Source organism: Somniosus microcephalus, chromosome 16 (genome assembly GCF_052327205.1).
Source record: "Somniosus microcephalus isolate GS21.2 chromosome 16, FLI_Smic_1.0, whole genome shotgun sequence".
Lineage (NCBI taxonomy): Eukaryota > Metazoa > Chordata > Chondrichthyes > Squaliformes > Somniosidae > Somniosus > Somniosus microcephalus.
This window is the reverse complement of record NC_141002.1, coordinates 32,008,466-32,080,554: the sequence shown is the minus strand read 5'-3', so window position 1 is coordinate 32,080,554 and position 72,089 is coordinate 32,008,466. Positions and strand designations below refer to the sequence as shown.

The 72,089-nt window shown below is 44.6% G+C and overlaps 1 protein-coding gene across 1 annotated transcript; it reads left to right on the top strand.

Moving 5' to 3' along the window:
* The first annotated feature begins 12,390 nt into the window (after positions 1-12,390).
* Positions 12,391-62,762, top strand: hyal6 (hyaluronoglucosaminidase 6). Its single transcript, XM_086008760.1, has 4 exons — positions 12,391-12,551; positions 42,964-43,940; positions 58,062-58,151; positions 61,183-62,762. The coding sequence occupies exons 2-4, from the start codon at positions 43,002-43,004 to the stop codon at positions 61,630-61,632; spliced, it is 1,479 nt and encodes a 492-aa protein (XP_085864886.1). The 5' UTR covers positions 12,391-12,551; positions 42,964-43,001; the 3' UTR covers positions 61,633-62,762.
* Positions 62,763-72,089: the final 9,327 nt, after the last annotated feature.

Here is a 72,089-nt window from a genome sequence, read left to right as displayed (position 1 = left end):
GAAGACCAGGACATCAAACCCAGCACCAAGCTCATGGTCAACAAAGCAGTAGTGATACCCACCCTCCTGTATGCTTCAGAGACACAGACCATGTACAGCAGGCACCTCAAAGCACTGGAGAGGTACCACCAACGCTGCCTCTGCAAGATCCTGCAAATCCATTGACAGGATAGGCACACCAACGTCAGTGTTCTTGCTCAGGTCAACATCCCCAGTATCACGCCTTGAAGATGTACAGATCATTTTTCTGCCTTACGTTCTTCCTTCAAACAAACAAAAACAGATTAACTGGTTGTTAATCTAATTGCTGAGATAGAATGTCTGTCACATGTGCCTTTCTAACAATAGTCACTGTACTCCAAATATTTATTTTATACAATAGCCAGTTGAGGCAGCAGACTGTCGGACCACCTGTCTGGATTAGGTATAATTCCAACTGCCCACACCAGACAGTATCCCACTCCACATACATATTCAAATTTTTAAATACTTAACTGAGTTTGTACCACAAATGTTATAGCATTTTTTAAATACTTAGTCATTGTTGAAAACTTTAACATAGAAAAAATCTATAGAGCTTAATTGTAGTGTAACCTAATCCTGTCCATATCAAATGTCCACTCACAGATTATAGTAATCTGGGATGTTATGATTAAGGTTATCCACCAGGTGGTGCTGTAACCAATGCTGCTACTAAGGTCAGAGGTTTGCTTCCTGTATAGGTCAGCACAAGGTGGAATGCCAGGATGCTGATGCAGGCTGTCTGTAAACGTGTTTCCCAGTTGTTAATAAAGTGCACGTGTTAATTCTACGATATTGCCTCTTTGAGTCCTTGTTCCACTTAATGGATTTATCACATTTGGCAATGAGGCAACTTAAGGACCCTGCATAAAGAAGAAAAGTCTGCCAGGATGTTTAAACAACAAAATTACGAGCTAAAGTTAGCTACAAGCTGGAAGAGAGCATGGCTGCCACGGTAGGAACGGTTTCTGCTTTTGATATTCAAGCACAAACCTGGGAAGAATACTGTGAAGTGTTGGGTTATTTTTTCGAAGCAAATGAAATAAATGATGCCGGAAAAAGGAAAGCCATTCTGCTTAGTTCAGTGGGAAGCCAAACCTACAGTTTGATGAAAAATCTGCTCAGTCCTGAAAAGCCTGGAGACAAATCATTTGTTGAATTAGTGGCTTTGCTAAAAGAACATTTCAACCCTAAACCTAGTGAGATTGTACAGCAGTTCAAGTTTAATTCAAGGAACAGGAAAGAGGAAGAGAGCGTAATGGACCATGTAGCGGTGTTGCGTAAATTAGCACAAGATTGCAATTATGGGAACAACCTGAAGGAAATGCTGCGAGATAGGCTAGTTTGCGGAATTATGGACAACTGAATGCAGCGTAGATTATTATCCGAGACTGGGCTTACTTATGAAAAAGCATTGGAACTTGCTCAAGCCATAGAGACAGCGAACCGAGATGTAAAAGAAATACAGGGTTCAGACAGGGCTAATGCTACGCAAGTTGCAGGTCAGGTTGTTGTGCACAAGTTGAACATGCGTCAGAAACCACAACGTGAGCATGTGAAGGCATGTTATAGATGCAAGGGCGATCACCTGGCGAGTGAATGCCGGTTCCTGGAGGAAAAGTGCTACAAGTGTGGGAAACAAGGACACATAAAACGAGCTTGCAGGGCGAAATCACCTGTGAAGGAATCCAAACCAAAAGGGGGAGGACAGCAAAACCAAGGGAGAGAAGTGAAAAAACATGGAGCACACCACATCAGCGGGGAAGCTGAGGAAGAAGAGGACATGTTCATAATGTATAGCATGTTAGAGAATATTCCAAAAGTGGCTCCTATCACATTGCAACTGACAGTAAATGACTCTAAGGTGAACTTTGAAGTGGATACAGGGTGCGGCGTGACCATAATGCACAAGGCAGAGTACTCAAAATTGTGGAACAGTGCAAAAGTTTCAGAGTTAAAGCCTTGCTCCCTGCATCTTAAAACATATACAGGTGAACGAGTAGCGACATTAGGTACAGCTAAGGTAACTGTGCAACACAGGGACACAGTGGAACAGCTACCTGTAGTTATAGTATCGGGTACCAGACCAAACCTGTTAGGTCGGGGCTGGATAAAAGAACTTAAATTAGACTGGGGAGCAGTACATCAAATAGATGCGGGCAAACAGTTGACTTTGCAAGGAGTGTTGAGTGAACATGAGAGTGTGTTCAAGGAGGAACTTGGCACATTTAATGGCCCCCCAGCTAAGATTTATGTAGACAAGGAGGCACCGCCAAGGTTTTTTAAACAACGACCTGTGCCTTATGCCATGAAACCAAAGGTAGAGGCTGAGCTTGACCATCTATTGAGAGAGAACATACTGGAGCCGGTAAAATGTTCGGAATGGGCAGCTCCCATAGTACCTGTGTTAAAACCGGACAATTCGGTAAGACTCTGTGGAGACTATAAATTAACTGTCAATCGGGTGTCCAAACTAGAGCAGTATCCTATTCCCAAAACAAAGGATCTCTTTGCAAACCTGGCTGGAGGAAAGAAATTCACAAAGTTGGATATGAGTCATGCCTACTTGCAGATTACACTGGATGACGAATCAAAGAAGTATGTCACCATAAATACACACAAGGGCTTGTTTACATATAACCGCTTACCGTTTGGTGTCTCATCTAGTCCAGCTATCTTCCAGAGGACAATCGAAGGTGTACTGCAAGGGATTCCACATGTTTCCATCTATCTGGATGACAATCTGGTGACAGGAAGAACCGACCAGGAGCATCTGAGCACTCTGAGAGGTACTACAGAGATTGGAGAGGGCAGGGTTCCGGCTCAAGAGGAGTAAGTGCACTTTCCTGGGGAATGAGGCAGTGTTCCTGGGACACAGAGTGGACGCCACCAGGCTCCATCCACTCAAGGAGAAGGTACAAGCACTGCAGGACGCCCCTGCTCCTACAAATGTGGCTGAGTTAAAAGCTTACCTGGGACTGCTGAACTATTATAACAGGTTTTTACCAAACTTGTCAACTGTGTTAGCACCTCTTCACAAACTACAGCGCAAGGAGACACAGTGGCAGTGGGGAGAGGAGCAGGAGGTTTCATTTGAACAGTCCAAGAAACTGATGCTGTCGTCAGATGTGCTGGTTCACTACAATGCAAAGAAAGACATCATTCTCTCTTGTGACGCTTCACCTTACGGGGTGGGGGCAGTTCTTTCACACTGCATGGAAGATGGAACCGAAAGACCAATAGGGTTTATGTACTGAACTCTAACACCAGCAGAAAAAAACAATTCCCAGTTAGACAAAGAGGGGTTAGCAGTAATGTTTGGGTTACAGAGGTTCCACAAGTACATATATGGCAGGAAGTCCACCATATGCACCGATCATAAACCTCTTCTCTCTCTTTTCAACGAAATGAAAGCAGTTCCACAGATGGTGTCACCCCGGATCCAGAGGTGGGCAGGGACTTTACTGTTAGACGTTCACAAAGGACTCGCAAGCCACCAGAGAGATTGATACTGAACTGTTAGATTCGTCAAGTATGGAACATGATGAATGGAGACTCCTTATGTGACCCTCAGGAATGGTTGTTTGTTAAGAAATTCATACTGAAATCTTATGGGCGGAGGGATATAGTAATCTGGGATGTTATGATTAAGGTTATCCACCAGGTGGTGCTGTAGCCAATGCTGCAACTAAGCTCAGAGGTTTGCTTACTGTATAGGTCAGCACAAGATGGAATGCCAGGATGCTGATGAAGCTGTCTGTAAACGTGTTTCCCAGTTGTTAATAAAGTACTTGTGTTAATTCTACGATATCGCCTCATTGAGTCCTTGTTTCACTTAATGGATTTATCACACAGATACTTTTCAGAAGGAGGCAATGGATAATGATAATTGCAAACATACAAAAATGACCGACAGAAACAGACCTACGGGTCTATGCAGCCTTACCCACTTTGCTCTGATCTTCTCTTCTTCTTAGGCAGTCCCTTGGAACCGAGAATGACTTGCTTCCACATTAAAAATGAGTTTGCAGGTGACTGATGAGTCCAGTGCGGGACCTACAGTCTCTGTCAGAGCTGGGGCAGATGGTGGTTGAAGGGGCGGGTGGGTGGGGTGCTTGGGTTGACATGCGTTCCTTGCGCTGTCTGCGCTTGGCTTCTGCTTGCTCCCGATGAAGAGACTCGAGGGGCTGGATTTTAATTCAGGGGCGGGTTGGGGTCGTGTAATCTGCATTTCGCGTTATCCACACAAGTCAAAATCGATGTAGGAGATTGATGCAAATTTAACTTATTTGCCCAATTGAGTTCCAGCGTGTGGGAACCCATGGGAAATGAATTTTTCCAGTCTGAAAGTCACCTCCGATGACGTCATCATTGCTGCTGCATTTAAGGTCTGCAACAAGCCTTGCTTCTTCTGCAGACTGCCAAGCTTTTGGCCTTTGCTGCTACAGGGACCTGGAAGCAGAATGGCCAGTGAAAGACTTAGGTCTGCTCCAAGATTTGATGACGTTGCCCTGCAGGCTTTAGTGGAGGGTGCAAGAGCTCATAAGGAGGTGCTCTTCCCTTCATCAGGGAGGAAGAAGTTTGCCCAGCAGACCAAGGCAATAGTCACAAGGGTAGTCACTTGGGTGAAATTTGATGTTTTATGTGGAAAAGCCATCAGATGAATAATGTAAATAAAAAATCTGATGGCTGCTGCTGTAGTTGTGGCGTGTGTCATTTCGTGAATGGGACTTCCACATTGAGGGCTTAGGATTACATGCAACTGTCAGTATGGTGGTCAAATTGCTAGGAATCAGCTGGTTCTTGCCATTGTCGATGCTCAGGTAAGAAGCTGTGAGGCAAAAGTGCTTGAGTGGCTAAGCTAAGCAAATCTGGCCAAGAATAGTGCATTCCTTGCATCCCCGGCAGCTATGTTCTCGCGTACTGCTGCCGCTGGTTGATGGGCCTTTGCAAGATATTCGTTTTTGCTCTCCTCCTCCTCCTCCTCCTCCTCATCTGAGGAGGATATGTGAGGAGCCACTTGGTCCTCAGGAATCTGCAAGCCACGACGCTGTGCCATGTTGTGAAGCACACAGCAAACCACGACGATTCTGGACACCCTGGCTGCTGAGTACTGCAGGGCTCCACCTGATCTATCCAGGCATCTGAAGCGCATCTTCAGCAAACCGATGGTTTGCTCGATTATGGTTCTGGTGGACATGTGGCTGGAGTTGTAGCTCTCCTCAGCTTCATTGGATGGCCTCCTCAACGGCGTCATTAGCCACGTCCTCAGGGGATAGCCCTTGTCTACAAGTAGCCATCCGTTAAGTTGGTCTGGCAGACTGAATAGCGGAGGCACACTAGACTGGCGCAGTTTGAAGGATTTATGGCAACTGCCAGGGTACTTGGCACAAACATGCAACATTTCCTTCCTGTGGTCACACACCAGCTGAACATTGAGGGAGTGGAAGCCCTTGCGGTTGACAAAAATACCTGGATTGCGATGGGTTGCCTTAAGGGCCACATGTGTGCAGTCAACGACGCCCTGCACCCTTGGAAAGCCTGCCAGATTAACGAATCCAACAGCACGCGCCGTGACACTTACTTGATCCTTGGAGAAATGGATGTGATTGTGCGCGATGGCAAAGAGGGCATCGGTTACCTGCGTAATGCATTTCTGTGCGGCCGCCTGGGAGATGCCGCTGATGTCTGTTGCTGATCCCTGGAAGGAGCCTGAGGCAAAAAAGTTGAGTGCGGCGGTGACTTTGACGGCCACTGGTAAGGGTTGTCCACCTGGTCCTCTGGGCTGCAGGTGTTGTTGTAGCATTGCGCAGATGTCACCCACTACCTCTCGCGAAAGTCGGAGCCGCCTTTGGCACTGCTGCTCAGACATTTTGAGGTAGCTGACCCTGTGTCTGTAGACCCTGTTTGGGGGGTATCTCCTGCGCCGACGGGCTTCCATGCGCTGGCCCCTTCTGGCCTGTGCATCTTCAGGTGGGAGAGCAGCAGCTTGGCGCTCCTGCTGGTGCTGCTGCTGCTGGTGCTGCTGCTGTTGTTGCTGCTGTTGTTCCTGGTTCTGCTGGTGCCGCAGCTGGTCTTCTTCCTCATCGAATGCCCAGAAGGGAAGGAAATATATGGCTCCCATGCTTCTGGTATATGCCTCAGTGGAGGAAGCGCTCAGTGAAGATGGTGAGCAGGGTTTCTCAGGAGGTCACACTGGAGATGGGTGTCAGGCTCCAAACTTCCACAGTTGTGGTTATGCTTTCTAAAAGTTCCCCAGACCTGAGACTACGAAGTCCTGCCACCTGCAAATGATGGCTGATCAAATCTACTATTTAATGGTTGACCTGCAGCTGAGAGTCAGCAATCCAATTGTGCTCCTGCCAGGTTTCACTGTCGTGTTTCAGAACAGGCGTATTTCATGTGGGGAAAAGGGTTAAAATCGCAAAGGCATATCAAAATGGCTTTATAGAGCCAATTTAGTGCTTGTTAAGGGCCTTAACGGCCTATCCCGCCTCTTGGAGGCGGGACGGAGATTGGGACCACTAGACACAAATTATTTTAAATTGCTTGGAGGCGGGATGGAGGCGGGTTTGGGCCCGCCTGCCAGTTTATGCAAGTTTAACCCCCCACACGCCTCCAATCCCACCTCCATGGCCCAATGAAAATCCAGCCTGAGGTGTTCGGCGCCTTCCCGGATGCTTCTCCTCCACTTTGTGCGGTCTTGGGTCAGGGATTCCCAGGTGTCGGTGGGTGTGTTACACTTTTTCAAGGAGGCGTTCAGGGTGTCCTTGAAGCGTTTCCTCTGCCCACCTGGGGCTCTCTTGCCGTGCCGGAGCTCCGAGTAGAGCACTTGTTTTGGGAGTCTCGTATCGGGTATGCAGACAATGTGACCCGTCCATCGGAGCTGATCGAGCGTGGTCAAAGCTTCGATGCTGGGGATGTTGGCCTGAGCAAGAACACTGACGTTGGTGCGCCTATCCTGCCAATGGATTTGCAGGATCTTGCGGAGGCAGCGTTTGTGGTACCTCTCCAGTGCTTTGAGGTGCCTGCTGTACATAGTCCATGTCTCGGAGGCATACAGCAGGGCGGGTATGACTGCTGCTCTGTAGACCATGAGCTTCCCCAAATATCCATCCCTCCTACTGTGTGAGAAACAAGGATTCAGTCAACATTTGTCCTGAAAAACTGGTTTCATTCAGCCATCAATCAGTTCCTTTCTGCCAGTAACTTACTTTATTTTGGAGCGAGGAATGCATTTCTTGTACATGTCAAAACTTAAATCTTTGGTCAGCGAAGCAAGGTTTCCACTTTGACACCACCCCATACTGATTAACAGTGTTTATTTAGGAGTAAGGCTCTTGTGTGGGAAAATGTTGTGCTTTGAAACCAAAAGTAAATAGACTGGTTTGGTTTAATTTTTTTTAACAAAATGTCCTTTTCAATCCTTTCGGCATCAGCATTTGGATTCTTGAAAGGCTATATTGTTTTAGCATTCATTACTTAAAAAGTCATCTGAAACATATTGAATTGTCAATCTCTTTATTAATTTTACTAACTTATTAGCTTCTTTATTAACTTTACATTGGTTTGGGGGATTTTTTGGAACCTTTTATTTTGCACTGTTAAGCATAGATTTTATGTCCCAAATAATCACTGTTCTTCAACCTAATGTGTCAGACAATTTTTTTTGTTGCACTTCTGGGTGAATTTTTGTGCTCATCTAGGTAAGAGTTGTTAGTGCTGGGAAAGGGAATGCTTTCCATTTTAAATACTCAGTGTAAATATTGAGCACTTGCAGATCAAAGCTTGCACAGCTCTATGCTGAGTAAAGTACAGGCTGTTCTTACCCAATGGTGCTCCTCGAGACTCCACCTCAAAAAAAAAACACAGCTTACTGCACCAAAGTGATCAAACTAAAAAATCTTAGGTTGGACAGAGAATTGGTTGCATTCGTGTAAACGGGGTGGTTATTATGGTAGCGGCTCTATGTGGGGCACGGTCGCTTGTTCAGTCCCGCAAGAGTTCTTGTTAGATCCGTTGCTCTTTACTATCTTTATTAGCAATCTGGATGAGGGCATCAAGCAAATGATCCATGAGTTTGCAGGTGACACCAAGATATGCGCGGGAGTTAGGACCTTAGATGAAAATAATAGTTTGCAAGTGGATCACACACAATGGGGTAATGGGTCTGAGTCTGGCAGATATCTTTCAATGTGGACAAGTGCAACAACAACTTGCATTTGTATAACATAGAAAAACACCCCAAGGCGCTTCAGAGAAACTTACTCAGGCACAAATGGACACTGAGCTGAAGATATTAAGAGGGGAGACCAAAAAACCTGATCAAAGAGGTGGGATTTAAAGAGGGCCTTAAAGGAGGAGTTAAGAATAAATAGCTGCCAATCATGGCACACCTGTAATAATAATATTTCCAGTAGCTAATGAGGTAATTATATGGTGTCCGTGTCAAAAGTCTGTCAGTCCAGCCCTGGAATGTGCAATTTTGGAGGGAAATGGCTGCACAACAATTGCAAAAAAACATTTAACCAATGAGACCCTAAACATTGAGATCAGCTGGTTAGCAGCAGAGATCCAGCATGCTGAGTGGCCCCTACTAAGTTGCAAGGATGTACAAACCTTAGTAGCCTGTTTTGCAAAGGAGGCTGTTGGAGTATGGGTCCATGTTGAAGAGTCACTTGCCTATATAGCATTGTAAGATGTTATGGTTAGGTTGCCTTTACTGCAGTCTGTTATTAAGTACATTGTAATAACAGTGGCACCTGCAACCTTGAGCTCACCGCCATAGGCTACAGGCACAGTAGAAGCACCGGTTAGGAAAGCTTGTACAGTCCCTAGCGCTTATAATGCGTTGGTGTTAATGCGATTTGCCCGCTATACGGGAAATTTCACTTATCAACTGCCTCTCCTAATTGTTCACAGTTGCATCCAGAATCTCATCACTATGGTAATCGCACTTTAATGAGGTACAAATAGCTGATTGAAACTGCTTGAGGACCCGACTTTGCCTGAAGTCAGCAGAGCCTTTTACATGGGCAAGAACTTATTGAACTGCCTGAAATAGTCGGCGCTTTTGTAATTGACTCCTATGGTGATTGCAAATGGTTAGCACCAATTTCCCGATACAGGCAGCTGCCCGTGATAAGCATGGATGGTGTAAGTGATAGGGACTGTTCTGCTGTTTGGAGGCTTTGGCCACAACAGGTGAGAGAGGGTCAGGAGGACTTAAAACATTTTAAACGGGGAATGCCAAGTCTAGAGGTAACAAAGGTATGGATGAGCTTCAATTTACTTCCAGTACAGTAACAAGGAACGACGCTGGATGGTTACCAGGGCTTCAAAGATGCCCACTGTTCTATGCTCAGAGAAATCAGCGAGCATCGTGAGAAATGGCATTAAGTCTGTTTCAATGGTAAGCCCTCGAATTGATGCAGGTCTACTGGAGTTGTCACAGATACAAGTTGAGGGTCTTCTGTATCCTTTAAAATTCATCAGGTATGCAACCACTCACCAGTGCTGCTACTTCAACTTGGAGAGCACACAGTGTAAGGCCAACACAGAGGGGTAAACCCAGGAACAAACTATGAGCACTGAAAATGTAATAAAATTATAATTCACTTTTAATACATCTTGCAGATTGTCATGCTTTCATCATGCAGAAAAGAAAACAGCAGCAGATAACTGAAAGTGCCTGGATGGCCCCTATGGCACAAACATTGAGGGCGGTGGTGACCTTGAGTGCCATCAGCAGTCTCTTCTTCTTAGGCAGTCCCTCGGAACCGAGGATGACTTGCTTCCACATTAAAAATGAGTTCGCAGGTGACTGATGAGTCCAATGCGGGACCTACAGTCTCTGTCACAGGTGGGGCAGACGGTGGTTGAAGGGGCGGGTGGGTGGGGTGCTTGGGTTGATGTGCGCTCCTTGCGTTGCCTGCGCTTGGCTTCCATTTGCTCCCGGCGAAGGGACTCGAGGTGTTCGGCGCCTTCCCAGATGCTTCTCCTCCACTTTGTGCGGTCTTGGGCCAGGGATTCCCAGGTGTCGGTGGGGATGTTACACTTTTTCAAGGAGGCTTTGAGGGTGTCCTTGAAGCGTTTCCTCTGCCCACCTGGGGCTCTCTTACCATGCCGGAGCTCCGAGTAGAGCGCTTGTTTTAGGAGTCTCGTATCGGGCATGTGGACAAAGTGACCCGTCCATCAGAGCTGATCGCGCGTGGTCAAAGCTTCGATGCTGGGGATGTTGGCCTGAACGAGAACACTGACGTTAGTGCGCCTGTCCTGCCAATGGATTTGCAGGATCATGCGGAGGCAGCGTTGGTGGTACCTCTCCAGTGCTTTGAGGTACATCAGTAGTACATTGCAGATGGTTGACTGTCCCTTCAGGACTTCATGGATCAGGTGGCACACCACAAACACAAACATCTAGGTTAGCCTGAGAGTCCTGTTCCTTCACCCTGCCCAGGTAGCTGTTGTGGTAGATTTTGTTTGATAACGCTCCTGTGAAGCACCTTGGGACGTTTTGCCAGGTTAAAGGTGCTAAATAAATACAAGTTGTTGTTGTTGTTGACCTACTGTCTAGGTGTGTACCAGCTGTGAGTAGAGTGCCTCCTATGACATTTGTGCTTTTCCTCCAGTTTCATACAATATTTTCATCAATGGTCATTGTTCTCATATTCTTGGACAAAAAACGGCACTGCACTATGCCATTTTATTAACCTGTGATATTTCAAAACCTTTCTTTCTGCAAGCTCATTAGTGGCAGGTCAAACAGAGTAAGAAAATCCATTTTCAATGTGACTGCAAGTGTGGATGCCGTGTGAGTTCCTTAATAATGAACTTTAACCCCCACCCCTTAACAAGTTTAAATTGGCATTTTTCTCTTATTCTCAAGCTTTTACTACATTTGCTCAGAATCGCACTAAACATGGGCGATTTGTCTGTACTACCAACATTCCACTATTCTTAATTCATACCTACTTTTTACTGCCATACTTGAACACAGGAATATACTTATTTTTACAAAGCAGGTGTTACAGGTATTATGTTCAAAGGAGCTTCTGACATAAAACATGCTGTCAAGTTCCTTTCCTCCTTTTTCGGGTTCTCTTATTTCCAAAACTAGCCTGGGCAAGTTATATCCTTGAAGACAAGATTCTGGTTTGCCCAAAAAAACTTTTCCTTAAACTCTGTAAGATGTTTATCATTAAGTAATTATAGTTAAAGTGGACACTGTACGATTTACCATTTCATTCATTTTGTAAGATTATCTTAACAAGCTCCAGCATTAGTAACTATGTTGTAAAAACACATAATTATTGGCCCGGAATTTGCAGTCAGGATGATGGCGAGCTGGCAGCGTTCGCCGTCATTCCGCCTTTGGAACTAACTGCAACTTCGGGATTTGGCGCACGTGGAAATGCTGAAGTTGCGGTCTGTCATTGACAGCTCTGAAACAGGCTGATCTGTCTTTTCGCTCATTTTGTCAGATTATCATAATAAGCTCCACTTTGGTGTTTGTGCTATTAAATTAATTATTTATATTTCCTCTATTTTTATTTTTTTCCCCTGTTCTTTAATTATCTTTGTAGCACACACTGTTAACTGACTGAGCGGTAGTCCAGTGGCCCATTTCAGGCCTATTGCTCTTGAGTCAGCTGATAAATGTCAATTATGATGAAATAGTACCTGATAATACTTCCCCTCCTTCCCTCGAGGGTGTGTTTTGCTTCTTTTTTTGTTGCCCCCTCCAGTATATATTTTGTAAAATACGAATTCTCACACAGAACCATCAACTGCAAATCCAAAATCCCTGGGCTGTGAAATAATTGACTATCTGCTCAGAGCACTTTTAACTCCAATGTCTTCCAGTTCACAAAACAACATCAATTCATATTAAAAAACCCTTGGGGAATGCAGTTATGCAAACCTTTGTGTGTCATTTACTTACTCCAAATAAAACACTCCCATAAGGTGGAGCATGACAATATATTAAAGCAACAGCCTCAGACCTGCAGGAACATTTCTTTCAGAGAAAAGCCCTTGACTGTTGGTTGATTGAAGATAAAGGTAAGACCTGAAAATCTTTGAACTGTTTGTGTTAAAGTTAACTTATACAACGATGTTAGCCTGTGACCGTCAGCACTCCTATTGCTCGACAGATCATACAGAAAAGTAAGACAGACTTATAGAACAGTTATACTGCACATTTCACGTTGCTGTGAAGTGATTTTGTTTTCATAGTGATGCAAAGCGTTCAGTGTAACTGCAGTCAAATTGTCATGACATGGGTTGTTAAATAAATGGCTATCTCCTCATAGCACTTTTCTGTCTTCCAGTTGACAATTTAACATCAATTTGCATTAAAAAAAACCTTGGAGAATGTAATTATGCAAACCCTGTGAGTCATTTACTTACTCCACATAAAACACTCCCATAAGGTGGAGCATAACAATACATTAAAACAACAGCTTCAGACCTGCAGGAACATTTCTTTCAGAGAAAAGCCCTTGACTGTTGGTTGATTGAAGATAAAGGTAAGATCTGAAAATCTTTGAACTGTATTGAAGTAGACTTACACTTAGTCTATGATCTTCAGTTGCTCGACAGATGATACAGAAAAGTAAGTCTTATAGAACAGTTATACTGCACATTTTGCGTTGTTGTGAGGTGATTTTGTTTTAATAGTGATGCAAAGCGTTCAGTGTTACTGCATCAAGTTGACATGAGTTTCAAATTTGGCTTTGGTTGTGAGACCAACTGGAGTAGGTTGTCTCAAACCACTTTTAGTTAGCTACAGGGTAACTGCAAACAGTGCGAAACCAATCCTTATGTTTGTAATGCCAAAACCGGAGCAACAGACAGTCTATTACTGATATTAAATAAAATCATCAACAGTTGGATAACAGTTGGTAGAGTTTGCCATGGCATTTAAGTATACAGGTCGAGGGCTTTGCTTTTACTCAATTTAAGAGTAGTGCTAAGAAAGAAATATAACAAATTGCTGGCTGTTTGTACCTTTCTAAAAACGGTTACCACTCTCAAACAGAACCTGCAGTGTAACTGGAATATTAGGGAACTAAAACTAAAGCCATAAGTGTTGACCAGTAAAATTGTCCATGTCTATTTAAGCAGTTAAAACATTATCAATTATAATAGTTTTGTTGAGATTTTTTTTTAAAGTGACATTCTTTAATTGTACAGTCTGGTACAGTTGAACCCACAGATACATGTTGAATCAAACTCCAGCCGATTTTCTGATAAATGCAAATGTTTACCATGCCCCATGTTTTTTGTTTTACTTGTTTGTAATGTACGTGTAGAGACAGATACAAAGGTAATTGTGCATTCCAGGGCTCAAAATTCTGATTTATTGTAACTACCGAATTCTAGACAGACCAGTTCAATTTGTAGGCAAGATTTTTCTAAATGTCGCAGCAGATAGCATACAAAGAGATCTCAGTCTGCCTACAAATGTATTTCTTCGCTTCACCAGCATAATCGAATAAGCACAGAAAACATAAGGTTAATGAAAAAAAATTAGATTAGGTTTCTGGAGAAGTAATTTGTAGAAGAACTGAAGGTAGCAAAGACAAGGTTGACAGTTAAATGATGCCTATGACGCAGATGCCTTCCATGTGTACTTTTCAAGTAATTAATACAATACGACCATGGTATGAGTAAACATGACTTTGTTTTGTGGGGAAAGGGGCGATAAGAAATAACTACATGACTCTGCTTTGTGGGGGAAGGGGAGATGAGAAATAACTAATGTATACTGACTTAGTCTAAATTGCTGCAATTACTGTTTTACAGAGTGAATAAAAAATGTTTTAAAAAATGTCAAACCACGTGATTTCTACTTGTTTTGTAACATACAGGGTGGATAAAGGGGAACCAGTGGACGTAGTGTATTTAGACTTCCAAAAGGCATTTGACAAGGTGCCACACAAAAGATTATTGCTCAAGATAAAAAATCACGGGATTGGGGGTAATATTCTGGCATGGGTGGAGGATTGGCTCTCTAACAGAAAGCAGAGAGTTGGGATAAATGGTTCGTTCTCAGATTGGCAACCAGTAACTAGTGGTGTTCCGCAGGGGTCAGTGCTGGGTCCCCAACTCTTTACAATCTACATTAACGATTTGGAGGAGGGGACCGAGTGTAACATATCAAAGTTTGCAGATGATACAAAGATGGGACGGAAAGTAGTGAGTGAGGAGGACATAAAAAACCTGCAAAGGGACATAGACAGGCTAAGTAAGTGGGCAGAGATTTGGCAGATGGAATACAATACTGGAAAGTGTGAGGTTATGCACTTTGGCAGGAAAAATCATAGAGCAAGTTATTATCTTAATGGCAAGAAACTGGAAAGTACTGTAGTACAAAGGGATCTGGGGGTCCTGGTGCACGAAACTCAAAAAGTTAGTATGCAGGTGCAGCAAGTGATCAAGAAGGCCAATGGAATGTTGGCTTTTATTGCTAGGGGGTTGGAATATAAAAGCAGGGAGGTATTGCTGCAGTTGTACAAGGTATTGGTGAGGCCACACCTGGAATACTGCATACAGTTTTGGTGTCCATACTTAAGAAAAGACATACTTGCTCTCGAGTCAGTACAAAGAAGGTTCACTCGGTTAATCCCGGGGATGAGGGGGTGGTCATATGAGGAGAGGTTGAGTAGATTGGGACTCTACTCATTGGAGTTCAGAAGAATGAGAGGCGATCTTATTGAAACATATAAGATTGTGAAGGGGCTTGATCGGGTGGATGCGGTGAGGATGTTCCCAATGATGGGTGAAACTAGAACTAGGGGGCATAATCTTAAAATAAGGGGCTGCTCATTCAAAACTGAGATGAGGAGAAACTTCTTCACTCAGAGGGTGGTAGGTTTGTGGAATTTGCTGCCCCAGAAAGCTGTGGAAGCTACATCATTAAATAAATTTAAAACAGAAATAGATAGTTTCCTAGAAGGGAATAAAGGGTTACGGGGAGCGGGCAGGAAATTGGACATGAGTCTGGGTTCGGAATGGTCATGGCCCTGTGGGTAGTGGAGCGGGCCCAGGGGCCGTGTAGCCTTGTTCTGCTCCTACTGTGTTCTAATTCTGTTAGATTTCAGGAGATGGTTTTATTCCTGTTCCTGGCTGGGGTGGAGATCACCTTTACAGAAGGTAAGTACTGTAACAAATATAGGGACAGAGTGATCTCCTGGAAGAATTTCAATCGCCTAGATGGGTCGGAGAGGAATTTCCCAGATTTTTTTCTCCCAAATTGGCCATTGGGTCTTTATCTGGTTTTTCGCCTCTCCCGGGAGATCACATGGGTTCGGGTGGATGCAGAGTGATAGAAGATTTGAGGTTAGGGTCAGATCAGCCATGATCTTATTGAATGGTGGAGCAGGCTCGAGGGGCCGATTGGCCTACTCCTGCTCCTATTTCTTATGTTCTTATGTAAGAGCCCTTGACTTGATTCCCTTTCAAGTTTTTGTTTCTCTTGCCAATATTCTTTGCCAATTTTCTCCCCTCCTCTCCCTGAAAGTGTTAACTCCTTCTTGGAGGTTGATTTCACCGGTGCCAGTCATCCTTTGCTCAAGTAGCTGCCATTCATGTGAAAGCCTTCACAGTGGGTGTTGACGGATTATTTGGCCATGGTGCACATCGCAGCCAAACCGAATCCTGTCCTCCCACAACATCTACACATGTGTACTTCCAGCAGGACTAATAGAAATACATAGAAGTTACAACATGGAAACAGGCCATTCAGCCCAGTCGGTCCGTGTTGGTATTTACTCTCCACGCGAGCAAATATTCCTATTCACATTTACCTGCCCTGTTCCCATATCCCTATTTTTCCTTTTGCTTCATCCATCTATTCAGTCTAATCCTGAATGTTGACCTTGTTTCGGCTTCAAACATTATCCCTGGAAGTGAATTTCCCAGCCTCACAACTTTCTGTTTAAAGAAGCTTCTCTTGTTCTCTGTTAAATCATTTAAACTTCTTCCGATGGCACCTCAACTAATGGAAACAATTTGCTTCTATCTACCCTGTCCCAATTATCAATGTTGCTATTATATCACCCCATAATCTGCATTGTTCTAAGGAAAAATGTCCCAATTTTTCAAGTCTTCATATTTGTATGTCCTCATACCAGGCAGCATCCTAGTGAATCTGTGTTGTACCCTCTCTCAAGCCTCAATATCCTTCCTATAGCTTGGAGCCCAAGACTGCACACAGTACTCTAACTGAGGTCTTATTAAGGTTTTATACAGGCCCATCATTACTATTCTCTGTAATTTTTGGGGGGGCTGTGTAGCCCCTTTAATGGGCTGCATGGCCCATTCAAAATAGCTCACATGTGCGGTTCTTCTATTTAGAAGCTGGCAAGCCTGCTGTGCAGGACCTTCAGAGCGCCACGCAGCCAAGTCGCTTAAAGGGAACATTGCTCATCATTACCTCTTCACTTTTACATTCTAGACCTCTTGTGATAAAACCTAGAATTCCATTGGCTTGGTTTACACCCATATCAACCTGAGGTGTTGCCTTTAATACCCTGTGAACCTGTCCCCCCAAATTCCTCTACTCTTTCACTGCTCCAAGCCTATCTTAATTCAGAATAAAATTACTGCTTTTTTTAAACCAAAATCTATCTATCACACTGACGTTGAACTCCATCTCCCACATTTTAGCCTATTCCCCCATCTAATCTATATCCCTTCATAGCTTCCTGCGGTCTTCTAAAAATTAATAATACTTTCTGATTTGGTACCATCTGCACATTTCAACATCACTCTCTCTAGGTCTATATCCAAATCTCATTGGATCCAATCAGGAAACACTGGCCCCACCCTAGCCAAGGGGCACTGAGGCCAATTGTAGTATCCCCTACTGTTGCCCACCTGGTTCTGCACAGACTGGAACCTGAGATCCTTCTGATCTGAATGGATCAGCTATTAACTGGACAAACTTATTGAACCATCAGGAGAGCCTCTTTTCAAGGTGTTCAATCTTTTTGTAAAACTATAGCATACAGGTGGATGTCGAAGAAAAATATTGACATAATTAATTACAGTATACATTATATGCAAATCCATTACTCACACCAAGGCCTGAATTTTAATCGGGGAGCGGGGTGGGGGAGGCTTGGAAGCGGTCGGGAAATCCGGGAGAACAGGTTTCCCGCAGGCCTTGCCGCATTGGAAACCTCTGTTTTCCACCCGCAGCCAGCCAGATTAAGAGTCTGGCTGATTATCGGGGGTCCAGAGGAACATGGGGTTTGGGGAGGCCTCATGGGGAAGGGGCTCGGAGGCCACGTGAGAGAGTCTCCGATTGTGGGGGGGTGGGTTTGGCAGGGACGCTGGATTCAGGAGGTAAGTGTAAAGGCACTTACTTCCTGGATCCAGCAGTCCTCTCCTTACTTAGCTGGCAAGCTTCCCGAGGCCTGCAAAACCCGACCAGCTACAGTTAAATATAAAACGGAGATTAAATCTGAGGCACGGCAGCCTCATTATAATATTTAAATTGGCGGCCCGCCCCCTTCCCACCTGTCCTGCCTCTGTTAAAACCAGAAGTGGGTGGGTTGGGGTCGGGATTCAGACTTTTAACACTTTAACTTCCCACCCGACCCAAACCCACCCCCTTTTTTGGGTTAAAATTCCTCCCAAGGGTCTCCCTTGATGTGAACAATGTATGTGAGGGAGGATGTTATCTCCCAGTTAATAATGTGATATTACCTACATCAAAGCTTCATTAAATTTTCAGTTTCCTTTTTACAGTTCAGCTTTTTATCCCACAAAATGTATTTAAAAGACATCCATGCCCTTGTTACCTCTAAGCTCAACTATTCCAATGCTCTCCTGGCCGGCCTCCCATCTTCCACCCTCTGTAAAGTTAACCTGATCCAAAACAATGCTGCCCCTATCCTAACTCGCACCAAGTCCCATTCACCCATCACTCCTGTGCTCACTGACCCACATTGGCACCTGGTCGATTTTAAAATATTCAGCCTTGTTTTCAAATCCCTCCCGATCTCTGTAACCTCATCCAGCCCTCCACCCGAGTCGCATACCCGATTTTCATTGCTCCACCATTGGCGGCTCTGGAATTACCTCCCTAAGCCTCTCCACCTCTCTCTCTTCCTTCTCTCCTCTTTTAAGATGCTCCTTAAAACCTACCTCTTTGACCAAGCTTTTGGTCACCTGTCCTAATATCTGCTTATGTGGCTCGATGTCAAATTTTGTTTGACAACGCTTCTGTGAAGTGCCTTAGGACATTTCACTACGTTAAAGGCGCTATATAAATGCAACTTCTTGTTGTTGATAGCATATCAGGGCCAAATTGCCCAGTACATGATGCCAGTGAGAGCCTTGTCTGCTGAACATGCATATTTTCTGTCCACTGCTTCCAGAAGACATAAAATTGCAGGCAGCGTGTCCACAATTTCCTGTTATAGGTGATGGTCCCGACCAGCAGCATGTACTTGCTATTTGGCAATCACAAGTGAAGTTAATGTCTGCCTTAATGTTGACAGGAATTTGGTGTGAGAGTCTTGTGATGGAAAATTTCCCCCATATAGAGAAAGAATGTAGATAGTTAGCATGTTCTGGAAACGGCATTGCATAAAATAGTGAATGTGGTGTATGTAACCTGTTCCACCTTAAGAGAACTTAAGCCTGTTCCACCTTAAGAGATGTACTACTTTCTCTGGCTGCTGTATACGTAATACCGGCCGGTATATAAGTACTGTGTAGTGATATTGCTGTTAGTATAGCCCTGACCTCCAACTAGTAAAGACCTGTTGAAACGTTATTCTTGTAGTCTGTGTCAGTAATTAATCTTAAATACAACTAGAACACACAGACTTAACAGTGGCGACGAGTCCGATTCTTACCCTGCGGCAGTTTATATCCATGGCGGCTTCGTCCACAGAACGGGCGTCGAAGAGAGGCATCCACCCTCATCACCCTGCTGGAAGACACGTCGCGCGGCAGGCATTGAGAACCCGGAGTGCAGAAGATATCCTGAACTCGAAGCCTCCATCAGCGGCAGTCAGCTATCTTCCTTCTACCTCGGTGGTGGGTAAGCCGGTCAGCGACGCGAGCAGAAAGTCGGCCGCGTTGGCTGTACAGACGGGGAGGGAAGACGGAGGAATAAGGGCGGTGAGATCGATCGCGACCGGAGATGAGGGCCGGGCCGCATTCGGGCCAAAAGGCGCAGCGCGGGGACATCGATTGCGGCTGGTGATAAGGGCCGGGCCGCATTCGGGCCAAAAAAGGCACAGCGTCTGGGGCGACTGAAGGCGCGAGAGCCGCGGTGAAGGCGAACGCAGCCGGTGCTAATAACCGGGCTGCAAGAAGGGCTGCGAGGCGCGACACCGGGGAAGCGCGAATGCCCGAGGGAGCCGTGGTGAAGCGGAGACAGCGTCGGGGGAGTTACTAACCGCTGGGCAAGGGGAGCGGCACGCCAAACGCCATTGCAGCCAGCGGGTGAAGAAGGCGAGCGCGGGAAAGACTGCCAAGCGCGGGAAACCGCCATTTTGTAGGCGGAGGATGAAGACAAGAGCGGGAAGCCGCCATCTTGGAAAAAGGGAAATCACTAAAAAAATTGCAACGATGCCTAAACATGGGAACATTAATACCTTTGATAGCGACATCGAAGATTGGGCCACGTATGTAGAACGCATACAAAATTATTGTAAAGCAAATAAAATCCCAGATGATGAGAAAGCACTAACTTTATTAAACTTAATGGGTGCGAAGACATACGGGCAATTGAAACACCTTTTTTCACCAGATGAACCGCTGGAGAAGACGTTCGAGGAGATTGTTACTGTCCTGAGAAATCATCTAAACCCCACGCCGCTGATGCTAGCGGAACGATTTAAATTTTACAGCAGAAAGCAGCTGAAAGATGAACGCAATGCTGAATATTTAATGGAATTGCGTAAGCTAGCAAAGTGCTGTCAGTTTGGAACGGGACTAACAGATGCGCTAAGAGATAAATTTGTGTGTGGATTATTAAAAGAAGATACACAAAAGCGACTGCTCGAGGAGAATGAGCTGACGCTTGAGAAAGCGGTCACTATGGCAGCATCACACGAAGCCGCAGCAAGAGGCACGGCAGTAATGCAGCTACGGTCACGGGAACTCAGTACAAATCAATTGGTTTTGAGTACTGTAAAATGTTATCGTTGTGGAAAGACAACGCACGATCAGAATCAGTGTTGGTTTAAAAACCAAGAATGCAGAACGTGTGGCAGGCTTGGCCACATAGCTAAAGTATGCCGGTCAGGAAAGAAGACCAGCAACAAAAAGTCACCGCAAGGAAAATACATAAAGGTACACAAGGTGACAAAGAACAGTTCGAACGAACAGAAGTCAGATTCAGATGCCAGCAGTAATGAACTGGGTAGCTTAAGAGTACACAACGTTGGTAAGGATGCAGATCTCCAGACAATTTGGGTCACTCTTCAGATAGCAGGAGTCCAAGTAAAGATGGAATTGGACACTGGATCGGCATTGACGGTCATGAATAAGAAAGATTACAAAAGGTTATTCCAACATATTCCCCTACGGGATACGGAGATTATATTGAAAACATACACGGGGCAAAGAGTGTACCCCATCGGAAAGATAGAGGTAAAAGTGGTCCACAAGGGCAAAGAAAGCCAAGTAATGGACTTATATGTGCTACCTGAAGGAGGTCCACCACTACTGGGATGGGAGTGGATTAGGAAAATGAATATGGACTGGCACTCCTTGAAGGCACTAACGGTAGATTCCGGGGAAACAGATGTCAAACCTAAACGATTGTCCAGAATATTGGATGATGCTAAGAGGTGTTCCAGCAGGGACTGGGAACACTGAGAGGATTTACGGCAAATATCAAGATTGATGAACATGCACACCCAAAATTTTTCAAAGCCAGACCGGTACCCTATGCAATACGACCTACTGTAGAAGCGGAACTGGAAGCGCTAGAACGTTCAGGTGTACTGTCTAAGGTAGATTGGAGTGAGTGGGCTACGCCCATTGTTCCCGTTATGAAACGTCCTTCGAGCAACAAGCCAGGAGAACCAGGGAAGGTTCGCATCTGTGGAGATTTCAAGATCACCGTTAATCCGGTGCTTCACGCGGTGCAGTATCCGCTTCCGCGGATTGAGGATATTTTTGCTTCGTTGTCTGGTGGGAAACACTTCACCAAGATAGACCTGGTGCAGGCGTACTTGCAGATGGAGGTTGAAGAAGAGTCACGCCAGTACCTCACGATCAACACGCATAGAGGTTTGTACCGGTATAATAGGCTGGTTTTTGGAGTGGCATCAGCTCCGGCAATTTGGCAGAGGGCCATGGAGCAGGTATTACAGGGAATTCCAGGCACACAATGTTACCGGGACGATATTCTGATTACAGGAGATGGTGATGAAGAACACCTCGCAAACTTGGAACTGGTGCTCAACAGACTGAAAGAGTGTGGACTTAGAGTTAATCGGCAGAAATGTGAGTTCTTTCAGAAGCGGATCTCGTACTGTGGCCATGTCATTGACCAGGAGGGGCTTCATAAGTCTCCTGACAAGATAGAGGCAGTTGTAAAGGCTCCCGCTCCGGATAATGTCTCTCAGTTGAGGTCGTTTCTAGGATTGATTAACTATTACCATAAGTTTCTACCGAATCTATCCACGGTACTGCACCCGCTGAACGCTCTTTTACAGAAGGGGGTACCATGGGAATGGAGCAAAAACTGTAAGAAGGCATTTCGCAAAAGCAAAGAATTGATCACCTCAGAGGAAGTGTTGGCTCACTTCAACCCGACACTGCCTATTCGGTTGGCTTGTGATGCTTCTCCATATGGTATTGGGGCAGTACTCTCACACAAGTTGCCAAATGGCACGGAAAGGCCAGTCGCGTTTGCATCCAGATCATTGACCTCCGCTGAGCGCAACTATGCGCAGATCGATAGGGAGGCTCTCAGCCTTGTATGGGGAGTGAAGAAGTTTAATCATTACCTGCAGGGCCAAAAATTCACACTTCTGACAGACCATCAGCCGTTGGTATCCATTTTTAACCCTAAGAAGGGTGTTTCGGTGATGACAGCACAGAGACTCCAGAGATGATCCCTTTTCCTAGGGGCACATCAATATCAAATAGAATTCAAAGGTACAAAGCAGCATGGCAATGCTGATGGGCTGTCGCGCCTGCCACTACCTGAAGAAGAAGAGACGACGAAAGTTGACCCTGTTGAGTTATTTCATTCGACCATCATCGAGTGTTTACCAGTCACCAATGCAAGTATTGAAAGAGAAACCAGGAACGACCCGACACTGTCCCGAGTCTACGAGGTGACAGTGAAGGGATGGCCAACACATGGTGATCCTCTGTTACCGGCATTCTCGGCAAGGCGAGACCAGCTGTCCGTCTGCCATGGTACTTTGATGTACGGGACAAGAGTGATTATTCCTCCCAAGTTAAGGGAAAGAGTTCTAAAGGAACTGCATGAAGGTCATCTGGGGGGAGTTAAGATGAAAAGTCTTGCTAGGGCTTATGTATGGTGGCCGGGTATTGACCAACAGATAGAGGAGTTGACGAAAAGCTGCGCTGGGTGCCAAAAAGTGCAAAATGCACCTCCGATCGCACCGCTACACCCATGGGAATGGCCTTCAGCCCCATGGCAACGCGTACATATTGACTTTGCTGGTCCATTCATGGACTCCATGTTCCTAATTGCGGTGGACGCACATTCCAAATGGCCAGAAGTGATCAAGATGAATACCACTACTTCAGAAAAGACAATTGCGGTGTTAAGAACAATATTCGCAAGGAACGGATTGCCAGAACAGATATGTTTGGACAACGGACCACAGTTCGTGTCGGAAGAATTCCAAAAATTCTTAAAGAAGAATGGGGTGAAACATTATACCTCTGCCCCATATCATCCGGCGACAAACGGGTTGGCCGAGAGATTTGTCCAAACATTCAAGAAGGCAATAAAGGCCATGAACGATGATCAGATTCCGCTACAACACAAGGTGGACAATTTCCTAATGGCATATCGAAACGCCGCTCATGCAGTAACTAACCAAAGTCCTGCCATGATGTTTTATAACAGGAGGTTGCGGTCCAGGTTGGACTTGTTAAAACCAAATGTGCGGAGGGAAGTGGAAAACAAACAGTTCCGGCATATTAATAACAAGACCACTCGAAGTTTCGACGTAGGACAACCAGTGTTGGCAAGGGGCTATGGAAACAAAAAATGGCAGTCCGGAACAATTCGGGCCAGACAAGGACCTCTGATGTACACAGTAGATATTGGTAACACTGTGATAAGGCGTCATGCGGATCAACTGGTAGAATCGAGAGCAAGGGTCGAACCCATGGTTGCGACAGAGACAACTGTGGAAGACGTTAATGAACCTGAAGCATCTACCTCGGCAGGGAATGTACCTGATGATGACGTCCAATACATAGGAAACCAACTAGAGGAGTCACCTCAGCAACAAGAATCAGAGACCACTGAAAGGCGTTATCCAACCCGAATCAGAAGGCCTCCTGAGAGACTGAACCTTTGAACTGTTTATACCTGAAGTTATATATGTATATATGTTATTATGTTATGTTAAATGGGGATATGACTGTTAAGCTAAAAAGGGAGGATTGTGGTGTATGTAACCTGTTCCACCTTAAGAGAACTTAAGCCTGTTCCACCTTAAGAGATGTACTACTTTCTCTGGCTGCTGTATACGTAATACCGGTGGTGACCACCGGTATATAAGTACTGTGTAGTGATATTGCTGTTAGTATAGCCCTGACCTCCAACTAGTAAAGACCTGTTGAAACGTTATTCTTGTAGTCTGTGTCAGTAATTAATCTTAAATACAACTAGAACACACAGACTTAACAGTGAACATTTAGCAAGTTGCACCAGGTATGATCTCTTCGATATGTAGGAGTTGCTCCCGTGATCAAGAGTGTTTCCATTTTTCTGTTTCCTTGGTGACTCCAGTATGATTTTTTTAATTCTATACACACACACACACATAAGAAAGATGTCCCAAACCACTTTACAGTCAATTAATTCACCTCTGAAGTGTCGTCACTGTTGTATTGTAGGAAATGTGGCAGCCAATTTGCACACAGTAAGCTCCCAGAAACAGTAATGTGATAATGACCAGATAATCTGGGTTTTTGTTTTAGTGATGTTGATTGAGGGATAAATATTGGCCAGGACACCAGGGAGAACTCCCCTGCTCTTCTTCAAAATACAGGAAACTTTCTTTTATCCGGCACGGACGGGACCGACGTGGTGCCGGTTCATAAAAAATTCCGGATAACTGAACGCTATAGTAAAAGATACGGAGCTGAGAGCGCCGTATAAAGCAACAAACCCTGTTGACAGATTCAAAACAATGGCCACAAGTTGCAAGCGTCTCTGTAGCTTAGCAACAGCTGCAGCCACACCCTTGCACAGCAACAGATGGAGCAAGGCAAGTAATAAAAATTCAGGAACCTACTCCTGAATTTTGCCGGTTAACCGACATTTCTGGTTATTTAGTGGCCGGTTAATCGAAAGTTTCCTGTAGTGCAATGGGATCTTTTACATCCACCTGAGAGGGCAGGTTTAACATCTCATCCAAAAGACGGCACCTCATAAAGTTACCAAGGAAATGTAGGAAATCTTGTGTAGTATTCAGAAACAGTTAGTTATTTATAAGCAGGTCATTTTTGTTAACATTTGGATTATTTAAATTTACTAGACTTGCCCTTTTTGTTTCTCTCTGTGGTCATCATCACTCTCTCTTCTAGTTTTTTGTCTTTTTCTTATATCTTCCCACATTTCTTCTTTACTTCTACATGTGCCTGCATTTCTCCCTTTGCATAGTTTAGGGAATACCATTGATAGACTTTCTTTGTTTCTGGACAATTCTGAAATTCTATGTTATAAAACTTACAGAAGTACCATCAGTAATCAAGCCCTGCTGAGTGAAAGAAGGTCAAAAGTTTCAGTTGGAAATGTCTTTTGATACTTAAGAGTTAAAAAGCTGCATCCTTTCCCTCAGAATACTATGGTTGTGGCTCAAAACTTGAAAATTGCACTTCTTGTGAAACATTCTGACTTTCTTAATTGATTTTTTTATATTAAAACTCTCCAATGTTTTCCTGGCTTGAGAATTACCAAAATATTAATGATCATCATCATTCAATTATACAATGGGCAACATATAACTGTTCTTTACAGGCACAGGCAAAATTAATACATTTAACAGATGGAATCTAACTGCACAAAGACATGTCTCAGCCAGACTGCGCCTTGCATTTTCCTTCTGGCCATTTTTAATCATGACGCATGGGAACACCAGAACCTGTAAGTTCCTCTCCAAGTCACACACTATCCTGACTTGGGAATAAATGGCCGTTTCATCGCTGGGTCAAAATCCTGCAACTCTCCACCTAACAGCACTGTGGGAGTACCTTCACCACACGGACTGCAGCGGTTCAAGAAGGCGGCTCACCATCACCTTCTCAAGGGCAACTAGGGATGGTCAATAAATGCTGGCCTTGCCAGCGATGCCCACATCCCAAGAATGAATTTAAAAAAAGGCTAGATGTCACCTAATCATCACTGCTTGTTCTATCTCGTTTCTTCTACACTTTTCAATCTGACTGGTGTCCTGCATTACAAGCCTTGTCCCTTCAATCTGGCTTTCACAGTTAATTAGAGAAGAGAAATGCGATACAACAACAACTTGCATTTATATAACGCCTTTAATGTAGTAAATGTCCCAAGATGCTTCACAGGAGCATTATCAAACAAAATTTGACACCGAGCCACATGAGATATAAGGACAGGTGAGCAAAAGCTTGGTCAAAAAGGTAGGTTTTAAGGAGCATCTTAAAGGAGGAGAGAGAGGTAAAGAGGCAGAGAGCACAACAAGAATTTGCAAAATGGGACAAACACCCAATTGAGATCCTACATGCAGAATTCTGTAAAAGTATCCTCCGGACTCAAAGGAAAACAGTAAACAATGCATGCAGGGCGGAACTAGGCCAATATCCATTAATAATCACTATCCAAAAAAGAGCCACCAAATTTTGGAATCCCCTACAAATGAGCAACCCCCAATGCTATCACTACGACGCCCTGAAATGCCAAGAGCTGACCATAAAGAAAAATACCCTCAGTCAACTAGTCCGGGGACTCAGTGAAGTAACTACTAACAATACTAACAATAACCAGTCCCAGGACAGTGACAGGGTAACACAAAGAATTCGACCCAACACAATCGTCACTAAGCAAAAGGAAAAATATCTGACATATTGGGCAGAAACAACAAAAACCCAAAGCAAACTCAATTGCTACTTGGCCCTATACAGACAATACAACATAGCTGATTACCTGACCATGGTAAAGGATAACAAACTGAGAAGAACCTTGACAAGGTACAGACTTAGCGAACATAGCCTAGCGATCGAAAAAGGCAGACACAGGCAAACCAGGCTGCCAAGAGAAGACAGGATATGCTCTCACTGCAGTCTGGGAGTAGTTGAGACAGAGATGCACTTCCTCACAGCCTGTGGAAAATATCAGGACATCAGGGAGAATTTCTACCAAAAATTCTCCCAAATATGCCCTGAATTCAGAAATCTGAATGACAACCAAAAACTCCCTTTCCTACTGGGGGAGGAGAGAAGCTGTGTAACACTGGCGGCACACTATGTTACAGCTTGCCATGAACAGAGGGACAACCAGTAAACTAAGACAAGAATATATACAAACAAGGCGAATGTATATTTATAAACTGTATGAATAGAACCGCGTTTATGTGTTCAACCATAAATGTATTTTGATGCTTTGGCAACATAAGATGTACCTTATCATGCCAATAAAGCGATTTGAATTGTGAATTGTGAATTGTTATATGGAGGGAGTTCCAGAGCTTAGGGCCTGGGCAGCTTAAGGCCCGGCCGCCAATGGTGAAACGATTAAAATCTGGGATGCTCGAGGTCAGAATTGAAGGATACTGACTCGTGAGACAGAAAATTGTATCCTATAGGTCTTCGCTGTATTTTCTGTTTAAACCACACATTAGATAAGTAATTAAATGTGATATCCCTCTTGGAAAGTCTAGCAAGAAAGTAATTCAAGTGGCTAATTCTGCTTGAATATTGATGTGTATTGAATGAATGGATCATCTAATCTGAGAAATAACATATTGTAACATACTCCTTCTTAGGCAGTCCCTCGGAGCCGAGGATGACTTGCTTCCACATTAAAAATGAGTTCGTAGGTGAATGATGAGTCCAATGCGGGACCTACAGTCTCTGTCACAGGTGGGGCAGACGGTAGTTGAAGGGGTGGGTGGATGGGGTGCTTGGGTTGACGTGCGCTCCTTGCGTTGCCTGCGCTTGGCTTCCGCTTGCTCCCGGCGAAGAGACTCGAGGTGTTCGGCGCCTTCCCAGATGCTTCTCCTCCATAACATAACATAACGTAACAAAGCATAAATAACGAGATACTATCCTTCACTACATCTTAATTAGTATTGATGTATAGTTTAGATATATAGGCCTAGAAATTCACTATGGCCCCGCCAGCTGGCTAGCGCCCAAAAGTTAGCGCTGGGCGCGGAGCCAGTTGCGACCGTCAGATATTCAGTTTTTGCGCCCCAAGTCGGAACCGGGCGCTATTCCAGGGTGTGCCCGCCCCCGCTTGGGGCGCTGAAACTGAATTTCAGCGCTCTAGGTGCCGCTGCGACACCCGATGCGGTGCGGCAGGCTGCGGTACTGCAGGCCTCCTCCTTCTCTTAAGGTGGAGGTGCCTGCAACAGGGAGATCGCCGCTGGATTGTGCCGGCAAATGAGCCCGGCACCACGGAGAAGTGCCGGGCTCGCGGAAAGCAGCCGGCAATGCCGCGGGGGGGGGTGGTGGAGGAGGCCGGGGAAGGAGGTGCGGGCATGTGGCCGCCGAAAAAGCGGCCGGCCGCACCTCCACCTTTATGCGCCCCACTAAGGCTGCAGTAAGGCCCTGGTCTCCGGATGTTAGTAGCAGCCGCCACGGAGGAGGCGGCGGCAACTGAATATGGGCGTCGGGCCGGCATCGGGGCGGAAACGGGGCACTGCGCACACCGATGACGTCATCGGTGCCGGCGCAGCGCTACCGGCTACCGCCGCCATTACCGCTGAGCTCAATATCAGCGCAACCTCCTCTATTGGCGCAGAAGCCCTCTTTGGGCGGTAACTGGCCGCAAAGCTGGCAGCGCCTTACTGAATTTCTAGGCCATAAGATTATAAAAATCTGAACATCGTAGTTCAGCCATAGCTCAAGGGGACTAATGAGTTAGAATATAGTAATGATCCATTCATTCAATACGCATCAATATTCAAGCAGAATAGAGGAAGTGTATGCTCATTCACGGAAGTCATTTTTTAAAAGGTAGAATCCATTCATTGTTGGACTTGAAGCTGCATTGCCAGTGAAATATGGGGGAGGTGCATATAGCTTCGGGTATGCTGCCGCAGCTTTTGGTCACTGGTGATGGGTCTGGGTTCCTGGTTGTGGATGCTGGAATAATTGGGGACTATAATCCTGGACTCTCGTGCAACTTCTGTAGCATTCTTAGTAATTTGATTCCAATTGCTTTGTTTTATCAATTGCAAAGTGGAAAAGGCTAAATTCTGGTACTGATGCTGCTGCAAAAAAGGTGTATCAAACAATACCTGCCTGAGAAAAAGTAACAAAGTCACTACTTGGAGGTCAAAGACTGGAGATATGCAAACTGTAAATCAGATTGTGCTAACAGAAATTCTTCTTGGGTCGAATACAATGAAGTCAAACAGTTTCTAGAAAGTAGCTAATGCACCTCCCTAGCGTAAATTATTCCAGATTCCAAACATGATGCCAAAACAAAAAGCTTGTTGTTCTGTTTTCTGACATGTATAGATTATAGCACTTGAACTCAGAAGGGGGATAATGTTGGAAAGCCTGATTTTTAGTTTTGCTTTGGATATAGTTAATTGCCTGAGGGAGAGATGAATCACGTCGCCTATCCAGTCCCTGCCTAGCTTTTCACCCTCCGGCTCAAATCAGAAGAACACAGAACTTCACTGATTCAGTCCGCTAAGTCCTACTTGAGGAAATAAAAGGCAGGAGGCACCTGAGTGTAGATGTCACTAAACACCCAAAAATGTAACTCCTGCGGCCTGGTGTATCACCTCAGTCTTCAGGGGACTATCAGTGTTGGGACTATCTGTGGTAACCGTGTCAATCCATAGCTGTCCTTGCTCCATACCTAACTAGAAATAAAAGACTAACATTTGCTGCAGTTTAAAGAATGCAGTCCCCACAGTTGTACTCAAAGAAGATCAAAGCCCCCTTTAAAAAAATCCAATTGTTTCTTTTCCTGCTGAAAATCAGGTCCAAAGATGTACGAGTGTCATATCCATGACATCAGAGTGGCACAAACATACTGGCATCACAAATGCAATGTGCGCGTATCTCCAGATCTGAATTTTTTGTTAACAATGCATTTTTTCCCTTAGATTTATGAGGAAATCAGTTTTTACTGATTCCCAACCTGAAAAATATCTGGAAATTGGTAAAAATTGATTTCAAAGATCTCTGCATGTAAATGCAAGTTAGCAGGAAGCCAAAGTACAAAATATCAACTGCACAGTAACAGAATCCCAATCTGACAAGCAATACCTCAGGGGTCTTCATCTTTGGCATATTATTTTCTGTGTTCTTGTTTAGGTGCAGTTCCTTTCGATTGGCTCTGTACCACTAGCAATTATACTGAAACTATTTTCCCACAGCTACTTCTGCATTTTCTTCCACAGTGACTTGCCCAGCCTTTGGTGAATCTTTTTTCATATGTGGCAAAGATTAATAGTCACATATTCTTCAAAAAAATGGTTAAAAATGAAGAATAGTGTCCCCTTTTACCCTTACATCTATCATGCACACCTTTTTAAGGAGTAGTGGCCTTTGAAATTAAGCTTCAAAGATCAGTGCAACACATTGATCGTTCTTCTTATCAGTAGAGTATTAAGACTTCAACTTTAGCATCGAAGATGACCTACTGCAACCCTTATAGAGAAGAAAGCTTTCAGCATGCTGCAAGTGCAATTTAGCCTATCACCTACAGTTGTTCATTGATTAGCTTACAATATCAAGCTGTTTTGCAAAAAAGCAAATGAAATAGAGTGAATCTATAATGGAGATACATAAAATGTGCAATAGTTTAAAAACAAATCTATAAAATGGAGCTGCCAGATTTAGGTATATTAGGTCTGATTTTGTTTTCCTTTTTGAAGACATTGAGTCCTTGTACCCTACAATTGCACGTGCAAGTGGCCATTATTCATGTGTGAGTCTTGACAGCAAGTATCAGCACCCTATTTGACTGTGGGGGAGGGAGAATAAGCAAGATCTATGCAAGTAAAACTTCATGAGCACCTAATTCTTACTCCAAGGTTTTCCTAGGTGGTTGGCTTCATTAAATGTTACAAATACTTTCAATTGATGAAACGTTTGATAATATTTCTACTGAGCCCACTCACATGACAGCTATTCTTAAAATTCGAATCGGCAGCTTGAAATCACCCAGAATGTGCAGGGAACGATGTAGAAGACAATGAGACAGTAGGAGGGGAGGGGGGAGAAGTGATTGTTATTAAGAAGTAAACTCCAGTGATATTATGATTGCATGACCCCAAATGAAAAGCGGTTGTAGCATGCAGACATCAAGGGTGCAATTATTTTTCCTTAAACCGTACTCACAAGTCATTTATCCATTTTATGCCACAGCTATTTAAAAGGATGACATATACTAGCTTTACATTTCAGTGTAGTGCGATCAGTTTATTTATTAAAGTTAAAGTCTAGTTAATTGTCTTTGACTTTTGCTAGTACTCCCCCTTGGCATTCTCACTCTACCCCATAAGTTTCTTTCCTTCCACTGTTTGGATTTAGAAGTGTCAGAAGGTATTTTGTTTTGTTTCAGTATGAATTAAATCAAATTCCCCAAAGTATTTTTAGTGGAAACTGTAAGTCATTGAGGATTTAATTGATGGACTGTTTGAACCAAATAGGCAGTCCATAAGTTGAGTTGGCATGGCTGTGTAATAACAGGAATCTGAACATGAGTCACAATGGGAAGTTTGGGAAACAATCAATTTAAAGAGATCAAAAACTGGGATTGAGATGAAAATGAGCAGTCGATTTATTTGGGTGATCGAATTAGTGGGCATTATTTCCATTGACATTTTTCTTTTTAAAATGGGACTCTCTAAAAGTTGTCAATGTGTCTGGATGGTCAACAAGGGAGATTCAGCTGTATATTCAGATGTTGAGCAAGAAATGCATTTTATTTGTGTACCCAATTTAATTTTTTAAAAATCTTTTAAAAACTTTAACAGGTTCAGCCTGTTTACATTTTGTTCATATGATACGTAATAGATGTGTCTTAGACAAGCTGTGGGTGCTTGGATGGCATTGTAGAAGGGGTGGTCAGGCCGAGTCAAGAACAATGTGGAGAGGTGGGCGGCTATACTGATTGGGTCATTTCCGCTGTGGGCTTCAAGGGTGAGCTGCTACGCTCTGCCACTGCTTTGGTTGTGCTTATAGGCCTCCCTTTATGGCATCATTGGAGCATTTCTGGAGGTGATCACACAATGTAAGACTTCAGGAAGACAGCCCAGGTTGCCTGGTATATCACTTACTCACATCGTCATATATCCCAAAGGTACCTAACCCTTATATTTATTGTGGGAATGGTTGAACTTCACCAGAGCAGAGGAATGCATATTCTTACTGCCAACAGTGAGAGCTACACTCATTTATGCACCATGGGGGGGGGAGTTTCTGTTTCTGGGAAACAGGCTAAACAAATACGGGATTGTGTCTGTGGGGATTATGAACTCAGCTATGATCTTTGTAGCTTCCCTTTGTGATCATTTAAAAGGGAACAGTAAATTGAGATCAAGTTTTAAGACTGGATGATGCTTTGTAGGTTACTTGCTTCCTGTATCTTTCAGTGCTTTTGGCGCAATATAATTGTGTGTATGTTCTTTCTATACTTTAAGTTCTTCAGTTCATTTACTCGTATTGACACGGATCTCCAACCTCCGCCTGCCCAAAGCCAGCATCGGAAATGGCACCAGCGAGCTGTGGACGCTAAACATGCAGCTTGCTGACTGTAGGAGGGTGAGAAGTTGAGCCAGGCAGCAGGTCGGGCCTGGGAAGGAGATGATACTGGGGTAGGCCTCACATGGACCGGCAGAAGGCCCAAGTTTTTCTATGGGCCCACGAAGAGCACTCCTAGCCCCACAAAAATAAAAATGAAAAATTTATTTGACCATTTTTATGAGCGGCCTCCAGCGATCCAGTTAAGCACCGTCCCGTTACACCATTCAACACCTGGTAGAAATGGACGCTGCGTGCGCAACGCACACTCCGCCCATTTCTACTTGAAAATCGCAATCACCGCAGGACCCTGATTTGCATATATAAGCAGCCTTGCGCTTGAAACTGGCGCAAGTGCTGCTCACCCATACAGGCTTGCCTGAAAATTGCATTACGTAGGCCTGGGTGCCAATGGGCTGGATGAAGTACCCTACTCCTCCTCCCCGCCTATTTGAAACTGCCAGCATCTTGTTTTTCAGGTAAGGAACATGCAGCTGGCTGTTGAAAATCAGCACCTGTGCATAAAAGGCTTTCCTTCAAATGATATGTTCCTAAGCATCTCATCGATGACAAATGGTTCTAAACACAACATGATCCCATAATTATGTACGATAGCAAAATACTGCAGATGTTGGAAATCCGAAATAACAACAGAAAATGCTGGAAAAACTCAGCAGGTCAGGCAACATCCGTGGAGAGAAATTTGAGTTGACGTTTCGGGTTGGACCCTTCTTCAAAACTGGAAAGAAAAGAAACTAGATCGGAGGCAGGGCTGCGATCGGACAAAAGAATAAAAGAAACAAAAGAAGTAAAAGAGATTAGAAGCTAGACAAGATAGTAATAGGCTGGGATTAGGTGTAAAGTGTACTGGCAGGGCAAAAGATAGCTGCCAGGTGTGAGAGAGAAACAAAAGGAAAGGGGGGGGGGAAAGGAGTGGAACAGTTACAAGAGAAAATGAAATGGGGGCCGAGCTTATGATCTGAAATTGTTGAACTCGATATTGAGTCCGGAAGGCTGCAGACTGCCTAATCGGAAGATGAGGTGCTGTTCCTCGAGTTTACGTTGAGCTTCCGTGGAACAATACAAGAGGCCAAGGACGGTGAGGTCCGAGTGGGAATGGAGCGGTGAATTAAAATGACAGGCGACTGGAAGCTCGGGGTCACCCTTACGGACTGAACGGAGGTGTTCCGCAAAGCGGTCACCCAATCTGCGTTTGGTCTCCCCAATGTAGAGGAGACCGCATCGTGAGCAGCGAATACAGTATACTAGATTGCGAGAAGTACAAGTAAATCACTGTTTCACCTGGAAGGGGTGTTTGGGGCCCTGGACAGTGGGAAGCGGGGAGGTATAGGGGCAGGTGTTACATCTCCTCCGCTTGCACGGGAAGGTGCCAGGCGAAGAGGAAGGGCTGTTTGGGGTGATAGAGGAGTGGACTAGGGTGTCTCGGAGGGAGCGGTCCCTGCGGAATGCTGAAAGGGGAGGGGAGGGGAAGATACGTTTGGTGGTGGGATCACTTTGGAGGTAGCGGAAATGCCGGAGGATGATCCGTTGAATGTGGAGGCTGGTGGGGTGAAAGGTGAGGACAAGGGGAACCCTATCGTGGTTCCGGGAGGGAGGGGCAGGGGTGAGGGCAGAAGTGCAGGAGATAGAACTGACACGGTCGAGGGCAGTGTCAACCACAGTAGAGGGGAATCCTCGGTTGCGGAAAAAGGAAGACATGTCTGAAGCACTGGTGTGGAAGGTGGCATCGTCGGAGCAGATACGGCGGAGGCGGAGAAACTGGGAGAATGGAATAGAGTCCTTACAGGAAGCGGGGTGGGAGGAAGTGTAGTCCAGGTAGCTGTGGGAGTCAGTGGGCTTGTAGTAAATATTGGTCGATAACCTATCCCCAGAGATGGAGACGGAGAAGTCGAGGAAGGGAAGGGAAGAGTCCGAGATGGACCATGTGAAGGTGAGGGAAGGGTGGAAATTGGAGGCAAAGTGAATGAAATTGTCTAGTTCGGGGCGAGAGCAGGAAACGGCACCGATACAGTCATCAATGTATCGGAAAAAGAGGTGAGGGAGGGGACCCGAGTAGGACTGGAACAAAGATTGTTCCACATAGCCCACGAAAAGGCAGGCATAGCTAGGACCCATGCGGGTACCCATGGCAACACCTTTGATTTGGAGGAAAAGAGTGGAGTTAAAGGAGAAGTTGTTCAATGTGAGAACAAGTTCAGCCAGGCGGAGGAGGGTCGTGGTGGATGGGGACTGGTCGGGCCTCTGTTCAAGGAAGAAGCGGAACTCCCTCAGGCCATCCTGGTGGGGGATGGAGGTGTAGAGGGATTGTACGTCCATGGTGAAAAGGAAGCGGTTGGGGCCAGGAAACTGGAAACTGTTAAAGTGGCGGAGGGCGTCCGAAGAGTCGCGGATGTAGGTGGGAAGAGACTGGACAAGGGGAGAAAAGATAGAGTCAAGATAGGAAGAGATAAGTTCTGTAGGGCAAGAACAGGCTGAAACGATGGGTCTACCAGGGCAGTCCTGTTTGTGGATCTTGGGAAGGAGGTAGAAGCGGGCTGTGCGGGGTTGGGGAACTATGAGGTTGGTGGCAGCAGGGGGAAGATCTCCAGAGGAGATGAGGTCAGTGACAGTCTTGGAAACGGTGGTTTGATGTTCGGTAGTGGGGTCATGGTCCAGGTGGAGGTAGGAGGAGGTGTCGGAGAGTTGGCGTTCAGCTTCCGCTAGGTAGAGGTCAGTACGCCAAACAACAACAGCACCACCCTTGTCAGCGGGTTTAATGACAATGTCAGGGTTGGATCTAAGAGAATGGAGTGCTGCAAGTTCAGAGGGAGGTAGGTTGGAGTGGGTGAGGGGAGCAGAGAAATGGAGACGGCCGATGTCACGGCGGCAGTTAGCGATGAAAAGATCTAGAGAGGGCAAGAGGCCAGGGGGAGGGGTCCAGGTAGAACGGGAATTCTGCAAGCGGGAGAAAGGGTCAGTTGTGCGGGGGGAAGACTCCTGGCCAGTGAAGTGGGCACGGAGACGAAGGCAGCGGAAAAAGAGCTCAACATCGTGCCGAGCTCGAAATTCATTGAGGTGGGGGCGTAAGGGGATGAAGCTCAGGCCTTTGCTGAGGACTGATCATTCAGGGTCAGAGAGTGGAAGGTCAGAGGGGATAGTGAAAACGCGGCAGGGGGTGGGATTGGGAGAAGGGGGGTCAGAGGAAAGTGAAGGGGAAGAAGGTTCCGGAGGGGCGTTGGTGTCCAAGAGTTGATGAAGCTTGCGATCCTTGACATTGGAAAGGAAGAAGAAAAGTTTTTTGTTGAAGCGTCGGATGAGTCGAAGGATGAAATGGAACTGTGGACCCGGACAGCTTTGAGATAGAGTGCGCCGGTGTTGCTGAAGAGAGAAGTCGAGTGTGTTCATGTGGCGCCGCATGGCGTTGAGCATGGATCTCAGGATGCGGCGAGAGCAGTAGTTCGAGGAACGATGAATATCTTGGAGATATTTGTAATCCTGGGTGGATCCGAAGCACGAAGGGTGGAAGTTTAGTTGGAATCCACGTGGAGTAAGTCGGAACCGGAGACAGTTGCTGAGGAAAATGATGTGGCTGTGAAACCGAGTCTTGGCAGATACCTGATCAAACACGAGAAGGGAAACTGAAAGTAATGAAGATGAACAAGGTTGAAGAGCCAAACGGAGATCCCGTCGAAGAGAAGAGCAGAACTTCTTCAAGGTAGGCATTCCTAGAAGAGGTGTGGCAGTGAACCAAACACTAGTACGATAGCAAAATACTGCAGATGTTGGAAATCCGAAATAACAACAGAAAATGCTGGAAAAACTCAGCAGGTCAGGCAACATCCGTGGAGAGAAATTTGAGTTGACGTTTCGGGTTGGACCCTTCTTCAAAACTGGAAAGAAAAGAAACTAGATCGGAGGCAGGGCTGCGATCGGACAAAAGAATAAAAGAAACAAAAGAAGTAAAAGAGATTAGAAGCTAGACGAGATAGTAATAGGCTGGGATTAGGTGTAAAGTGTACTGGCAGGGCAAAAGATAGCTGCCAGGTGTGAGAGAGAAACAAAAGGAAAGGGGGGGGGGGAAAGGAGTGGAACAATTACAAGAGAAAATGAAATGGGGCCTCTTGTATTGTTCCACGGAAGCTCAACGTAAACTTGAGGAACAGCACCTCATCTTCCGATTAGGCAGTCTGCAGCCTTCCGGACTCAATATCAAGTTCAACAATTTCAGATCATAAGCTCGGCCCCCATTTCATTTTCTCTTGTAATTGTTCCACTCCTTTCCCCCCCCCTTTCCTTTTGTTTCTCTCTCACACCTGGCAGCTATCTTTTGCCCTGCCAGTACACTTTACACCTAATCTCAGCCTATTACCATCTCGTCTAGCTTCTAATCTCTTTTACTTCTTTTGTTTCTTTTATTCTTTTGTCCGATCGCAGCCCTGCCTCCGATCTAGTTTCTTTTCTTTCCAGTTTTGAAGAAGGGTCCAACCCGAAACGTCAACTCAAATTTCTCTCCACGGATGTTGCCTGACCCGCTGAGTTTTTCCAGCATTTTCTGTTGTTATTTCCCATAATTATGTCCCTGGTTCTGAATTGGCAGGTGTGGTATCAAATAACAAAATCACTAGTTGCTTGCTGCTGTTTTGAACGTGCTTGGGTTTGAAAAATCTTTTAAAAAGGCACCTCTTCAGGAGGAAAAAAATGCTTGTTAAAGACATTTTTGTTTGGGAAGGTAGAAGAGTTAGAAGAACTTTGCAGCATTTTTGTCACAATAATGCTATGTGTAAGTACGATTTTAACTGAACAGAAGTCTGTTTAATTTAAATTTAAGGCCATATTGGAAGTTAACCTCTTTAAACTTTAGAGAAAAGCTTCTATTTTGGAAGTTGTAGGCTAACATGTGACAGTATTTAAACCCCAAACTCTCTTTAACTTTAGTCTTTAAGCTTTGATCATTAAATTTCAAAATCATAAAGAGTGAAATATTTTTTCTGGGCTACTTTTGCACCGCTAGTAAATCTGTACCAAATAAAACTTTTTTGAGATGCTTTTACATGATTTCTCATGTTTCACTGTTTGTAAAGTGAATTACCCTTATCCAATTTGTTTTCTTTAGGAAAATAGATCTACTTCTGTGCAGGCAGACACCAGTGTGAAACAAAGCATGGAGGCAGTACATGTCTATTAAAAGGACATGACCAATCAAAACCTATTCCCTCCATGACCTTGCCCCTCCCTATCTCTGTAACCTCCTCCAGCCCTACAAACCTCTGCGATCTCTGCATTCCTCTAATTTTGGCTTGTTGCGCATCCCTGATTTTAATTGCCCCACCATTGACGGACATGTCTTCAGCTCCCTTGGCCCTAAGCTCTGGAATTCCCTCCCTAAACCTCTCCATCTTTCTAACTCTCTCGCTTCTTTTAAGATGATCCTTAAAACCTACCTCTTTGACAAAGCTTTTGATCACCTGTCCTTACATCTCCTCATGTGGCTCAGTGTCAAATTTTGTCTGATGACGCTCCTGTGAAGTGTCTTGGGACGTTTTACTACATTAAAGGTGCTGTATAAATACAAGTTGTTGTTGTTGTTGCTTAACCCTACAAACCCTTAGAGCTGGATTTTGCCAATGGGAAGCTTTTGGAGGCGTGACTCCCACTTGTCGGATTTCAGTCCCGCCTCCATCAACCTCTGGCCAACCCACGCTATTTTCCCTTGATTGACCTTGTTAAGCCTGCCCAGCGGGCTTAGCAGGCCAATTAAGGGAAAGCCGGTTACAGAGAATGTCAACGTATGACGTTTCATCTGTCAAATTGAATTGGCTTCATTTGACAGCTCTGTGAAGCAGTCAAACATTGACATTCTCTGTAGTTTGATGAGTTCTTGAATTCAAGACCTCATCAAACCTCTTTCTTTTGCAGAAATTAGATGGTTGTTGCATTGGAGAATGCAGCGGCCATCTGTCATCTCTGCCGCGGAGGTGCGAGACTCTTCGCATACTCACCGACTGAAGCCTGCAGGAAGAAACATAGGTAAGTGATGCGCCTCAATAACTTCAAGGCTCAAAGTTAACTGGATAAAACAAGGCTTTTATTAGCAAAGAAAGATGCCTGTGTCTTCACCTAGCTTCACCTAGCATTCTGCTGTTCTGCTGCAAGACAAGCCTGGGCTTGTCTTAAGTAGGGCCAGGTATGGGCGGAGCCGACACACCCAATGGGGAGAAAGGGGGCGGTGCACTATATACAATACAAGGTAAAACACCGAAGCAGGCAATACAATATATGTAGTTAAATACAGAGTCTGATGAATGACATATTTCATCACAGTAAGTACACTTTTTCCATCACTTTCCACTTACTTCACATACTCACCTCTCCATAATTGCACCCATCATTTACCTTCACAGTGCACTTTTGCACCCCTCTGATCCCCGCAGACCAACTACTCGCCTCGGTGACCCTGGTGGGGTTCGGAGCCTTCGGGAAGCCCGCATTTGTGTGGGTAAAATGGGGATAATCCTCTTATCTGCCTGTTAACTACCTTTTAACAGGAAGATAGGTGGCAGTAATCCCCTTCCCGCCTCCAAGGAGATGGGACCCGGCGCGGGTCGGCTACCCGCCTCCTGGCAAGATGGCACAGAGGCAGGTTGGGGGTGGGTTGGGCACCTGCCCCCAGATTCTACCATTTTCCCGGCAGTCCCACCTCCATACCCGTCTCCCCAGGGCTGGCAAGATCGCGCCCTTAGTTTATACCACAGGCAGAGCTCTGCTAACTTTTCCCAATGTATCTGCAGATTGTAATGCCAAGAATCAGTGCTCTGGGATCCTGCAAGACCTGATTTGAAATCCTTGCGATAGTGCACTTTGATTTTCAAAATACTCATCATGGCCAAAACAAGTATTTGCTAACATACTTTGCCTAAGACGTGCATTGTGGTAATTGAGTTGCCAGCAGTGAGTAATGATGCTGTTGGGAGGGATTAGTCAGTCTCAGCCATTTATTGGCACGTACTTTTAAAATCAATTTGCATTGCAAGTGCATTCATTTGCTGTTAAACACAGCTTTTATCGTTGTTTCCGGAACTCCAAAGCCTGCCTCTTTGATAATTTCGTCATTGCTGAATGGAGGTGGGCTGCAGTAAATCACACCTAAAAATGATTCACTGTTGTAGAAATAACCTTACATAAGATTACATAGGATATACGGCACAGAAACAGGCCATTCAGCCCAACCAGTCCATGCCGGTGTTTATGCTCCACTCGAGCCTCCTCCCGTCTTTCCTCATCTAAATCTATCAGCATAACCCTCTATTCCCTTCTCCCTCATACGCTTGCCTAGCCTCCCCTTAAATGCATCTATACTATTCGCTTCAACCACTCCCTGTGGTAGCGAGTTCCACATTCTCACCACTCTTTGGGTAAAGAAGTTTTTTCTGAATTCCCTATTTGATTTCTCGGTGATTATCTTATATTGATGGTCTCTAGTTTTGCTCTTCCCCACAAGTGGAAATATTCTCTCTGCATCCACTCTATCAAAACCTTTCATAATTTTAAAGACTTCCATTAAGGCACCCGTCAGCCTTCTTTTATCAAGAGAAAAGAGACCCAGCCTGTTCATCCTTTCCTGATATGTATACCCTCGTATTTCTGGTATCATTCTTGTAAATCTTTCTGCACCCTCTCCAGTGCCTCTATATCCTTTTTATAATATGGCGACCAGAACTGTACACAGTACTCACTAAATGTGGTCTAAGGTTTGATACAGGTTTAGCATAACTTTCCTACTTTCAATTCTATCCCTCTAGAAATAAACCCTAGTGCTTGGTTTGCTTTTTTTTATGGCCTTGCTAACCTATGTCGCAACTTTTAGTGAGTTGTGTATTTGTACTCGAGATCCCTTTGTTCCTCTACCCCACCTAGACTCGCACCCTCCAAGTAACAAGTGACTTCCCTATTCTTCCTACCAAAATGTAATATCGCACATTTATCTGTGTTGAACTTCTTTTGCCAATTATATACCCATTCTGCAAGTTTATTAATGTCCTCCTGTAACTTGTTGCAGTCCCCCTCAGTATTGACTATCCCCCCCCAATTTGGTATCATCCGCAAATTTAGAAATTGTGTTTTTGATTCCAAAGTCTAAATCGTTAATATAAATTGTGAACAACAGTGGTCCCAGCACTGATCCTTGTGTCATTTTATTTGGCATTATTAGGTGCGTGAAATCACAGGACTGCAGACAAGTGTGAATTGCAGAATTTCCCCTTTTTGTCAAAATGAACAATAATAGTTCTGCACAAATGTGCAAGATGTTCAGTGCAGATAGGCAAAAATAATCAGCCAAATAAATCACTACCAGACAAGCTTCTAAGCAGCCATGGCCCCTTCTTTACTAAATCTAGCCATTTTTTAAGAGCGAGCAGTTCACTGTGGGTGTAGCTTCACCATAAGTAAAACAAAACAGTTTTGGACCTTGTAATTTCCATACACTAACAGGCGAGGCACACTTTTTCAACTGGAAAACAGCAGTCAGGAAATCTGGTACAGGGCAATAGCAGAGGCCTGATATTTCTAACATACTGCTAGCAAAGCTTCCCATGCAGAACCATGGAAAATTTACCCCAGTGTGTGACAATATTGTCAACTTTCTTGTTTGTATAAGTTCATTATATTCTAATTTTATTAACGGCTGATGTTCTGAAACAGCAAATACCATAATGTAGCATTAGTTTCATTGTGTAATTCAAAAACTCATACCTGCAAGATTACATGGTGCAAATTATAATTAACGTGTCTTTTACAAACAGACCAGTAAGGGTCCATGAGATTTATCGACCTTGGATTTAAGTACATACGAACATACGAATTAGGAGCAGGAGTAGGCCACTCGGCCCCTCGAGCCTCATCAAACTTCTTTCTTTTGCAGAAATGAGATGGTTGTTGCATTGGAGAATGCAGCGGCCATCTGTCATCTCTGCCGCGGAGGTGCGAGACTCTCCGCATACCCACCGACTGAAGCCTGCAGGAAGAAACAAAGGTAAGTACACTTTTTCTAACACTTTGCACTTACCTCAGATACTCACCTCTCCACGCTTGCACCCATCACTCATCTCCACAGCACAATTTTGCACCCCTCCGACCCCCACAGACCCACTACTCGCCTCGCTGACCTGGCGGGTTTCAGAGCTTTCAGGAAGCCCACACTTGTGAGGGCAAAAAGGGGATAATCCTATTTTCTGCCTGTTAACTATCTGTTAACAGGCAGTTAAGTGGCTAGAATCCCTTCCTGCCTCCAAGGAGATGGGACCCGGCGCGGGACAGCTACCTGCCTCCTGGCAAGATGGCATGGGGGCGGGTTGGGCACCCGCCCCCAGATTCTGCCATTTTCCCGGCAGTCCTGCCTCCATACCCGCCTCCCCAGGGCTGGGAAAATCACCCCCATGGTGTCATCAGCAAATTTAGCAATCATACCTTCGGTCCCTTCATCCAAGTCATTTATATAAATTGTAAAAAGTTGAGGCCCCAGCACTGATCCCTGTGGCGCAGTAACTTCTTTAATAACATTTTCTCTTTGATTAATAATCTTCATTAACTTCTTTGTTGGGGGGCGGGGGCGGGGGGTGGATGCAAGGGGGAAAGCATTGGGCATCACGTTGCATTGTTCCAACATGACACAATGGGTCATATCGGTGGACCAGTTGGTCTTTCTTGTGTTCGATGGGTCTCTGGTGGTTCTGCAATCCCAATACCTTTCTTCTGAATACTCACCCAAAGTATTGAGTTATTCATATTTCTGTCATTCCCTCAGTGTCTTAGCAGCCCTACCCATATTTTGATTATGATCTTACAACTAATGTACTTATAGAAAGCCTTTTTTTATTGCTTTTTATGAGTTTTGCCAATTCTCTCCATACTCCCATTTAACCTTTCTAATTTAGCATTTTGTAACTTTTCTGTATTCTTTTTATATTTGTCTTGGCTTGCTTTTATTTGTTCTATTTATTTTTATATTGCCTGAGGGGGTCGGAGAAGAATTTACCAATTTTTTTTTCCGCTGGGTTTTGCTTTTTTTTGCCTCTCCCAGGAAATTACATGGGTGGGGGAGGTGGGGGCTGGTGTGGCGGTAGAAAGTGTCTAGCCATGATGCTCCAACCACCTTGAGTGTGGGGCAGACCTGATGAACCAGCTGGTCTTTTCCTGCCCATTTTCATATGTTCGTATGTTCTGTAAGCATAGAATAACGCTTTTTTTCTTAAGTTTCAAACGTGACCTGATCTCCCTTTTCATCCTTGGAAACACAATCGTTTATTGGTAAAATAAATGGTTCAGATATTACATGACAAAGTATTTTTAAAAAGGCTGAACATATTTGCAATGGCAGTGATTATTTAACATGAACAATCTCCTGCTGATATTAGTAATGAACTTGCCAATTGCTTAATTGTGACTGCAATGAGGCTGAAACACCAGTAAAATCTGAAAATGATAGAAAGAAAAAATCAGCCACAGAAATGTTCTGTGATTTTTTTAAAGGTGTATGAGCTGTGAAAGCTGTAATGGACATTTGGAAATACAGCAAAGTGCTGTAATTAAATAGGAAGGCTGCAGAAAGGGTGCAGGATAGTGAGTCCTGATATTAGTTGTGCAACTTTTTTTGTTTATGGCTAAACCTTAAACATTTATGTGTGTGGGCTAACTACGCTGTATTAATGGCTATATTCTTGCACTGTTAATGCATATGTCTCTGCTTGGCAGAATACACAAATTGCAAATATCACTTTTTGGTTTCAGGGAGAGGTTAACTGTTGGCGGGTTGGAAGCTGAGTGCCATGAGTGTCCCAGTCATTCCCAAGAAGTTGTTCGCAAGACAACTGGTGCTTGTATTCATATTGCAGATGACAAGTGGCCAGTACTTCAAGCAAGCGAAATCTCCAGTGCTTCCACACAACCCATTTATTGTTGTGTGGAATGCCCCAACTGAACAGTGCAGGTTTCGGTACGACGTGGATCTGGACCTCAGTGTTTTCGATATATCTTCAAATGCCAATGAGACGCTCAGTGGGTCAACCGTTACCATATTTTATCACAATCATCTGGGCAAGTACCCTTATTTCACCAAAAAAAAAGTTCCTGTAAACGGAGGTATCCCCCAGAATGATAGCCTTAAAGAACACTTGAACAAAGCCAGGTCTGACATTGAGAAATTCATTCCGGTTAAGGACTTCAGCGGTCTTGGGGTGATTGACTGGGAAGACTGGAGACCTCTGTGGGTCCGAAACTGGGGTCGCAAAAATATCTATCGGAAAAAGTCCATACAAATTGTGAGAAAGCTTCACCCCAACTGGACAGACAATCAAATCAAATTAGAAGCCAAGAGAGAATATGAAAATGCTGGGTGGAAATTTATGAATAAAACACTGGGGTTAGCAGAGGCGATTAGGCCCGATGGCCTCTGGGGGTTCTATCTCTTCCCAGACTGCTATAACCATCATTATAAGAAAGATCCAAAGAAATATGATGGGAAGTGCCCTGCAATTGAGTACAAACGTAATGACAAATTACTCTGGTTATGGAAAGAAAGTGACGCTCTCTACCCTTCCATCTACCTGGAACTTGAATTAAAATCAAGCCAAAATGCACTGAAATTTGTCCACTACCGACTGAAAGAAGCTATCAGATTAGCCTCCATAGCCAAGAAGGACTACACTCTCCCCGTCTTTGCATACGGACGGCCATTTTATGCCTATGAGTTTGAGCCTCTCACTGAGGTAAGTAGTAAAAGAAACATGATGAACTTGAAGATGGATTAGAAGATCCCAGGTTTCATGTTTGTTTTGTGCTGAGTCAGCTGATCTCAGTACCCTGGGGGGCAAAAGACTCCAGCAAGGTTAATGCTCGGGATTCCAATCCAGCCATTTTCCTGCTGGAAATGTGCTGGCATGCATGAGATGCTGATGGGATTGGGCTCCGCTATGGTGCTCCCAAAATCAAATAGTCTGCTGGCAATCATTGTCTAAGCTTACAAAAAGAGAATGGCCAATCGACTGAGGTAACAGAGGGCTGCTGCACCTGTGAATCTGTAACCCAGAGATATTTACAGAATAAAAATAACACTAAATCATCATCTGGTTTGTTTCGTTAACAACACAATTAACATCATGTAATGCCCACTGGGCGTGTTAAAGAGGCTCCAGCTAGGGATTCTGCCAAAGTTAACTCTGGAATTACTGAAAGATGACAACTCAATTACATCCACGTGCATTGCACATATGCCTTTAATATTGACTTCTCTAGCCTGCTGGCTTTACTACTTTTAGGTCCATCCTTCTCTTGTCCAAGGCAGATTTGTCATTGTGCACTTTGGAAAGGGTGTTAAGCCTAAAATGATCTGTTGGAGTAAATCAGGGAATGGCCACTACTGCAAAGCTCCCGGGAAGATGCCTTAATCGTACCTTACCTATTCGTAGGCTCACTGATACTTTGGGTATCCCACGTGACTTTTTTTTTACTCCCGTATATCTTGCAGTTTTAGAACACACGGAAAGATTTCTTAAAGCACAACTAAGATTTATTGCTAAGCTCCTAAAACAGTGACATGCAGATTGTGCCTCGGGATTCAGTAGCTTTTGGCTAAAATTGTTGTTTACATTTGCTAAAAACAAAACCTGCTGTAAAATCATTTAAAAACAGTCTGTTAGGCCTGTTTTTCTTGTGTATGCATCAGCATGTTCTCTATTGTTTTGACAATGTAAGCCCCAATTCCGTGAGAGTAACAAACTCGGGATTGAGTTGGCCCATGGTATGCAGCAGTTCTGAGGGCTTACCTGGCCAAATGTTGTGATGCCAGTCCTTTCCCTAATTTGAATAGATTCCTGCTATTTGGAAAAACTTCAATAATACCATCTTGGGCCGGCAATGCAACCTGCAAAACGTGGTGTGACATTGCTCCTGGGGACAACACTACAGGCCCAATTTTGTGATTCACTCTGGTTCCACCACTGATGCAGAGCCTCGGAAAATTTATCCAATAGAAGTGGCAACCCCAGAAGTGCAAGTGAAAGCTGCCTCTTCTTTACATGTGCTGGAGTGACCCAGAATGTTCCTTTACCTCAGAAGTGAATGACATAAGGTTTCTCCTTCTTTTGGAACTAGTGACCTAGAATTTTGTTGCTTTTTAGTGTCAGGATGCTATTTTGAATAATCCTACAGCCCATGGTATTCCCAAATGGTCTCCCATCTGAGCAGCAACCAAGTCCAAATCTGCTCTGTTGCTGCGATCATACGAAATCAGGTATATTTAGTCTGGTGTGTCTAATGATTGACCAAGACTTTCTCCTTCCCCATAGTAAATTAATCTGTAGTGTTTTCTTCCTTCAGTGCTGATTTAGTCCCATAGTTTCTTACTTCTTCAGTATTAGAATAGTTGCATGATAGTACTCACAATTTTTTTTTGTTACCCTTGGCATGCATGCTTACTTTGAGTTAAAATTCCTTTGGCTACAAAATACCCAGTCGTGCAGTTTTCAGTTAATTTCATACAATGTTTTAAAATTGCTGTTAACAGATCAATAACAGATTTTTAAGGAGTACTACATCTAATATTAGATACTGTACTTGGAAGATGTGAAGCTACAATCATGGTTCAGTACAATAAGATTTAACACTTTTCAGTGACTTGTATAACATGTTCGGTTAATGTTTCATTGCCAAAGCATTGCCAAGGTTTCATAGAATCATAGGGGGAGAAACTCAGTATTGCCCCAATGGGGTGCAATTATCAGCCGGGCGCAAAGATTAGCACCTGATGCTAATTAACGCATCCGACTGCAAACTTGGCTTTTATCGCCCCTGGAGGTGATTGGAGCGCTAAATCAGGCGCTTATAGAAACATAGAAGATAGGAGCAGGAGTAGGCCATTTGGCCCCTTGAGCCTGCTCCGCCATTCAGTGTGATCATGGCTGATCATCCAAATTCAGTACCCTGTCCCTGCTTTCTCCCCATATCCCTTGATCCCTTTAGCCTTAAGAAATATATCCAACTCCTTCTTGAATATATTTAATGAATTGGCCTCTACTGCCTTCTGTGGTAGAGAATTCCACAGGTTCACCACTCTCTGGGTGAAGAAATTCCTCCTCATCTCTGTCCTAAATGGCTTACCCCTTATCCTTAGACTGTGACCCCTGGTTCTGGACTCCCCGACCATCGGGAACATCCTTCCTGCATCTAGTCTGTCCAGCCCTGTTAGAATTTTATAAGTTTCAACGAGACCCCCTCTCATTCTTCTAAACTCCAGCAAGTAGAAGCCCAATCGACCCACTCTCTCCTCATACGTCATTCCTGCCATCCCAGGTATCAGCCTGGTGAATCTTCGCTGCACTCCCTCCATGGCAAGAACATCCTTCCTCAGCTAAGGCGACCAAAACTGCACACAATACTCAAGATGTGGTCTCACCAAGGCCCTGTACAACTGTAGCAAGACATCCTTGTTCCTGTACTCAAACCCTCTCGCTACGAAGGCCAACATACCATTTGCCTTCTTAACTGCCTGCTGCACCTGCATGCTTACCTTCAGCGACTGGTGCACAAGGATGCCCAAATCTCGTTGCACTTCCCCTTCTCCCAACCTATTGCCATTCAGATAATAATCTGCCTTCTTGTTTTTGACACCAAAGTGGATAACCTCGCATTTATCCACGTTATATTGTATCTGCCATGCTTCTGCCCAATCACCCAACCTGTCCAAATCATACTGAGGTTTCTTGGCATCCTCCTCACAGCACACACGCCCACCCAGCTTTGTGTCATCTGCAAACTTGGAGATGTTACATCTAGTTCCTTCGTCCAGATCATGAATATATATTGTGAATAGCTGGGGTCCAAGGACCGATCCCTGTGGTACCCCACTAGTCACTGCCTGCCACTCGGAAAAAGAGCCGTTTATTCCAAATCTTTGCTTCCTGTCTGCCAACCAGTTCTCTATCCAAGTCAATACCTTGCCCCCAATCCCATGTGCCTTAACTTTACATGCTAATCTCTTATGCGGGACCTTATTGAAAGCCTTTTGAAAGTCCAAATACACCACATCCACTGGTTCTCCCTTATCTATTTTACCAGTTACATCCTCAAAAAATTCCAGTAGATTAGTCAAGCACGATTTACCTTTTGTAAATCCATGTTGACTTTGTCCGATCCTGTCACTGTTTTCCAAGTGCTCTGCTATTACATCTTTTACAATGGACTCTAGCATTTTCCCCACTACTGATGTCAGGCTTACCGGTCTGTAATTCCCCGTTTTCTCTCTACCACCTTATTTGAACAGTGGGGTAACATTAGCTACCCGCCAATCCATCGGTACTGTTCCAGAGTCTATCGAATTTTGGAAGATGACCAGTAATGCATCTACTATTTCTAGGGCCACTTCCTTAAGTACCCTAGGTTGTAGATTATCAGGCCCTGGGGATTTATCGGCCTTCAATCCCGTCAATTTCTCTAACACCATTTCCCTACAAATACTGATTTCTATCAGTTCCTCCCTTTCATTAGACCCTATGTTCCCTGACATCACTGGGAGGTTATTTGAGTCCTCCTTTGTGAAGACAGAAACAAAGTATGTATTTAATTGGTCTGCCATTTCTTTGTTCCCCATTATAAATTCCCCTGATTCTGACTGCAAGGGACCTACCCTTGACTTCACCAATCTTTTTCTCTTCACATATCTATAAATGCTTTTACAGTCAGTTTTTATGTTCCCTGCAAGCTTACTCTCATACTCTATTTTCCCCCTCTTAATTAATCCCTTTGTCCTCCTTTGTTGAGTCCTAAACTGCTCCTAATCCTCAGGTTTACTGCTTTTTCCAGCCAATTTATATGTCCTCTCCTTGGATCTTATGCTATCTCTAATTTCCCTTGTTAGCCACGGTTGAGTCACCTTTTTTGTTTTATTTTTATGCCAAACTGGGATGAACAAATTCTGTAGTTCATCCATGTGATCTTTGAGTGACATTCCCCAATCAATCCTACCCAACTCGCGCCTCATACCATCGTAGTTTCCTTTATTTAAATTCAGCACCCTAGTCTCTGAGTCAACTACTTCACTCTCCATCTTAATGAAGAATTCTATCATATTATGATCGCTCTGACCCAAGGGGCCTCGCACAACAAGATTGCTAATTAATCCTTTCTCATTACATAATACCCAGTCTAAGATGGCCTGATCTCTAGTTGGTTCCTCGACATATTGGTCCAGGAAACCATCCCGTATACACTTCAGGAATTCCTCCTCCACAGTATTGTTACTAATTTGGTTAGCCCAATCTATATGTAGATTAAAGTCACCCATGATAACTGCTGTGCCCTTATTGCACGCTTCTCTAATTTCCCTTTTAATGCCATCCCTGACCTCCGCATTACTGTCTGGAGGTCTATATACCACTCCTACTAACGTTTTCTGGCCCTTGGTATTTCTCAGTTCTACCCATACAGATTCCACATCATCAGAGCTAATATCCTTCCTTACAATTGTGTTAATCCCCTCTTTAACCAGCAATGCTACCCCACCTCCTTTTCCTTTTTGCCTATCTTTGCTGAATACTGAATACCCCTGGATGTTGAGTTCCTAGCCTTGGCCAGCTGGAGCCATGTTTCCGTAATCCCAATCATATCATATATGTTTACCTCTATTTGCACAGAGGTGGAGTGGCTATGTTAATAAAGGAAGGAATCACTGCAATACAGAGAAATGATATTGGGTCAAAACATCAGGATAATGAAACAGTTTGGGTGGAGGTAAGGAATAATAAGGGGAAAAAAACACTAGTGGGCGTAGTCTATAGGCCTCCGAACAGTTGCAACTCTGTTGGATGGAGTATCAATCAGGAAATAGTTGAGGCTTGTAATAAGGGAACATCTATAATTATGGGGGATTTTAACTATCATATTAATTGGACAAATCAAATTGGGCAGGGCTGCCTTGAGGATGAGTTCATTGAGTGTATTAGGGATGGGTTTCTTGAGCAGTATGTAACTGAACCGACCAGGGGGCAAGCAACCTTAGATCTGGTCCTGTGTAACGAGACAGGATTAATTAAAAATGTCCTAGTAAAGGATCCCCTTGGAATGAGTGACCATAACATGGTTGAATTCCATATTCAATTAGAGGGTGAGAAGGTTGGATCTCAAACAAGTGTGCTAAGCTTGAATAAAGGAGACTATGAAGGTATGAGAGCGGAATTGAGTAGAGTGGATTGGGAAAATAGATTAAAGGGTAAGACGATACATGATCAGTGGTGTACATTTAAGGAGTTATTTTACAACTTCCAAAAAATATATATTCCACTGAGAAGAAAAGGGTGTAAAAGAAAAGACAGCCATCCGTGGCTAAGTAAAGAAATTAAGGATAGTATTCAACTAAAAACAAGGGCATATAAGGTAGCCAAATCTAGTGGGAGGATAGAGGATTGGGAAAACTTTAAAAGACAGCAAAAAATAACAAAAAGATTGATTAAGAAAGGGAAGATAGATTATGAAAGTAAATTAGCAAAAAATATAAAAACAGATAGTAAGAGTTTTTATAGTTATATAAAAAGAAAAAGGGTGGCTAAAGTAAATGTTGGTCCCTTAGAGGATGAGACCGGGAAATTAATGGTGGGAAATATGGAGATGGCAAAAACACTGAATGAATATTTTGTATCAGTCTTTACAGTAGAGGACACTAAGAATATCCCAACACTGGACAAACAGGGGGCTATAGGGGGGGAGGAGCTAAACACGATCAAAATCACTAAGGAAGTGGTACTCGGTAAAATAATGGGACTCAAGGCGAATAAATCACCTGGACCTGATGGCTTACATCCTAGGGTCTTGAGGGAAGTGGCGGTAGGGATTGTGGATGCATTGGTAATAATTTTCCAAAACTCCCTGGACTCAGCAAAGGTCCCGGCAGACTGGAAAACTGCTAATGTAACACCCTTATTTAAAAAGGGCAGTAGACAGAAGGCTGGAAACTATATCTGTGGTAGGTAAAATTTTGGAGTCCATTATTAAGGAGACAGTAACAGGACATTTGGATATCATAATTTAATAGGACAAAGTCAGCATGGTTTTATGAAGGGGAAGTCATGTTTGACAAATTTGCTGGAGTTCTTTGAGGAAGTAACATATAGGGTGGATAAAGGGGAACCAGTGGACGTAGTGTATTTAGACTTCCAAAAGGCATTTGACAAGGTGCCACACAAAAGATTATTGCTTAAGATAAAAAATCACGGGATTGGGGGTAATATTCTGGCATGGATAGAGGATTGGCTATCTACCAGAAGGCAGAGAGTTGGGATAAATGGTTCATTCTCAGACTGGCAATCAGTAACTAGTGGTGTTCCGCAGGGGTCAGTGCTGGGTCCCCAACTCTTTACAATCTATATTAACGATTTCGAGGAGGGGACCGAGTGTAACATATCAAAGTTTGCAGATGATACTAAGATGGGAGGGAAAGTAGTGAGTGAGGAGGACATAAAAAACCTGCAAGGGGACATAGACAGGCTAAGTAAGTGGGCAGAGATTTGGCAGATGGAATACAATACTGGAAAGTGTGAGGTTATGCACTTTGGCAGGAAAAATCGTAGGGCAAGTTATTATCTTAATGGCAAGAAACTGGAAAGTACTGGAGTACAAAGGGATCTGGGGGTCCTGGTGCACGAAACTCAAAAGGTTAGTATGCAGGTGCAGCAAGTGATTAAGAAGGCCAATGGAATGTTGGCTTTCATTGCTAGGGGGATAGAATATAAAAATAGGGAGGTATTGTTGCAGTTGTACAAGGTATTGGTGAGACCGCACCTGGAATACTGCATACAGTTTTGGTGTCCATACTTAAGAAAAGACATACTTGCTCTCGAGTCAGTACAAAGAAAGTTCACTCGGTTAATCCCGGGGATGAGGGGATGGACATATGAGGAGAGGTTGAGTAGATTGGGACTCTACTCATTGGAGTTCAGAAGAATGAGAGGCGATCTTATTGAAACATATAAGATTGTGAAGGGGTTGGATCGGGTGGATGCGGGGAGGATATTCCCGATGATGGGTGAAACTAGAACTAGGGGGCATAGTCTTAGAATAAGGGGCTGCTCTTTCAAAACTGAGATGAGGAGGAACTACTTCACTCAGAGCGGGGTAGGTCCATGGAATATGCTGCCCCAAAAAGCTGTAGAAGCTACATCATTACGTAAATTTAAAACAGAAATAGACAGTTTCCTAGAAGTAAAGGGAATTAAGGGTTACGGGGAGCGGGCAGGAATTTGGACATGAGTCTAGGTTCGGATCGGACATGGCCCTGTGGGTAGCGGAGCGGGCCCAGGGGCCGTGTAGCCTGATCCTGCTCCTAATTCGTGTGTCTAATTCTATTAGATGCAGGAGATGGTTCTGTGATAGTAGATTGGCGGTTAGCATCAGATCAGCCATGATCTTATTGAATGGCGGAGCAGGCTCGAGGGGCCGATTGGCCTTCTCCTGCTCCTATTTCTTATGTTCTTATGTTCTTATTACGAATGCTCCTCGCATTAAGACACAAAGCCTTCAGGCTTGTTTTTTAAATGCTCTTAGATCTTTTAGAATTATGATTTACTGTGGCCATGTTTGATTTACACCCTTGATTTCTCTGTCTGCCACTTTTGTTTTTCTCCTTCCTGTCTTTTGCTTTTATCCTTGTTTCCCTTTCCTCTGTCTCCCTGCTCAGGTTCCCAACCCGCTGCCATTTTAATTTAAACCCTCCCCCAGAGCACTAGCAAACACTCCCCCTAGGACATCGGTCCCAGCCCTGCCCAGGTGTAAACCATCCGTTTTGTATTGGTCCCACCTCCCCCAGAACCGGTTCCAATGTCCCAGGAATTTAAATCCCTCCTCCTGGCACCATTCCTCTAGCCACGTATTCAGCTGAAATATCCTTCTATTTCTACTCTGACTAGCACATGGCACTGGTAGCAGTCCTGAGATTATTATTTTTTAATTTACCTCCAGCTCCCTATATTCAGCTTTTAGGACCTCATCCCAGTTTTTACCTATATCGTTGGTACCTATATGCACCACAACAACTGGCTGATCACCCTCCCCTTCCAAAATGTTCTGCAGCCACTCTGAGACATAAGAACATAAGAAGTAGGCCATCCTTTACCCTTGCACCAGGGAGGCAACACACCTATAGCTCTCCCATTCTTTTTCCTCCTGTCCTGTGCAGCAGAACCACCCCTGGTGCCAGGAAGTTGGCTGCTGCTGCCTTCCCCTGGTAAGCCATCCCCCCCATCAGTATCCAAAGTGGTTTATCTGTTTGAGAGGGGATGGCCACAGGGGACGCCAGCACTACCTGCCTGCGCCTACTACTCTGCCTGTTGGTCATCCATTCCCTTTCTGCCTGTCCGACCTTTGCCTGCGGTGTGACCAAATGCTTAAACGTGATATCCACGACATCCTCAGCATCGCAAATGGTCCAGTATGTATCCAATCGCAGCTCCGGTGCCGCAATGCGGTCTGCCAGTAACTGCAGCTGGACACACTTCCTGCACACATGGTTGTCAGGGACACAGGAAGTGTCCCTGAGTTCCCACATAGCGCAGGGGGAGCATGCCACGGGGCCGAGCTCTCGAGTCATGACTTGCCCTTTAATTAATTCAAAATAAATTAAATCAAATCAATCCCACCAATTACAGTACAGTTAAATGATATATTTAAGGGCCTTGGTTTACAAACAGTCCCCGCTACACTACAGAGACCTTAAAAACTATAAACCACTGAGTTAAAGTTTAAAAAAGAGAGAAATACTCACCAACCAATCACTTACCTGCTTTCTGGTGACATCACACTTCGATTACTTTTTACTTTGCTCTCGGATTGGTAAACCTACCTGGTCCTGGGGCTCGGTTTTTGTACTGCCGCCGCTCCCACTCCCGCTCTTCACAGGTCCGCTCAGCCGCTCTGAGGCCTACCTGGTCCTGGGGCTCGGTTTTTGTACTGCCGCCACTCCCACTCCCGCTCTTCACAGGTCCGCTCAGCCGCTCTGAGGCCTACCTGGTCCTGGGGCTCGGTTTTTGTACTGCCGCCACTCCCACTCCCGCTCTTCACAGGTCCGCTCAGCCGCTCTGAGGCCTACCTGGTCCTGGGGCTCGGTTTTTGTACTGCCGCCGTTCCCACTCCCGCTCTTCACAGGTCCGCTCAGCCGCTCTGAGGCCTACCTGGTCCTGGGGCTCGGTTTTTGTACTGCCGCCACTCCCACTCCCGCTCTTCACAGGTCCGCTCAGCCGCTCTGAGGCCTACCTGGTCCTGGGGCTCGGTTTTTGTACTGCCGCCACTCCCACTCCCGCTCTTCACAGGTCCGCTCAGCCGCTCTGAGGCCTACCTGGTCCTGGGGCTCGGTTTTTGTACTGCCGCCACTCCCACTCCCGCTCTTCACAGGTCCGCTCAGCCGCTCTGAGGCCTACCTGGTCCTGGGGCTCGGTTTTTGTACTGCCGCCATTCCCGCTCCCGCTCTTCACAGGTCCGCTCAGCCGCTCTGAGGCCTACCTGGTCCTGGGGCTCGGTTTTTGTACTGCCGCCGTTCCCACTCCCGCTCCTCACAGGTCTGCTCAGCCGCTCTGAGGCCTACCTGGTCCTGGGGCTCGGTTTTTGTACTGCCGCTGCTCCCGCTCCCGCTCCCGTTCCTCACAGGTCTGCTCAGCCGCTCTTTGGCCTACCTGGTCCTGGGGCTCGGTTTTTGTACTGCCGCCGTTCCCACTCCCGCTCCTCACAGGTCCGCTCAGCCGCTCTGAGGCCTACCTGGTCCTGGGGCTCGGTTTTTGTACTGCCGCCGCTCCCGCTCCCGTTCTTCACAGGTCCGCTCAGCCGCTCTGAGGCCTACCTGGTCCTGGAGCTCAGTTTTTGTACTGCCGCCGCTCCCGCTCCCGCTCCTCACAGGTCCGCTCAGCCGCTCTGAGGCCTACCTGGTCCTGGGGCTCGGTTTTTGTACTGCCGCTGCTCCCGCTCCCGTTCTTCACAGGTCCGCTCAGCCGCTCTGAGGCCTACCTGGTCCTGGGGCTCGGTTTTTGTACTGCCGCCACTCCCACTCCCGCTCCTCACAGGTCCGCTCAGCCGCTCTTTGGCCTACCTGGTCCTGGGGCTCGGTTTTTGTACTGCCACCGCTCCCGCTCCCGTTCTTCACAGGTCCGCTCAGCCGCTCTGAGACCTACCTGGTCCTGGGGCTCGGTTTTTGTACTGCCGCCGCTCCTGCTCCTGCTCCTCACAGGTCCGCTCAGCCGCTCTGAGGCCTACCTGGTCCTGGGGCTCGGTTTTTGTACTGCCGCCGCTCCTGCTCCCACTCCTGCTCCTCTCAGGTCCGCTCAGCTGAGGAGCGAGGCGCTACCTCAGAGCGCTGGTGAAGTTCAGGTGATGTCAGTCAGCAATGGAACACAGACACAATGGTGCCGGCCGGTTCTTAAAGGGGAGGGTTGATCTTGCTCTCCATCCACACCATGCTCATTGCAGCCTTGAATCATGGCCTCGAGAGACCTGTCCATCAAATCTGCTGGAAAGAATAATGGAGAGGCCCAGGGAAAGAGCTCAGAGTGCAGCCCCCACAGTCTCTTCTAAATCAATACAAGGAAGGGCAAATCAAAATGAACCTGCAAAGTGCTGCTCAGTACCCAAAACTCCTTCACACAGCGTTGAATCTCTCCAGAAGTCTCTTTCTCTCTCTCTCTCAGAATGCATGGTGCAAAAATATCACCAACAAAAAAAGGCAGGAAGCGTTTGCCTTTAAATAGCGCTCCCCCGTCCCTTCCTGACTGCAAAACGCTCCACTCAACCTGTCGTTGCTAGTGGCAGGCGGTAAGGCAGGGGGCGCCACTCAATATCCGGTCCGGGGCGTTGCACGCTCGACTGATGTCACGATCTGCCGGTGCAGGAAATCGTGGCGGTAGTGTTTAGCGCCGCCACAAAATGTCTAGTTAATTTCGTGATCGGCGCAAACATCGCCGCGCCCGGGCGCTAGTTGCTTTGCGCCCCATTAGCACCCTCTTAAGGCGCTAACGGGAGGCGCAAACCAACTGAATTTTCCCCCCATAGAATCTTACAGCACAGAAGGAGGCCATTCGGTCCATCATGCCTGTGTCAGCTCTTTGAAAGAGCCGAACAATTTAGTCCCACACCCCAGCTTTTCCCATAACCCTGCAAATTAGTCCTCTTCAAATACATGTCCTATTGCCTTTTAAAAGTTCCTGTGGAATCTGATTCCGCCACCCTTTCAGCTAATACATTCCAGATATTAGCAACTATCTGTGTGAAGAAATATCCCCTCATTTCCCCTCTAGTTCTTTTGCCAATTATTTTAAATCTATGACCTCTGGTTACCGACCCACTTGCCAGAGGAAATGGTTTCTCCCTACTTGCTCTATCAAAACTCCTCATAATTTTGTACACCTCTATTATGTTTCCCCTTAACCTTCTCTGCTTTAAGGAGAACAATCCCAGCTTTTCCAATCTTGCCACATAACTGAACTCCCTCATTCCTGGTATCACCCTGGCAAAGCTTCTCCATACCCTCTCCAGGGTTTCGACATCCTTCCTAAAGTGTGGTACCCAGAATTATACACAATACTCCAGCTGAGGCCTAAACAGAGATTTGTAAAAGTTTAGCATGACTTCCTTGATTTTTGTATTCAATGTTATTCCTATTTACAAAGCCAAATATCCCATATGCTTTCTTAACCGCCTTCTCAACTTGCCTTGCCATGTTTGTGAATATGCACCCCCAGGTCCCTCTGTTCTAGGAAACCACTCAAAATTGTGCCATTTAGATTTTACTGCCTCTCCATGTTATTTCTCCCAAAGTGCATCATTTCACCAGTCTGCCTATGTCCTCCTGAAGTCTGCTACTATCATGCTCGCTATTTACTACGTTGCCATGTTTTGTATCATCCGCAAACTTTGTTGTGAAGTTAATTGGCTAACGAACTAGAATTAATGAAGATTCTACAATGAAACTACATCAATGAGCAATCAGTCTAATGAGTATTTCTTCCCAAAGTGTAAGGAACACATACTACAGTACAGTCTGTTTCTACTGCAATCTGATATCTTTCTAATGAACCATTGTGATGTCATAGAAACATAAAACATAGAAGATAGGAGCAGGAGTAGGCCATTCGGCCCTTCGAGCCTGCTCCACCATTCAATGAGATCATGGCTGATCATTCAAATTCAGTACCCTGTCCCTGCCTTCTCCCCATATCCCTTGATCCCTTTAGCCTTAAGAAATATATCCAACTCTTTCTTGAATATATTTAATGAACTGGCTTCCACCGCCCTCTGTGGCAGAGAATTCCACAGGTTCACCACTCTCTGGGTGAAGAAATTCCTCCTCATTTCAGTCTGAAATGGCTTACCCCTTATCCTTAAACTATGACCCCTGGTTCTGGACTCCCCGGCCATCAGAAACATCCTTCCTGCATCTAGTCTGTCCAGGCCTGACAGAATTTTATAGGTTTCGATGAGATCCCCTCTCGATCTTCTAAACTCCCGTGAGTATAAGCCCAATCGACACAATCTCTCCTCATACGTCATTCCTGCCATCCCAGGTATCAGCCTGGTGAATCTTCGCTGCACTCCTTCCATGGCAAGAACGTCCTTCCTCAGGTAAGGTGACCAAAACTGCACACAATACTCAAGGTGCGGTCTCACCAAGGCCCTGTACAACTGTAGCAAGACATCCTTGTTCCTGTACTCGAACCCTCTTGCTACGAAGGCCAATATACCATTTGCCTTCTTAACCGCCTGCTGCACCTGCATGCTTACCTTCAGCGACTGGTGCACAAGAACACCCAGGTCTCTTTGCACTTCCCCTTCATGCTCCTACATTATGCCTTAAAGCCAATCATTTTTTTTTCTTAATTTATGCAGTAATTCCAATCAAAGCTTTTTGCTAACATTGCTTAGAGACTTGGATAATATTGGGCAGTGATCACTCTTACACTCATTTCCTACCTCAAGCACTAAAATGGAAAATTAACTCATAGCACTATCACACATTAATTAAAACAAATTCATATCTCAAAACCAAAAACGTGATTCCCAAATTCTTGCTCCGGACAAGAAGGCTGCTGGGAGTGCATATTGGAAAATAGTGTCCATTATGGACAGAAAATAGTGAGCTGTTTGCATATGATTTGCTGATATGCATTCCCACGGGCAAGGCTCTATGTCAGGAGCACGCAATTGGAAAATATCCTATAGTATTCTAGTTCCCTTAATGTACTAATGGGTACATTGCACAATGTGGCGTAGCACTGAGCCATATAAACCAGAAGGTTCAATCCCTCTTCTGCACTAAGGCAGCTGATCTCAGCCAGAGCATGACGTGGTGTACTACAATTGGCCTTGTTGCCCCAGTGCTAGAGAAGGGTAAAAATTAACCAGGGCTCCTGCTCCTGATAGTCTTCTTGCTGTCTAATGACCTGTGCTGGAAAGTGGATAGCAGATGGGGACAAGCTTGAGATCGGTTGTGGCCACCACAGTCCACTTAAGTTCACACTTGAAAAATGGCCACTTAGCCAAGGAAAGTGGAACTTGGTGGGCTGCTATTTAACTACTTCTAAATACCTCTGGAATGTGTTGCAAATACTCTTGTATATAACCATAGTTAACATCTAGTGGGGAAAATTGGCACTGCATGACCATTTTCTTCTTGTAGTCATTATTAGCATTTCAAGCTCAAATCCAACTCAAAGCAGTTTTTTTTCGTCTCTGGCAAATTGAGGTTATTCTGAAGGACGCTTTACATGTGTTGCCTTTCAGACAAATACAGAATCCTAAGTTGCCACAAAGTATTATTTTCCTTAAGAGATTGTACAACTATTATGTGGAATCTTCTCACTCTACAGATTGACTTGGTCCATACAATTGGTGAGAGTGCTGCCATGGGAGCTGCAGGGATCGTTCTTTGGGGAAGCATCAATTATGCAAGATCAAAGGTATAACTATTTTAATCGTATTCTCCCTTCCCTCTCACCAACAACTGCTGCAGCCCTCTTCCATATTACTTCCTTCAGCTGAAAGGTATGGGATATACCGTGAATTCCACATTGAGCATTCTAGCACTTTGTAACCCCAAGTCATTTTCGCACAGTCACATTTTCCTTCAACTGTTCCCCTTTTCCTTAATTCCTATTCTGACTATTGAACACCCAATAAGGGTCTCTACCTGAAGTATATCAGAATTTCAAAAGCAGTAAAAGTTCAGTAAAGATGGGCATCTCCTTATTACAAGCATGAACTTATTGTTCCTCTTTTCCCTTCATGCCAGTATAACGATTAAATAATCTTCTATAAAAGTACATGGAATCTCTTCCGATATCTACAGGGGGAAACCAATAGAGAAATTTGGAATAGTTAGTGATGGATCATTAGAAGGTTGCGTTGGTTTCCATTAGGATTTTTTTTTCTATTAATTCATGGGATGTGGGTGTCACTGGCAAGGCCAACATTTATTGCCCATCCCTAATTGCCCTTGAGAAGTTGGTGATGAGCTGCCTTCTTGAACAGCTGCAGTCTGCATGGTGAAGGTACTCCCACAGTGCTGTTAGGGAGGGAGTTCCAGGATTTTGATCCAGCGACAATGAAGGAATGGCGATATATTTCCAAGTCAGGGTGGTGTGTGACTTGGAGGGGAACTTGGAGGTGATGGTGTTGCCATGGGCCTGCTGCCCTTGTCCTTCTAGGTGGTGGAGAACGTGGGTTTGGGAGGTACTGCCGAAGAAGCCTTGGTGAGTTGCTGCAATGCATCTTGTAGATGGTATACACTGCAGCCACGGTACGCCGGTGGTGGAGGGAGTGAATGTTTAAGGTGCTAGATGGGGTATCAATCAAGCGGGCTGCTTTGTCCTGGATAATGTTTAGCTTCTCGAGTGTTATTGGAGCTGCACTGATCAAGGCAAGTGGAGAGTATTCCATCACACTCCTCATTTGTGTCTTGTAGATGGTGGAATGGCTTTGGGGAGTCAGGAGGTGAGACAATCACCACAGAATACCCAGCCTCTTATTTATATGGCTGGTCCAGTTAAGTTTCTGGTCAATGGTGACCCCAGGATGTTGATGGTGGGTGCTTTGGTGAGGAGGAATTTCTTCACCCAGAGAGTGGTGAACCTGTGGAATTCTCTACCACAGAAGGCAGTAGAGGCCAATACATTAAATATATTCAAGAAGGAGTTGGATATATTTCTTAAGGCTAAAGGGATCAATGGGTATGGGGAGAAAGCAGGGACCGGGTACTGAACTTGGATGATCAGCCATGATCGCATTGAATGGCGGAGCAGGCTCGAGGGGTCGAATGGCCTACTCCTGCTCCTATCTTCTATGTTTCTATGTTAGGTAATGCCATTGAATGTCATGGGGAGGTGGTTAGATTCTTGCTTGTTGGAGATAGTCATTGCCTGGCACTTGTGTGGCGTGAATGTTACTTGCCAATTATTAGCCCAAGCCTGAATCTTGACCAGGACTTGCTGCATGCTGGCATGGACTGCTTTATTATCTGAGGAGTTGCGAATGGAACTGAATACTGTGCAGTCATCAGCGAACATCCCCACTTCTGACCTTATAATGGAGGGAAGGTCATTGATAAAGCAGCTGAAGATGGTTGGGTCTTGGACACTGCCCTGAGGAACTCCTGCAGATATGACTCCAGCCAGTGGAGAGTTTTTCCCCTGATTCCCATTGACTTCAATTTTACTAGGGCTCCTTGATGTCATACTTGGCCAAATGCTGCCTTGATATCAAGGGCAGTCACTCTCACCTCGCCTCTGGAATTCAGCTCCTTTGTTCATGTTTTGACCAAGGCTGTAATGCGGTCTGGAGCTGAGTAGTCCTGGCGGAACCCAAACTGAGCATCAGTGAGCAGGTTATTGGTGAGTAAGTGCCGCTTGATAGCATGATCGACACCTTCCATCACTTTGCTGATGATTGAGAGTAGACAGATTGGATTTGTCCTGCTTTTTGTGGACAGGACATACCTGGGCAGTTTTCCACATTGACGGGTAGATGCTAATTTTGTAGCTGCACTGGAACACCTTGGTTAGAGGCGCGGCTAGTTCTGGAGCACAAGTCTTCAGCACTACAACTGATATGTTGTCAGGGCCCATAGCCTTTGCTGTATCCAGTGCGCTCAGCCGTTTCTTGATAACACGTGGAGTGAATCAAATTGGCTGAAGACTGGCTTCTGTGATGGTGGGGAACTCATGAAGAGGCCGATATGGATCATCCACTCGGCACTTCTGGTTGAAAATGGTTGCAAACACTTCAGGCTTGTCTTTTGCACACATGTGCTGGGCTCTGCCATCATTGAGGATGGGGATGTTCAGGAATATGATCATTGTAATTGAGCATTTGCATGGCATTTATTTTCCCTTTCGAAGTAGCCTTTCTGACTTTCAGTTTGATGACCTGCAATTAACTGCTTAACATTCTGCACTGATAGAATTGTAAAAATAAGATGCCATAATTTCATGCTGCCTTGTTTACGCCTCAAGTGAGATCTGTTTTTCTCATATGATCCAATCTTTAAAATGTTCTATTTTCAGTGGATTTGAACATATGTCAAAACCATATAGAACAACTATCAAACTGTAATTGTAAAGGTTCTGCCTGGTTGTAGTTTGTAAAATTCAGCAAGTCAGCCTCTACCTTGATTATAAGCAGGAACCAAGACTTTGTAATAACTGCTGCACATATAATCCTTCTAATTTATGAATCATCATGTTTACTCACAACAAGTATCGCAGCAGGCAAAATCATTTCACTGAATAAACTTGGTAACTGAATGTGTTCTCTTTCCATCACCTAGTTCGTCTATAATCAGGAAGATATTGGATTCGGAGTTTCTTGTTAAGAATTCAATGAGTTGGTGTTTTTAGGGACTGACATGAAGACAGTTGTTCTCTGATTCATGTTGGTCATTTAATTTCATGTGTGTATTTTTAGGATTAAAATTACCTTCACTTTTCCTTACAGGGTCACTGCTTAGCAGTGAAGGGGTACGTAGATGGCCTCCTGGGACATTATGTTGTTAATGTGACATCTGCCACAAAGTTGTGTAGCAAGCAACTATGCAAGAGACATGGAAGGTGTGTGAGAAAGAACATCGACTCCAAAACCTACCTCCACCTGGACCCCAGCAGTTTCAAAATCAGAACCAATCCTGAAGGAATGCATCCCAGATTTTCCGTGAAAGGGAGAATGAACGCAAGGGACATCAAATACATCAAACATAAGTTCACGTGTCAGTGTTATGAAGGTTGGATTGGGATTTCCTGTGAGGTTCCAGTTCTTGAGATTGCTTCAGTGGATAAAAATGTCCAGAGCATCGTGGCTGGAACAAATTCAGCCCCACAATTACCATTTTCATTTGCCACTATTGTTGTCTTTCAGCTAGTCATTAAAACCCTTAATTTTCAGCACTAGAAGCAGCCTTGTTACTCTGGTAAATTGATGATATGACAAAGATATCATTTTATCAGGTGTGTGTAAATGAATGTGGACAATGATCTATCTGGGAGACTTGGCTGTACTATGGAGGCTTTTTTCCCGAAGTATATTTAAAGACACTACCGTAACTATCACATCTGCTGCAGCACACGCTTAACAGCGGCCAACATAGCAGTTCCAAATCAGAGTTGTTCCTGATTATTTCAGGAACTGAGCCTGTCTGAAAGCCCTCAACGAAAAAGAAAGTTTAAGAGAATGATCATTTAACATTTGTTTTTGTAAATTTGTTTTCTCCCCTCATTAACTCTTGACACATTTCATGTTCAAATAGAGAAAGTGAACAGGTGCCATGCTCCTTGGTCACTGCTACTCCAGGCCCAATAACTCTAGACAGTTTGATGTTAATAATGTGACTCGGGCAACCCCGGTGGCTCAGTGGATTTAAACAGTGAGCAACTGAGCCATACTAGAGCAGAATAATCCAAAGTTCAGTCCCTAATCTCTGGCAAGTTAGCTGATCGCAGCCAAGACAGCAGTTGGGATACTATAATTGGCCTCAGTTGCCTGATTTTTTTGAGGAGGGGATATTGACCTGGTTTCCTGCACCTGATTGATTCCATAAGCTCTGCTGGAGGTGCACGTTGGGTTACGACCGTGCCGGGCTCAGTTGTGACGCCACACATGGGGAAATAGCTTGACAACACTCACTGTCACGACTTACAGCTGAATAGTGCCCACTTGGGTGAGGAGCTGGAGTGCAATTGGCACCTATAGACTGTACCAACAAGAAGTTAACAAGTTCAGGAGGGGAAGGGAAGAAAATAAAATATGTTCAAAAATATGATGTACTTAGCAGTTCACAAATTACAATTAGCATTAGAGATGTCAAAATGTAGAATATAGTTCTTTAGACTTCAAATGTATTGAACCACAATGTATTTGGGATGATTTATTATCAATATACTGTGTTTGTTTTTTATTGCCTATGTAGCTTAACGCACAGGTATTCCTTAATTGCTGTGGTGCAGAAATCCCTAATATTTCAATTCTGATCATTCAAATTTATATGGAGAGACTTTGAAAATAAAAAGAACCAATTAATTTGTGCAAAATGGCACTCGTGTTGTCTTCATTTTAATATGTCTTGTGCAGACTCCACCTGTACATTTTCACACACTTGTAGCTTAAATATGCTTCCTAGGCAGAATACATTTCATACATTAAAAAAAAATTAAACATAACATTGGGCCAATTTTCCTGTAGCAGGGCATCTAACGGCATCAGCCGTTAGTTAGACTTGCCTATGCAGGATTTTACATTTTTTTGTGTGGTAAGTTGCTGAAAGTGCGAGCTGATAACGTCACAGTGAGGGGAAATTGGGCATCTGGGACCTGTGTGAACAAGGAAAGCGACTGTGTATGTCCTTAACCAATCAGATTGAAGGATTGTGAAATAAACATACCAAGGGCTGAGAAGGAAGTGTAAATTAGAATGGGTGAATTCAATGTCAAAATCAGGTACAGAAAGAGAAATAAAGGCCGGAATTGTCTGGGTTGTCATAGGGCAGGATCGGTGGCGGGTCGGGTGGGAAAGTTTTTTTTTACCCCGCTGTCAACCCGTCTTTTCCAATCTCGGGTCTGTCAGCGCTGAGCAGACTCGACAGGCAGCAGCGGGAGACCCAATTAAACTCATTATAATGTACTTAACAGACCCTTAACAGGCTTTTATAACTTACTTTAACTTCGTGGCCACGGGAACCACGCTGTTCGGGGACCATGTCTGTCAACCTGAGGTGGGAGTTCCGTGGCCATGGCTCCAGCTGATTACTTGACAGCTTCAACAGTACAGTAAAAGCTCCCACCTGACAGACCATCAATTTCCTCAGCCACAAGCTGTTTCTCAGTCCATTTCCAGCACAGATTCTGCAGGCTTTTCACTTTCCACTCGCCATCCACTCTCATCTTATTGGAAGAATTCTCTCACCATTGACAGAATGCTTCTGTCATCTCGACTTCACCTGCCATCTATTCCATCAACATGGGTGCTCTTTATACTGTCTCACCTTGGTCCTCAGAATCCGACCAGGATCAGCCCCAACACCAGCAGCACCAGGCACACCAGCAGCACCAACAACAACACCAACCTTCTCCACAATCACCTGATGCTGCACGGGATAGAGGGCATCAGCACCCGAACACATTGCTGCCCGGGGACACCAGGGATGGCCTCACCATGGCCAGATTTACTTCACTTGACGCTGTACACCCTGGATGCCACATGATGCGCCAGGATGGCACCACCCCACACCAACACCATAAAGCATCCCTACAATGTCCAAGCCTTTCCTTTCACACTGACCACCATTGCGGGGGGTACCATTATGTCTCACCAATCACTGCAACTCACTAAGCCACTTCCAAAGGTGCACACAAATCTGTTCAAGAATGGAAAGTGTTAAAAATAAAGGTTTCAATGTTTGACAGCACATTAACAGAAACTTTACATGAACATTGGATAAAACACCCACGTGGCTACCCTTGTGTGTTGTTAGTTGGTATGATTGCACTAGGATGAGGGTGAGTGTGAGGGGTGGCTAGTGAGATGGGGATGTGATAATGTCGATAGAGAGGGATGGGTGGAGGTGCAAGGTAAGTTGGTGTGAGTAAGGATACATAGATACATAGAAGATAGGAGCAGGAGTAGGCCATTCGGCCCTTCGTGCCTGCTCCGCCATTCAATGAGATCATGGCTGATCCTTTAATTCAGTATCCCGTCCCCGCCTTCTCTCCGTAACCCTTAACCCCTTTTGCCCGTAGAAATATATCTAATTCCCTCTTAAATATATTTAATGAGCTGGCGTACACTGCCCTCTGTGGCAATGAGTTCCACAGGTTCACCACTCTCTGAGTGAAGAAATTCCCCCTCATCTCTGTCCTAAATGGTTTAGCCCTTATCCTTAAATTATGTCCTCTAGTTCTGTTCTCACCCGCCAAGGGAAACATTCCTTCTGCATCCAGTCTGTCTAGACCTGTCAGAATTTTATACACTTCTATGAGGTCCCCTCTCAATCTTCTAAACTCCAGTGTGTACATCCCTAAACTACATAGTCTCTCCTCATAGGTCATTCCCGCCATTCCTGGTATCAGCCTGGTGAATCGCCGCTGCACCCCCTCCATGGCAAGAACATCCTTCCTCAGATGAGGCGACCAAAACTGTACACAGTACTCGAGGTGTGGTCTCACCAGTGCCCTGTACAGCTGCAGCAAGGTATCCCTGTTCCTGTATTCTAACCCTTTTGCTATGAAGGCCAGCATACCGTTTGCCTTCTTGACCGCCTGTTGCACCTGCATGCTCGCCTTCAGTGACTGGTGTACAAGAACACCCAGGTCTCTCTGTACTTCCCCCTCTCCCAATCTATTGCCATTTAAATAATAATTTGCCCTCCCGTTCCTGCACCCAAGGTGGATAACTTCGCACTTGTCCACATTATAGTGCATCTGCCATTTATCCGCCCAATCGCCCAGTCTGTCCAAATCGCTCTGGAGCTTCCTGGTCTCTTCCTCTGAGCCCACCCCCCCTCCTAGTTTAGTGTCGTCTGCAAATTTGGAAATGCTGCATCCGACTCCCTGATCCAGGTCATTAATGTAAATTGTGAACAGCTGGGGGCCCAGGACAGATCCCTGTGGTACCCCACTTGTTACTGCCTGCCATTCAGAAAATGAGCCGTTTATTCCAACTCTCTGTTTTCTATCTGACAGCCAGTTCCCTATCCACGCCAATACTTTCCCCTTTATCCCATGAGCCTCAATTTTCCATGCTAATCTTTTATGTGGGACCTTATCGAAGGCCTTTTGGAAGTCCAGGTACACCACATCTACTGGCTCTCCCCCATCTATTCTACCAGTTACTCCCTCAAAAAATTCCAATAGATTAGTCAAGCACGATTTACCCTTTGTAAATCCATGTTGACTCTGTCCTATCCTGTCCCCATTTGCTAAGTGCTCCGCTATTTCATCCTTAATGATGGACTCCAGCATTTTGCCCACAACTGATGTAAGGCTTACAGGTCTGTAATTACCTGCTTTTTCCCTACCCCCCTTTTTGAATAGTGGGGTAACGTTAGCTACCCTCCAATCCATGGGCACTGTTCCCGAGTCTAATGAATTCTGAAAAATCATCCTTAGTGCATCCGCTATCTCTAGGGCCACCTCCTTCAGTACCCTAGGATGCATGTTATCAGGCCCTGGGGATTTGTCCACCTTCAATCCCTTTAGCTTCCTTAACACCATATCCTTAGAGATATTGATTTGCGTCAGTTCCTCCTTTGCCAATGTCCCTATTTTTCCCGATATCCCAGGGAGGTTTTTTGTGTCTTCCTTCGTAAAGACTGACCCAAAGTATGCATTTAGTTGATCTGCCATTTCCTTATTTCCCATTATATATTCCCCCGTATCTGACTGCAATGGACCAACTTTGGTTTTCACCAGTCTTTTCCTTTTGATATACTTATAAAAGCTTTTGGAGTTAGTTTTTATATTTTCCGCCAGCTTGTTTTCGTAAGCTATTTTGCCCCTCTTGATTATGCCCTTTGCCCTCCTTTGCTCTATCTTAAACTGTTCCCAATCTTCCGCTCTGGCGCTTTTTTTGGCTATTTTATACGCCCTATCTTTGGATTTTATGCTGTCTCTAATTTCCCCTGTTATCCACGGTTGAGTCACCTTTTTAGATTTCCTTTTATGCCAGATTGGTATAAACAATTTTTGCAATTTTGTCATTCTATCTTTAAATGTTTGCCATTGTTTATCTACCTCCAGTCCTCCCAGGAACGTTGTCCAATCAGACCTACTCAGTTCCCGTCTCATGGCATCATAATTCCCCTTGTTTAAATTCAGGACCTTAGTCTCTGAGTCAATTTCTTCGCTCTCCATTTCGAGTGAGAAATCGATCATGTTATGATCGCTCTGACCCAAGGGTCCCCGTACAACAAGATTACTGATTAGTCCCTTCTCATTGCACAGTACCCAGTCCAATATAGCCTGTTCCCGAGTTGGTTCCTCGACATATTGATCCAGATAACCATCCCTTAAACACTCAAGGAATTCCTCCTCCTCATTATTTTTACTGATTAGGCTAGTCCAATCTATATGTAAGTTAAAGTCACCTATGATGACAGCTGTGCTCTTATTGCACGCTTCTCTAATTTCCCTCGTGATGCCCTCCCTAACCTCTATTTTACTATTTGGAGGCCTATATACCACTCCTATTAATGTTTTTCGCCCCTCGCTATTTCTTAGCTCCACCCATATAGATTCTGTATTAACTGAGTTAATATCCTTCCTTTCAATTGCATTTATCCCCTTTTTTACTAGCAATGCTACCCCTCCTCCCTTTCTTTTTTGTCGATCCTTCCTAAATACTGAATACCCCTGTATGTTAAGCTCCCAGCCCTGCTCACCCTGCAACCATGTTTCCGTAATCCCAATTAGATCATAATTATTAACCTCTATTTCCACAGCTAATTCATCTACCTTGTTCCTGATGCTTCTCGCATTAAGGTATAAAACCCTCAGGCTTTTTTTATGCTCACATTTTTTATGAATTAGTTTGGCCCTTTGTTTTTTGTTCCTCACCCTTTTACCATTTATTTCTGTCTGCCTTTCACTTTCCTCTATTTCACTACATAGGTTTCTAGCCCCCTGCCATACTAGTTTAAATGCTCCCGAACTGCTTTATCAAAAATTACCCCGAGAACATCAGTTCCATCTCTGCACAGGTGTAGACCGTCCCTTTTGTATAGGTCACACCTACCACAAAACTGGTTCCAATGCCTCAAAAATTTAAAACCCTCCCTCTTACACCACTGCTCAAGCCACGTATTTAGCCTAACTATCCTGTTCTCTGTACTCTTACTAGCACGTGGCACTGGTAGTAATCCAGAGATTACTACCTTCGAGGTCCTACTTTTTAGCTTGGCTCCTAACTCCCTAAATTCTACTTGTAGGACCTCTTCCCTTTTTTTAGCTACGTCGTTGGTACCAACATGTATCACGACAACTGGCTGTTCCCCCTCCCCCTCCAGAATGTTCTGCAGGAGTAGGGTAGGGAAGGCAGAGTGATAGGGATGTGATGAGAGGCACAGCAGGATGAAGTTGAGTGTGGCTTTGTACTAATGTTTTGTGATCTAATGAGATCATTGAAAGGCTTGCATCACTGCACCCAGGTCCTCCTGACAACATACCTTCTTGTGACCTCCTCTGCAATGTGCAACCAGACTGTCTTGGTCTCCTGGGGTGGTCGCTTCCGCCCATTGGAAGGGAAGAGTACCTCCCTGCGTGCTGTGACTCCCTCCATAAGCATATGGATGGTGTCAGGGGAGAGCCTGGATGCAGCCCTGCACCTCTGAGCAGTGATTATCAGTGTTTGCAGCACTTCAATGCTGTAGAACACTGACAGCACAAATGTCATAAGTAAGTTGACCATGGTCCCTTTAAGGAAACCGGATGATGACGCATCATGAATGACATCACTAGACCCGCTTCCTCTAATTGGACTGAGAAATGCACTGGGTGGGCTTAACAAGCCCTATCAACGTAAATTCATTTTAGGCAGCGGAATGGAGCCAGCAGCGGGGCTGCGACCAACCACTGACATCGCCCGCGCCGGACACGCTGAGGTGAGCAAAATCCCAGCCAATGAGAGGGAACGAGAGACTGGATTAAGAGAGAGAGAAAAAAGAGAAAGAAATTGAAAGTAAAAAAAAGTTTTAATTTTACATTTTTAAAATCTCCAACAACAATTAAAACCTGTAGAAATGAGACTCCACACTTGTAATAGTTATTTTTAGTATGGTTCTAAGACAGGCTCCTTGCATCACTTCAGACCATCTCTAACTTTCTATGGCAAATTTAGTTTGTATCTACCGCGCAAATACAACAACTTCACGCCATTCAATGCAATTCAATGGTGAGGCAGACAATGAGATGCCGTTTTCGTAAAGCTAATTGCGGAGTGGCGCAACTCGGACAGAAACTTTTGGATATTTGAGTTTAACTGCGCATCTGCCCCTTCCTGAAGTTGCTGTACCATTTATGCATAAGTAACAGCGAGCGCCATTAGCCTCACTGTTACTTTGATATTTTGACAGCAAAATCTGGGCCATTATTCTTCTACCTCTGGGACCTCAATCCAGTTCTTACTAGGCAGACTCAGAAAAAACAAAAGAAAGAACTTGCATTTATATAGTGCCTTTCATGACCTCAAGATGTCCCAAAGCACTTTACAGCCAATGAAATACTTTTGAAGTGTAGTCACTGTTGTAATGTAGGAAATGCGGTAGTCAATCTGCGCACAGCAAGCTCCCACAGACAGCAATGAAATAATTCCCAGATAATTTGTTTTAGTGATGTTGGGTCATATTAGCTGGCTGTTCCACTCTGAAATAATACATGGGTGGCTGGTATGAGAAAGGGAAATGTCACACAGATGCAGTTGGGAACACTTTCTTGAGGTTGGAAAAAAGGCAGATTTATAGAGGCAGACTGAGAGATTTATTCTGTATCTGACCTCTGACCTGGCAGTGCAAATAACTTTGAAAGTATCCTCTGGTGGGGTGAGAGTGCAATCCACTTTTATTTAATTTTTTTTAAAGCATTACCATTCTTTTAAAATGTAATTTCTTTCTTACTTTCTTAACTCTTTAATGCTAATATGATGTTTCACACTGATATCACATGCAGTATTGCCACAATGCACTGTGCCTATTTCAGTCTTATTGGGTTATGACATGTCATGTAGAAGGACTGATTGTTGCAGCAGCATCAATTCCGGACAGAGTGAATAGGTTGAATGTTCTGTCTCATGAAATGAGTTGCAAAAAACTGCTTTTATAACTTTTAATTCATAATTGATATAAAACATTTGTGAAAAAAAAGGTAATTCGGAAAGTCAAAACATGGGTTGAAATAATGCAAGAACCACCAGTTAATATTTTCACCTTCAGAAAAACACAAATATTTACAGAGAATCATAGTACAGAACAGCACAGAAAGAGGCCATTCGGCCCATCGAGTCTGCGCCGGCTCTTTCGAAGAGCAATCCAGTTAGTCCCACTCCCCTGCTCTTTCCCCAGATTCCCTGCAATTTTTTCTCCTTCAAGTATTTATCCAATTCCTTTTTGAAGGCTACTATTGAATCTGTATCCACCACCCTCTCAGGCAGTGCATTCCAAATCCTAACCACTCGTTGTGTAAAAAAGTTTTTCCTTATGTCACCCCTGGTTCTTTTGACATTCACCTTAAATCTATGCCTTCTGGTTATAGAGAAGAGACACTGCTGGCTATATTTCAATTTTTAATGGGTAAATAAGCAAAACAAACTCCATCACAAATTTATAATCTCGAGAGCTGTGGGCCCCACGACTAACCCCATCTATTGTCAAAACCAGAGGCGACATGAGGAACATCTTTTTTACGCAACGAGTGGTTAGGATTTGGAATGCACTGCCCGATAGGGTGGTGGATACAGATTTAACGGTAGCCTTCAAAAGGGAGTTGGATAAATACTTGAAGGAGAAAATGTTTCAGATCCAACAGGCCTCATTGAGGGTTATTTATTGTTTTGTAGCTTGTTTGCACCTCCATTCTATTGTGCTTATTTTGTTGCACCTAACAGCTCATTTTACAAAATGCTGCTGAATGTTTTTGTATCTTTGATACAGATCAGCTATGATCTAATTGAATGACGGAACAGGCTCAAGGGGCTGAATGGCCTACTCCTGTTCCTATAAAAAGAAAGATTTGCATTTATATAGCACCTTTCACAAATGTCTCAAAGCGCTTTACAGCCAATGAAGTACTTTTGAAGTGGAGTCACTGTTGTAATGTGGGAAACGCGGCAGCCAATTTGCGCACAGCAAGCTCCCACAACCAGCAATGTGATAATGACCAGATAATCCGTTTTTGTTATGTTGGTTGAGGGATAAATATTGGCTATGTTCTTGTAAGAGACGAATCTGGCCTTTCTGAAGGATCACTTGGTAAGTGAACTACCTAATGTGGAACTGAGCCATAGGAAGGTCCCAGATTTGATCTCTAGTCTATGCTGATTTAGCTGATCCCAGCTGGGGTGGCAGTCGGTGTTCTACAATTGGCCTCAGAATGAAACAAAATCAGACAGAGCTCCCATTCCCTGATTACCATCCATTGACCTCTGCCAGGAAGTATGAGCATGTGGCTGTCAGATGAGGGCAAGTCTGGGATGTCCTGACAAATATTCTGCTGACAATAACTGTCGAGGCTCACACATGAAGAAGTGTTACTTGAACAAAGTGCCAGTATTTGGTCAACACCCCTGGCACGGACCCTTGGCAGCAATCAACACGGTCAGGAGAGGTGGGGAGAAAACTGGGGGTGGGGTGGGGAATAGGATAGCAACATTCACACAATGCTAGCCTTCTGTTTTCGGTCTTGTGTTTGTCGTGATGTTATACTGGTGTTGTTAATTAATCACAAGTATTAAACATTAACCATACAAGCAGCAAATCTAATAATTAAGAGGCACAACTGGCTTAAATTAGCCTAATATTAAATTTGCACTACTTTATATGTGATTTGCAAATAAAATGCATCTGAAATAAGATTTGACTCCTCATCTCTTGAACAGAAATGGGAATTTTAACCCCCAAGAACAGGTGGGCAGTAAAAATTGAAGGAAATTGAAGCACGACTGCAATCCGGCTCCAACGCACCCACTTCTGGAGTTTAACGGAGGCGTTGACATAAATCATGCCATTTATGTAGAAATTACTTATGAAATATACTGGGCAGCCTGCTGGTGGCGCTGTCCAGGGAGAGTATAAATACTCGGGCACGGGCCCAGCTTGCTCAGGGACATTTTGTAAACAGGAACTAGTGAAGGATAACTAGACTTCCATGTTGTGAAACTGTCGATTAAAGCCTTGTTTAATACTCTGACCAAGTGCCTAGTAGTTTTCTTACGTCAGGCGTGATTGGCTGTGTGCGCGTAATCTGCTCGGAGTCAGCATGATCATTAGGACAGGCGGGTTGGTAATTACCACAGTCGTTAGCACATGGTAATAAGGGGATTTTGAATTGAATGAAACAGGGATTTGAATTTAATGCCACCAGTAAGGGGTTCCTGGGGCTCGGGAAACTCGCCAGTGAAACGGAGGCGAAATTGATGTGCACTTCATGGGGGACTTTAAAGTTCAGGTTTCCCATTCTCAATAAAGGCTTACAGTTGCTTTGTCAGTTCCCTCTGGTAAAGGTTCCCCAGAGAGTTTTTTAAGGAGTTTGGAGGCTTTCAAAAGGACACCAGCAGGATGGGAGGCACCATGGATGCTTTCGACACTACTTTGAACGAGGAAGACAACCATCAGCCACAGCAGTGACAACGTGCTGTGGTCGGATCAGAAG

Coding starts and splice junctions, on each gene's coding strand:
- hyal6 (XM_086008760.1), top strand. CDS start 43,002: ATGAGTGTCCCAGTCATTCCCAAGAAGTTGTTCGCAAGACAACTGGTG. Junction 43,941..58,061: donor AGTTTGAGCCTCTCACTGAG/GTAAGTAGTAAA, acceptor CTCACTCTACAG/ATTGACTTGGTCCATACAAT. Junction 58,152..61,182: donor TCAATTATGCAAGATCAAAG/GTATAACTATTT, acceptor TTTTCCTTACAG/GGTCACTGCTTAGCAGTGAA.